At 40.5% G+C, this 62425-nt stretch overlaps 3 protein-coding genes across 3 annotated transcripts in view; 1 reads left to right on the forward strand and 2 right to left on the reverse strand.

The window, feature by feature from the left end:
• The window catches only part of ext1b (exostosin glycosyltransferase 1b), a gene marked incomplete at its 5' end in the record, with an annotated part of 109944 nt that extends 97176 nt beyond the window's left edge, over positions 1-12768 (forward strand). The window contains 4 exon segments of the mRNA XM_035681629.1: positions 3771-3860; positions 6096-6256; positions 7421-7592; positions 8592-12768. Of these exon segments, the coding sequence (XP_035537522.1) occupies positions 3771-3860; positions 6096-6256; positions 7421-7592; positions 8592-8777 (609 nt within the window). The 3' untranslated portion in view covers positions 8778-12768.
• A 3016-nt stretch (positions 12769-15784) lies between these two features.
• On the reverse strand, positions 15785-50808 carry med30 (mediator complex subunit 30). The gene is made up of 5 exons (XM_035681630.1): positions 50714-50808; positions 49795-50082; positions 47096-47254; positions 41092-41199; positions 15785-16624 (listed from the first exon to the last, which is right to left on the reverse strand). Exons 2-5 carry the CDS (start codon positions 49978-49980, stop codon positions 16529-16531), a joined length of 549 nt encoding a protein of 182 aa, XP_035537523.1. The 5' UTR covers positions 49981-50082; positions 50714-50808; the 3' UTR covers positions 15785-16528.
• A 3148-nt stretch (positions 50809-53956) lies between these two features.
• Positions 53957-61274, reverse strand: slc30a8 (solute carrier family 30 member 8). Its single transcript, XM_035681392.1, has 9 exons — positions 60655-61274; positions 59014-59180; positions 57768-57914; positions 56915-57068; positions 56566-56738; positions 56227-56339; positions 55489-55594; positions 55233-55367; positions 53957-54694 (listed from the first exon to the last, which is right to left on the reverse strand). Exons 1-9 carry the CDS (start codon positions 60726-60728, stop codon positions 54549-54551), a joined length of 1215 nt encoding a protein of 404 aa, XP_035537285.1. The 5' UTR covers positions 60729-61274; the 3' UTR covers positions 53957-54548.
• Positions 61275-62425: the final 1151 nt, after the last annotated feature.

The raw sequence follows: 62425 nt of genomic DNA on the forward strand, positions 1-62425 counted from the left end.
CCCGAGCACGGAGCGGAGAGAGGAGATTGTTGTCCTTCTCTCTTCATGCCCGCGAGGAAATTACAGCAGTAATGATGACACTAGAAATGAGAGGGAGGTACCGCCTCTCCTCTTTCCTCTCATTTTCTCTCTCCTTTTCTTTCGTCTGTAAATACAACTGTCACTCACAAACCTCGGCTCCTCCACCCAGCGACTGTCAAAACTTTCAGCTGCTGTTGTTGCCTCTGGAGCGTTTTCGAAGAGTAGAGAAATAGACGGCACTTGACCTCACCGACCGCTGACATCCGCCCCAGCAGCTCTGGGAAGACTCAGCTGTGTGAGGTGGTGGGAGCTGGAAATGGGGAGAGAATTAAGCTCTTTTAGTCCTTGTTTATACTTAATTTTCTTTGCTGCATCAACAAAGCACCGATAGATATAAAAAAGGGTTAGATTATCCTAATTTAAGTCCTTAATTCACTATTAAAATGTTATTTTGTTGCCTATTTACAGTTTTGAAAATTAGAATAACTACCAATGTAAATTCAATCTGCCTTTTTGACTTTTATTTGTATTCATTCTTCACCACCAAACTGACCCATGTTGTTTATGAACACATACAACTTCAGGGAACAGCTGTACTAGTATAAATTATAAGAAAATAAGCCAAAAAACTTGTGTACAGTGTATAATCAGGTCTAAAAAAAAAAGTGTCTTATCTCAATTTGAGCCCTTAAAACAGTATTGGAATGTTTTAAATACAGTTTTTTCCGTATTAAGTTGCCAATTAATAGTTTTAGATGTTTACTAAAAAAAAAACTACTCTTTTTTTTATTTACATTTCTAAATCATCATCATATATTTTTGGCAGGTTCTAGCTTTTCAAACATGAACACTTGTTGCTTTTCTCTAGTTTACATGATCGGAAACTTCACACTGTGTTGTCTAATGAGCACCTGGTAGACATGCGTGTAGGGAAGTCAAATCATGCAAAATAAGGATTAAATTCCTGCATACTGTTTAGAGTTTCAGTCATAGACCTTCATAAGTCATCAGATTTATAATTCAAAATCTTTATTCTGTAGCCACAGTCTGCAGCAACCAAATCACCAACACTAATAATAATTAGAACGGGAATGAATTTAGGGACACTTTTAATCAATTATATCAGTGTTGTTGGTTCAGATGTTTGTGATTTGACTCTTCTTGACTTGATTTGATACTTAATATAATTGTAAAATTAAAAATCTTTGTGTTTTGGTCTGTCGGTTGGATTAAATAAGCAATTTAAAACTTCACCTGGCCCACTTGGGAAAGTTGTGATTCATTTATTTTGTGATTATTTTTGTTTAAAGTAACCATTGTTGTAGCACTCTGGAAACAGGCTTCACCAAAGCTTGACAATAAGGCCATGAATTCCTTTCCGTAGGTGTAGTTTCTCCCTCGGCTGTAGGAGTGATGAAGACCTGTTGAGAGTGAGGTCACTCTGCTGGAGCGCAGCAGGCAGACAATGCCAGGTGTTTACAGAGAAAAGAGGTCAACACTGACTATTCTTAAATGTAAATGTAATGGCTTTTCAGTGCAGGTGGTGTTTAAAAGTATTCTTACAGAGGTCTGACCTTCAGAGCTGTGCTGAATAACAGGCTTTTTCCAGGCTCTGTGTGTGTGTGTGTGTGTGTGGTGTGTGTGTGTGGTGGTGGTGTGTGTGTGTGTGTGTGTCCATGTATGAATGCCGTGTCTCTGCATGTGTGTGTGTGTGTGTGTGTCCATGTATGAATGCCGTGTCTCTGCATGTGTTTGTGTGTCTACCATTAAAACTATGCATCGGCGAGCTGTTTCTTGTTTGTGTGGGAGGTTGTTTGAGTTGGAGCACACATCCAGTTTACAAAACACACACTCACCCTCAACAAGAAGCTGCTGTTTTCTCATCCGAGCGCTTCTCATCACAGGAATACACCAAAGCTACCATCACTCTCTCTGCTCCCAGTAAATATTCAAGGACCATCATGTGTTTTACAGTTTGCCATTAAATATACATATTTAGTTTTCAACAGTGGCAGAGAGGAAAAGTAAATGTGTTCTTTATGTAGGACACATGACTCAAGCTGTATGTGTCTGGCTGCATTTATGTGTTGTTATTGATTTAAAATAGAAAGACGACCCTGCAGCAGTAATGGAAACTTGTATCAGCACTCCATCACTGAGAACAATGGGGAGCAGCATGCAGTAAAGCGTAGGATATTGGCTCTTCTCTTCTTCTCGGAAGACTGCTGTTTGTTGATGTCACGGCTTGTGTTGTCTCCCCTGAATCCCATGAATTTGTAAGCAATCTTTAAAAATGTATACAGTAGGGAAGAGTTTTTATTCTAAAACGTATCTCACATTGAGGCTCTAGATTGACGAGTGGATCTCATTTCAAACTCATTGTGGTTTGGGTAGCGATCAAAAGAATTAGATGTCAGGGTGGCTGGGCTCATCCATAAAGCATCTATAATCAATATTTTTATATTGGATGGATAACATGACTACTTGTATGTGAGAGCGGTCATGCATATTGATCACAACGAACTCGCAACAAATTGCTTTATGCAGCGTTTTAATGTCTTTCAGCTCACTGATCTTTTACAGCCCACAACTTTTACTGTTTTGATTCACTCTCACTGCTCTCATAGCATCATTTTTGGCCACAATAGCTGCTGTTTTCAGCAAAAGTAGCTCTAAAAAAACAGCTGTATGCTACCTTTCGATTGATTGATTTGTACAGGTACAAAACTGAAGTGCAAAGTAATTTACAAATACAGAAATATGTAAATAAAAAGTAATAATAACATTATAGAATGAATATACTGGCAAGATATTTACATTATTAACAGAATATATACAACAATAATAATTCAGACCTGTTGAGAAAAACTTGGAGATTGGACTTGGATACAAACACAACTCCAAATGCTACTATAATGTTGCTCCGTGTCTGCTTGATGTGCAAATAGGCAACTACTAAGTTAAAAATGTGTTTAGCTTGTTTTTTCTGCCCCCAAGTGGCCAAAAACACAATTAGACTTGCTATTTCTTGACATCTTGCTTGTACGTCTGTACAGATGCGTCTTTGTTGCCTCTCTCTGGAGGATTTTCGGGCACATCCAAGTTGCCCAAGACAAACCCAGGACATGCTGGTTGGGATTACATAAAGTATCCCATCTTGCCTGGCAAAGTTTTGAGAATCTCGAGGAGGAGCTGAAGGATGTGGCTAGGGAGAAGGTTATCTAGGCTACCTTGCTGAAGTCTGCAGCCACCACTCCCCGAGACTGATTAACTGCCAGAAAATGGAGGGATGCACGGATTTATTTCTGAATGATGGCCATTTTGCTAGCTTAGAAATTAGAGTCAACCTTAAAAAATATGTTTTTATTGTTAAAAATGCATTCTCAGATGTTTGATAAAATAGTCCATATTTGGAACAAACTCCATTATTTTCTAAACTTAATGTTTCCATGGAAACAATCAATGGAAGTCATCTTTGTGAAAAAACACATCCACAAATAAGCAGTTTCATGAAAAAAGGGGACAGCAACATACAAGAATTCATTCTACTGACCATAAAGGTCTCTTTTACTCCATTTTTAGACATCCATCCACAGCTTTCAGATCTACATTTGCTCCTTCAGCCTCTTTAATGTGTTCCAGGCAACCAAATGATCACAAATGAATGCTGTTTGAAGAGGGCCATCCAACTGTTCTTATTCTAATGATGTGGTTTTAACCGTTTGCGCGCTCTGTGTTTCCCTCTGCAGGTGATGAGCAGTCGTTTCTTGCCCTACGAGACCATAGTGACAGATGCTGTTCTCAGCCTCGATGAAGACACAGTGTTGTCCACCACAGAGGTAACTTGTAATATAATTGTAGAATGAAAAAAAATCCCTCTTCTTTCTCTTTTTTCTATCTCCCTCTTCTCCATCTCGATAGTCTGCTCCTCTTGAGACAAAACAAAGTTGCAAACTCTCTCTGTGTCCCAAATGCAACTCTCTGATTGCATTTTCTCTAAATTTTGTATCTCTCTTTCGGTTTGTCCCTGGTGTTTTCAAGTTATCGCTCTGCAGCTCAATTTTTAAATCGCTTAAACTACTCTTAACTTTTATTCCCAGTGCTTTACTTTTTTCCATTTCTGCCTTTCTTTCTCTGCCTCTATTTCCATCTCTTGCTTCTTTTCTTTCAATCTTCCACCTCATGTTGTGGCGCTTATAATCACGCTGTACATCCCAAATCCCCAATTTGAGAACAGCGCTGTTATGGGCATTTTTCGCTCCACATGCTGTCGGGAGTGTTCCTGTTTTTCCCGGGGACACGTTTTGGCGCAGCACCATGGGAAGCCAGATGCTGCTTTGAACAGTGCAGAGTTAGATCTCATAAAGGCTGTTTGTGCGGAGGATCAAGATGGCAAGGCAGAGCTGGAATTGAAGGGAAAATCCAGCCCCAAAAAACCCAATCGACCCGTGTTTCTCCCATGAAGACAGTTGGATCACGAACACAAACAATTCCCAAAAGTTTCAGAGCCCAGGGAACATCAGTGCCGTCGCAAGTTTAAAAAAAAAAATTCTGCCAAAAATACCATCACAGCTTTCTGCGTCATGATTCTTCGTCTTTCCGTCCTTCCCATCATATAAAACCTTTAACTTGACTGCATAAAAGCGACAATTTGGCCTCTCAACAAGAACAATAATCCTCATTTTGTTTGTGTGAAGATTGTGAGAAGAGTTGACCCTCTAAATAAAATATAAACTAGCACCCAGTTCTTCTGGATGATTTTCCATGTTTTTTTATGGTCCAACATGCCCACTTTTCCAGGAATACTTCCTTTTGATTCACATCAACATACTGGTTGATCACAGTATTTTTCCCCTTTGTAACTGTATTGGCTTTCAACTAGCTTTGTCTTCCTTTGAAAACCACAAAAGAGAGTCAGAGCTCTTCTTCTTTTACCTTCGGGAGTTTGTTTGAATGCACACATTCTGGCAGGAAGAGCAGATAAAAATGATGTGCATTGTGTTTTACGGTAGTTTTTGACATAGGTATTCATTAATATAAGCGTAGTATAGTATGGTAATATGTGCTGTAATGTAGAGCGAGCTGTTTGTGGAGCTGCCGAGGCCCTTTTTGATGTTTCTGTCTAATTATTTGATTGAATGCTTTGATCGCCACCACAGAAGTTGGCTGCAGGCAGCTGCTTAGGAATGACTGCTTTGTGTTTGATGAGGTTTTGCTTCTGTTGTATTTTCACTATGGCGTGTTTGAGTGTGCACTTTGTTAATTCTCCCTGTAGTGTTTTTCTTTCCCTCTGTCTCTTTTCTTACACAATATATACTGTAAGTTACAACTTTTGGAAGATGAATGAACATTTCTAAGAATATTACACGTTTTAAATGTAGAAAAAAGAAAAAGAAAATACAGAATACCTTTAGGAATACTCTTCTGTCAGTTTTGTCTTTGTCTTGTTGCTGGGGTGTGTTGGAATAATAGCTTTATTAATAGTTAATAACTTACTAATGCTTTATATATCAATTATAATCCATTACTGAGAGTAACTTTTGCAGATGTTTATCCTTGCTATTTGGTAATAATAGTTATAAATGCTGCTGTTCCATTATGCTTGTGAGAACAGTTTCTAATAAGCCATCAAGTCTGGAGTTGATTTTAGTCCAGATACGCTGCAGGATTTGCAGTGGTCTATTAGAGCAGTATTGCCAGGGGATACTTGGAAAGATTGTGGAGTAGCTAAACTAATTTGAAAAAGTAGATATAATGATTTAAATAAAAAAGACCTGGCACGCAGAAAAAGTTAGCTAGTCATGGATAAATCAATGGCTGAAGGTACTTGAGTTCATCTTAAAGGGGCTGCAGGGGTCTGTCAGACAAAACAGGTTAGTAACCTGCACTATGATGTCCACCTGAGCTATACAAGGACAATCTAAAAAACCTGGCAACCCAAAGGTTATTAATTGCTTATAACTGATATAAATCATTAATACACAACTTAGAAAGGGTGAATTATTAAGACATGGTACCCATTATGCATATGTTAAGTGTTCTGCATCATAATATGCTGGAATCTGTGTGTCCAGGTGGACTTTGCCTTCACCGTCTGGCAGAGTTTTCCAGAGCGAATCGTGGGATACCCCGCCCGCAGCCACTTCTGGGACAGCAACAAGGAGCGTTGGGGTTACACATCCAAATGGACCAACGATTATTCGATGGTGCTGACTGGAGCCGCCATCTACCACAGGTACAGCACTTCACAATATCGGTTTTTGAGCTCCAATGTGCGGCAGTTCTACTGTTTCGCTCTGCTCCGCTGTTTTCTTTCATGCTCCTTAGTTCTTTTCTGTTACCCTTCTGTTATATGGGGATCACAGCTTTGCTCTACTCTGCTCTCCAGTGTTCAGTTGTCTTTCTTTGATACAACACTTTGATGCAGTGATCTGTAGGTTTTGAAAGTAGGTGTGATGTTAGACGTAATGCTGCCTCAGGAAACAGGTGTTTTGACATGTGTATGTTTTATCCAAAAAATGTCAATTTGTCTGCTACACGGCATTCCATAGCTCCTGCATTTAGTTATACTACAGACCTGTCAGCTTTAATATGGCTTCACTCAGCTGTGATAGGAGCAGACCATTAAGCTGTAGTCAGCCAATCACTGCAGCCAAACGCTTAATCACTTTCAATAAGTCTGTCGTTCAATCCGTCCGGGAACTTGAGCAATCGGCCTGTTGATGAATTTAGAGTTTTACCCGGAGGCTTCAACCTGAAACGTAAAGGGGTCTTAAATTTGTGATGCATTTAAATTAACTTGTCCACACAGCTCCATGTTACATACACTAGTCTCCAGATATCTATAAGGTCTGGAATTCTGGGATTATTCACCTTCACAGTGAAGTTTCCAGGCATTAATCCAAAAACAATCTTCTGAACGTTTGTGAACATAATCAGCGTAGTGCACAGGCACTGGAGTAGAATGTACGTTGGCGAATCAATATACACTTTAATGTGTGCTGGGGAAAGTGTAAAGGAAATGAAGAAAAAGACCCTGAATCGGACCAAAGGACCAAAGTTTTTTTTACAGTGTTCTAGAAGAAGGCCATGTGGATACACCCTTCATTCGTCTTTATTTCCCATTTAACGCTTTGACCTTGTGATTCTTAGTTATGTTTCTGTTGGTGGTTGTTTTAATCCAGGTTGATAGACAGTTGCTTACGCATCCCGCAGTTACAGAGCAACATTATCATTAGTTTTGAGTTGTGTTCAGTTCAGGTGATAATTCTCTGTGGGTTCATCACTATGAGCAACCCCTTTCACATTGTTTCCACATTGTCATTGATACATTCTTCTGTTGACCCACCCAGATCAGTTCCCTCTTCTTATTGTAACTCCTTCCTGTCGTCTCTCGCAGGTATTACCATCACCTGTACACCAACTACTTACCCACAAGTCTGAAGAGCATGGTGGACCAGCTGGCCAACTGCGAGGACATCCTAATGAACTTCCTGGTCTCTGCTGTCACCAAGCTGCCGCCCATCAAGGTCACACAGAAGAAGCAGTACAAGGAGACTATGATGGGACAGGTAATTGAAATCCTTCTCATGAATGGATTCATGTTTTGTTTTTTTTGTTTATGATTGCATTTTTATATTTAGATGATTCATTAGAGCTGTTACAACAAAACAGCTGCCAGTTGAGAAAATTGTTTTACATTCAATAAAAACTCATTACGGGATTTGATTGAACTAATAACCATCTTAAACCTTGGATTTGAAACAGACTTATTATATAATCCACTTTTGATTTTTGTCCTGTTTATAAATCGTGATTCATGCCGAAGCCAGAGTTGTTTTCTTCCCATCATGTGTGTGTCACGGCCTTTCAGCTGGAGCGAACTCTTGCCTCTTTCCAAACGTCATGAATTATTCTCTCAAAATTCTTTGGTACGACCCAGGGGTAAACAGGACAAGTCACTTACAGCGGAGAGACAAAAGCACAGAAAGGAGTATTATCAGCTTTTATGCCTTGCGTCATGGTTTCTAGTCGGGTTCCAGTTCCCAAATATAGAATATGATCCAGCTAATGATTTATTGAGAAACATTAATGCCAGTCGTCATGGTAATGGTAATGGTTTTCTCTTGTCACAGTGTCTGAAGTTGTTACTATGATTGAATGAAAGAATGCAGATGACTGTTATTGTCTGTCATTTTCGAATAATGAGAACGTCTCTTTCCCTCCAAGAATCTAAAGCAGTGTTTTTTTTAATCCAAAGTAGTAAAACATGGATATTCTTACAACATTTTAACTTATGAGTGAACTGTTGATATTTACATGGATTTTTAGCTAACTATTGAAAGTGTGTGTATATATACAATCAGAATTTTTACAACTCAACTGAGCTACAGCCTTTTCATGTACCCCCAAGCAACATCAGAAGTATCCCCTGCAGTACAAGTACCCTGCAGTTGGGAATAACTGATCTAAAGCAATAATTATTCATAAAACAAAGTGATAAAATTTCAATGATAATATGAGTCTAAAATGTTTCGTTTGTCTTCTCTCCTCCTCTTCATTCTCACCAGTCTTCGAGGGCTTCCCGCTGGGCTGATCCAGATCACTTTGCCCAGCGGCAAACCTGCATGAACAAGTTCGCCAGCTGGTTTGGCGCAATGCCGCTGGTCCACTCCCAGATGAGGCTGGACCCCGTCCTGTTTAAGGACCAGGTCTCCATTCTCCGCAAGAAATACAGGGACATCGAGAGGCTCTGACAGGACCGGCGCCCCCTCGGGGGAGATCCCACGCAGGGGGAGGCGCGAGAGAGAGACTCTGTGGAGAGTAGAAGGAGTAGTAGGACTACAGCAGGATGGACAGGGAGCGACACAGCTCTGTCTTCCACTCAGCACATTACCAATGACCACAGCGCTGCTGTTGCCAGGACTTGACGCGGGATGGGATGAATAGAAAACAAGCAGATGGCGTTTGGATATGAAAAAAACAGAAACAGAAACTGTCAGAAACACAGACAGACAAAGAGAGGTACACAAACTGATGAACATGCCAAACAGTACTGTATGTTTTGCGAATGTGCAAACACACAGCACACACTACTGACGACGAGAACTCTTGGATAGAATATTTTTTTGTACAACATGAATAAGGACGACATTGACTTTCCTGCTCTCTCGGCACACGTGCAGGACGGTAGAAGAGGGAAGGTGTCCACGATCGCACACCTGGCAAACCCACCCACCATAAACCCTACTGGTCGCCCCTAGCAACCCTCCCCAGTCTGCATCAGGACGTAATACTGGACTCACTACAAAACCCCTGCTTAATAGCCCAGGAAACCCTGTTCTTTAGTTGATTTGATTTCTGTACAAATCAGCACTCTGGTATCACTGTTGACCCTTTCTCCTCTCTGAGAGGTTTGAAATAAGAGTGTCATCAGTTTATTATTTTAATTCTCAAGGCAGAAAAAGGTAAGCAGCAGAGTCCAAGCATTTATTACAGTGGCCTGACAAGGTTTTCCTAGCAAAAGCAGCCATTATTTCCTGAAATTCTCAGCTACCGACACACATCCTTGAGCCTGAAGTCTGAAACATCCTGTCTGACATATCCTTGGCTCATTCCTTGATGTGCTGATATGGCTTTGATAATGGTCTATCTGCTTCCCTGTTATTACTAAGATAAGTTGAAAAAAACATCTTGTTTCATATCCCATTTTCCTCTCATACTCACCACAGCAGTTGTACTTTTCTCATCTTTTTTTTCACTTACTTTCATCATCTTTTACTTCCCCCTTCAAACTCTGTACATTCACTGTTCCGCATGTGTGTTTATGTGTGTATGTGTGTGCGTGCGTGTTGTGTGTACAGGGCCTTAAATAGTTGGCTCATCCAACCATAAGCTCAAGCGGAGTGCATTTTCCCTCCGTTGGAATGAGCGAAATGAACATTTCTGGATGAAATGGAGCAGAACGTTGCATTCAAACCCAAACTCGTTTCGCCCATTTATTTCTTCCTGCATGGCCTCGGAGCAGTATCCTTACAGGGAGAAATGGAATAAGATTTCAAACCATAGCAGGTCTTTGGCGACCAGCATCATTTCACAGGAGTGCTTGTAGAGAGATTTTTAACGCTGAGCGCATCAGTGCCATTCTGAAATAAGGGTCTGCCTTTAAAATTGTTTATTGCACATCACGTTGCCTACATCAGTTTGAGATGCCTAGACGCTCTCGTGTTGAAATATTCTAGTCATCAGTCCGATGTGGCTCTCCTGCCACCATGAGATATTTTTTTTATTTTTTCGTGACATATCAGAGGACCTCGGAGCCATTAAATTGACAAAAGGTTCTCTCCTCCATTTGTCAGCCAGAGATACGTTTGGGCTTCAATTAGGTAAACCCATTTCATTTGGAGTGCAGTTTTATTCCCAGGGGACAAGCTGTTGATGAAACACTCTAACATTATGGACCATGTGTTGTGAAAGCAGTGACACACATGACCTGCTGGCTAATGCTAGCCTTGGGAAGGACAGCTCCACACCCTCCACCCCCCCTCTTAAACACACCCTCACCCCTGCGTGACAGTTACTTATAAGAGCTGCTCACATCGCTGTTGTATCCACATCAAACCGCCTGACATTTTGCACCTTTAATTACCTTATTGGTATTGGACCACCAGATCAAAATGTTAAAATAACTAGCTATCGCACCCTTAATTGATCATTTCGAAGAGAAAATGACTGTCTCGTAGCGGAACTGCTGCACACTGTCATTAGGTCAGCGTGCAGCATGAGGCCGAGAGCACAGGCAGTCCACTCTCACATTTAGTTCTCAAACACTTGAATAAAAGCGGCATGCTTTTAGTGGCCTTTCTGTCTAACAGGCATTCAGCCTAATGTCTCAGCCAAAGCTGTTCAGCGTGCGTGTTAATCAGTAGCTGTCATCAGCATCGTCAATATCAGTGTCACACATTCAATGACTGTTTTAAGTTTTATTTTTTTCATTGATTTGTTTTCATTTTCTTCTGGTTTATGTTAAAATGTATTATAAAGCCTTCACAGTGTCAACAAAGTTTATGTTCATGCTATGTGTCATATCCAAGCGCAACCACAGCAAAGCTACTCTGTTTCAGCATATCATATCACACCCAGCAGCACTATCATGGTTGTTGTTTTTTTTCTCACTTCATTGTTTTGAATATCATGTTTGTATTTACATTCTGCGACTTAAAGTTTGGAGTGTTATTCGTTTGCCAGGAGAGATTTATGATCTGTTTTGCGGAGTCACAACAGAAAATGTTCACTCACGTTAACCCGCATGTGATTCTGGGAAAAACATACTCCTCACTCGGTCTGCATCTGGTCCGTATTTCATCTTCAGAGAACCATATTGTTTGAATCCATATCAAGCCTTTTATGTTTGATCACTTGAATCACTGTTGTTGATCATCTCAAGAAAGCCCCCAGCATTGCAAATATTTTACAAAATCCTTGCAACTCCCAGCACTGTACAAAGGCATATATTTATTTTTTGAAAAAAAAAAAAAAAGACTGCGTACGATTTGAGATGACGTGGCGAGAACATAAGACTGATGCTGCATCACTGAGGGGAGTTAATGGTATTTATTCAGTTTATTTTCTACACGCTGTGCACATTAATCCACAAAGATGCCAATATACAGCTCATATTATGTTTCATTCTGCATTGGTTTTCCTGGGAAACATATATCACGCTCTGTCTCATACAGAACTCCCCGAGAGAGATATAACATTTTCAGAGTCGCAGTAGAAGAGTTTTAACTCTAAAAGATTGCATACACCAGTGATCTAGAATTGGATTGGGCCGCACCATCTTGGTTCTCCGCAGGAGTCAAATTGCAAAGTCCCAATAAAGACTATGCCAACTGAAACAGGGAAAATAATAAGCAGCTGGGTCCCCTGTACCAGATGGAAACATTTTCAGATTCTGCTGTAACATCTTCCCCCCATGCATTACAATAATGGGTCTGAGGCTGCGACACAGTTGAGCTTCAATTCAGGTCAGATAACTTGGCAACAGAAACCCGCTCCATCTTTCAGTTGGCGTGCTGCACATTGTATCAACGAGTCTAGAGCTCAGTCCAGAGTGTGATGGATGTGATTAAGGCCACCGGGAAAACCTCTGCATCCGCTAAAAAAACGCCTCCGCCATTTGATCTGTGGGGAGGAACATTATGCAAGTTATCATTGTGTGCTTCAAAACAGATGGAAGAAGGTTTACCCAAAATGTGCCAGGCAGTTGGTGTTTATAGTGGTGGCGGTGTGTGCTGGAAACTAGTCTGTTCTTGATTTGTGCCTTTTTTTTTAATCAACATGCGAGTTCTTGACATGCCGAGCACTGTCTGTCCGAGACTTGTTATTTCCAGTAGACAGGGCACCACACGCAGGGCCCCAACAGCCCTACCTTCATACACTGGATGAGTCACAGCTTCCATTCTCTCATTAGAACAGCCCCTTTTCATCTTTGTGTTTGGACACTGTTGCGAAAGGCGACAACGTATGACCACTTCCTGTTTGGGATTATTTATCAGTGATTGGCTGTATCACATTACCAATCAGCAGTAACGTCTGTTGATCTGCAAGGACTCGGTCAAGCCCAGCTGTCCCGATGCCTTCTCCTCCCTCCTACCTTGTAATTAACAGAAGACTTTTATAGAGGTCACAAATGAAATAGAAATGCCAATTTTGTAAGAATGATTTATAAAAAATAAACTCATATTTGATGATAAATGAATCTCATCCTGCCTTTTTTTTTTTCAATCAGGCTGTGTTTGCTTTAAAAACAACTTGCGATTTGCCTCTCATGATAGTCTCTAATATGTACTAGGGCTGGGTACCAACGGAAAACTGGCATCGACTGTGTGGTAAGATTCATAATCTTGTTTAATTATTTCTTATTCAGAGCCCATCTGAGGCCAATTTTGAGGCTAATACCGCTCAATATTTGGAGAGTTAAAAGTAATTTAACAACACAGCAGATAGGATTATTAAAGAATCGTTAGAGAAACGTACAGAGGGGAACGTTCTACGCTTGGAAAATAAACTATTCAGAGCTTTCTGATGGACAAACTATGTAATTGTGACTAAATGAGTGCAAAAATTTCTAGCATTTCTTTACATTTTGGTGGTCAGGCTTACCAGTCATATGGCCCTGATCTGAATCGAATGTCTGTTAGTTTCGTTTGTTAAATGAAAAAACAACTTTTGTATAAAATATTCTCAAAGTAAGTTATCAACAAAAGTATAATTTTGATACTGAAACTCAGGTATCAAAAAGTTTCAAATGACAGACAGCCATACCAACCACAGGGCATCTTGATTCTTCTATTCAGCTTTTTAAGTCAAGTGTGTTTGAAAAAAAATGGCAGCATCTGAGACAGATCACATCTCAAAATCACTCAAACTAGACAACCCATCGTGAGCACGGATTCCAAGCCGACTCAAGGGTTTTCTCTCAGATCTCGAAAATGTGTTTGTTACAGGCAAATAGTGGGAAAAAGTCTGCACTTGACTGAAACATCAAGTCTTGGTCAGAGTTCATCAGAATCAAGGACCAGGGTTTGTACAATTTGCACAAACCCTCGCAGACCAGGACGTAGTAAAGTCCAACTACACTGCAGTGTCTCTTATCAGTCTCTTCACCTACATGCACTTAGTAAGGCCAAGTTAAAGTAACAACACAGACTGAGGGAAAGTAAGTGCACTAAAAAAGTAAATTAAAACAACGGGATGATTCATTTTGTCCTGAACGATGACACTGCAGCAACATAAGAGGATACGCTGACACACGGACTGATTGGTTTGTGTGTGTGTGTGTGTGTGCTTGGTTTTGTGCGCACGTTATAAACATAAAAGTGTAACCCTGTCCATTTTTATTCGCTCCATCATTTGCAACAGAGTGTGCATGGACAAGTACTCAGCCTCTGACCTCTGCCTCAGCTGAATGAGAACACACTCCATTTGTACAGTAATAATAGTCCCTCAATGCTGCATTGCCCTCAGAGATATAATAACCACCCCTGTATTCGACCACTGAGGAGGGGTTTATTAAGCACTACTCAGAGCATTGATTTTTTTTTTTTTTTTTTACTCTGCTGAAAGCCTTCTCGCTGCCCCAATGCTGCATCTGTCCTTCTGCGTCTCCCTGAGGACAATAGCCTCATAACACATCGTAGATATGACCTCGGCTTTGCTCTGAATTATTAAACGCACCCATATCACACTGATATTCTCATGCATATCTGTGACCTGACAGTGGGTGTGTTCGTGTGTGTGCACATGTACTCAGATTTTAGCTCATGTGTCATGTTTGTATTGAATGAGGTCCTTTGTGAATTCTTCTTTGTCTCTCTTACTCCCGTCTTTTTTTTGTGTGTGGTTAAAAATACAAAACGTAAACAGTATTTATCATAAATCCCACAGGAGCATATCACTCCTAACTGGCAGTAAATTCCCAGAGTAACACATTTTTGGCCCTACCTTTGGGCCTCTGAATAAAACGGTTTATCAACTTTCCTAACCTGTTAGGAGTTGCCAGGAAATGGCGATCAGGCAGAGAAGTGTACACACAGAAGGAGAGGTGTTCATTAATGACTACAAGCTTATTAAAATAATTGTTTGATGGTCCTTGTGCACGATGCAAGCGCACACTCTCTCTCTGTAAGCCGAGATCCTCGCAGCCTCACAGCAACAGCAGGGAAAATGCAGCTTTCCAACGGTGATGATTTGGATCTGTCAGCCAACAGATTCTGCAGTAATAAATCAAACTTTTATCTCAGAACTCAGATCCAAACCTTACAAACCACTCAGTGTGAAGTTATTTATCTAGAAGTTATTTAGTAATTTGTTTATTTGTTTAAAATTACCGATGGCTGAGCTATATTTAAGAGGTACGTTTACATTGTTACAGTGTAAATCCCAACAGAGCTAGACCGAGAAATCAGCCAAGTTGACATATGAGCCGATATTAGCTTATTTCTAATATGTCGGTGTCAGTATATTTGATAGAGAGCATTGGCAAGTTGAATTTTACACTGTAAAATGTCCCACTCAGTATGAAGATTGTTTATGTTACGTAAAAAAAAAAAACATATTACTATTTTTTATTTTTTTTTATTTTCAATATCGATGTCAGTATAAACCTCATAAAGTCAGTATGGGTTGGGCTACAGCTCCCAAATAAATCATCTTTCCCACCTGTAAGAATACAGAAGTTCACAGGGCGTGTAGCTTGAAGATAGTTCATTTTTAATGCCCACAGCCATGTTTACGAGAACAAGCAATGTAGGCATTGTAAAGAGATGGGATTGGATTAAGGCTGACTAGGATATGTCACACATCTGAATCAAACTGTCAATTAGTTTAAATGTTATATACTACATTTATTGTTTAAGCTAGCTGAGTGGTTTGTCATTGTTTACTTACAGCCTCATAAGAATAGCTTACTAATAAATAACAAAAGATCTAAGCTCTAAAAGTGGTTTTGGCATCATATTTTTGCATTTATATGCCAATTTGCACTTACCGATAAACATAAAAGTGCTGCTTTTGAATGTTACCTTTGTTAAATATTTCAACCAACAATTGTCAACACGTCTCTGCAAGTGTCATAAAACTACTAAACTGAGGTTTTTTTAGTCCTAGACTTTTCTTAGGAGTGACTCTGAGATGCTTGATAAAATAACAGGCACGATACACAACAGATACACAGATTAATGAAAACGACAGCACAAACTTGCGTTGACTTTTTTTAAAAATCACAGCGAGATTTATAGTTGAGCAGAATCCTTCACAAGGTATTGTAATACCATGTCCAATCAGAGCTGAATACTTACGAGTTTACATATTACATCAAATAAAAAAGCAGATCAATATAGTAAGAATAAGATTCATAATTGTGCCACAGTGTATGTCTTTCTTATTAGTTTTTAGGGGCCGTATAAAAACCTTTCAAATTTAGGACTTAACACACTTCTAATACTATGAAATCGACAAGTAACAGATATACAGAATGAAATGATTAGATATAATATATCAATGTGTCTCTACAGGCATAATCCCTCTATTGAGCTAGTACCTACAAATAGATAAAACATAATATATCAACTCTTCTGATTAATTTAGTCATAATGCTGATTGTAGAATATTGAGGTAGACAGAATATTGTCTGCCATCGTCCACACTGATGTCACCGGCACCCTCTCTCCCAGTGTTTTATCGGGTGTCTCCTCACCTCTCTAGCTGTGGGTGTGTTCATTTGTCTCCTCTCTTTTTTGCCTTTATTATTTCACATCTTCAGGAAACGGGGTTGATATTGCCAAAGTCCCCATTTCTTCTGTAAAGTGCAGCCTCTGCTCGTCTGTGGGAGCCTGTCACATGTCCAGTTACCGACTGTATCTTCTTCTCCATTATTTATAGTAAATGTATGAGTGTGTGTGTGTGTGTGTTATATATGAATTTTTATTCGAGCGTGTGTGGCTCAGCTCCTGACAGCCAGCATGGAGTTGATCTCCCAGATGAGGTTGCGGAGCTGGTCCATAATCTGCTTCAGCTGCTGGTTCTTCTGCTTGAGCTTCTGCAGGAAAAAATTACAGAAAGAGAAAAATTACATATTTTTTTATGCAAAAAAACAACAAATATGAAGGTCAGAGTAAAACAATTAAACTACAAGTTTACAAAAGATTAAAAGGTCAAACAACTGACAAAACAAACAACAAAGCAATTACACTTTCAGCAGAAAACAAATCATTCATGGCTTACGGGATATTAAAGTTGCATGTAGCTCTAGTACTGAAAAAGTCCCATGGAGCCAGATTTGAGCTTCTAAACTGTGCTACAAAACAAGTTTTTCCCCCCATCAGCACTTCTTAAGCTCAAGCTATCAACACAACATAAACTTCACATTGCCCAGACCACTGTTAGTCCTTGTAAAATATAATTTACTTAACCATATTACTGAGGAAAAAACGGATTCCAGATGTAATCTCGTCGCTAATGACTGTGCTGTTTCACTGCTGGCATGAGAAAATGAACAGGGAGGTTCTGCTCAGCAGGAAGTCCTATGAGAAACTATGTTTCCCATCTTTAAATTCAGTATTAGTCCAAGTTAACCTGAAAACAATCCAAAGCAAAGTTAAAATATTTGTTGCATAACAAATAATACAATCATTTTAATGTTACTGAAGAGATTTTTAGATGAGTGTCACAACTAATGCCGAAGATGAGTGTGGACAGAAATGAGCTTTTTCCTATTGTCAAACAATCGCCTTTAAAGAATTGAACCTACTAACAAGTATTATCTGTGTAACCAAAGACAAAGACTGATATCCCTCTGTGCCTTAAAAACTCCATTGTCTAAAAACATACAGAGAACACATCAATGTGTCACACTGTTGCATTGGCTGACATGTTTCTTCATTACGATGAACACAACCACTCTAGTTTAGAGTTCGACAGTTAATCCGCAGATGAAAATAATCAAACAGATTCACTATTTACTCCTGTTTGAGTAATATCCTGCTAAAAACTACAGTGCGAGGGTGTAGAGGGAGCATACTGATCCTATTAGTCTACCAGCCAGCTAGGCAGCGTCTATGTGCGTAGTAATTGATAAGCTCATAGTCAATAATAAATAGTGGTGTATACTCAATATATGATAGTAGGATTATATATATAAAATGGCACAGGAGGTTGTGTTGGTGGGGCTGTGTTGCTACACAGCAATTTATAATACTCGCAGACATGATTTTACAAGTTTGGAAAGTTACCGCAGCGGCAACTATTTTATCTTTAGTCACAAATCACTTCACAGTGGAAATACAGCATTCACATTACACAGAAATGTACAAGGGGTTTATGTGTCTATTGTTTTCATTTTGCACACAGTGACAATGCTAACATGCTGATGTTTAGCATGTTCAATAACTTGGTTTAGCATGTTAGAATGCTAACATATGTTAATTAGCATTAAAAACAAAGTACAACCAAGAGTTTTGCATGTATTTGGTCATAAACCAGAGTACTGGATAAATTAAAAAAATGACCTGCAGGTGCACCAGATAAAAAGTGAGGGGATCGCCACAATCCTTAGAGTTCATTCACCCTGAATGTCTGTACAAAGTGTTATGACAATCCATTCAACATTTCAGTCGGAACCAAAGTAATGGACTGAATCACCAACACTGCCATACCCACAGCTACGCCGCTAGCGCTGCCAAATATTAAAGATAAACTAAAAATGGGCCTGGGGTTGAGTCCCATAGACAGGACATTGTTTTATTAATGGATTTTGCTAACAATAAGAACAACATAAAATAACACCTGCCTTTTTCTTTAACAGCATGTTTAGAGTTTGTATTGGACGAGGATTAATAAACGTTTCAAAGCCACATTTTACTTCAGGAATTTCTTTCTCTAACATATAATAGACAGTTTCCCACCTGCCCGCTGACCGCTCAACAAATAGTGCTTTAGTTGACTTCATCACTCCTAGCCTCTGCTAATCGCTAAACCAACACATCTGGCCTGCTCCAGGGGGTGTACAGGTATATCACAGAGGAGCAAACAACCCAATCTCCCTGTCAGTCACTGAGGGCTTTGTCTGCTGATTACCTCTGAATGCTTTGTCAAGATCTCTAAGTCAACAGCTGCCATGGACTGAAGTACCTCATTGCACAAGCTGTATACATAAACAAATAATGGCTCCCGAGCCGCTGCTGCTGAAGAGCCAGAATAAAAACAGGTACAGCTGCCAAATATGTGCTGCCTTTGAACAAGTAACTCGGGCAAAAACATCTACATTTGAAGGTTCAGGTAAATTTAGCAACAGCAGTACATCACAGCTACTTGCTCAGCTGCCTTTCTTCTGATTCATGGCCAGAGAGAGAAAGAGGAGAGCTCTTTCACTCAGGAGCTACTGTATCTGCAGTGCAGTGAAATCTATTAAGATTAAATCCATCTCACTCTCTCGGTAACACTCCTTTAGCCATGACTAATTACCAGCCATTTTTGCAGCGCAGATAACACCTTGAGCAATCGATTTCACACAGCTCTCTTAATATTAACTGTTTAGCTGATTGTCCTTGAAGATATTCCAGAGTGGAACATTTGGAAGCCTTCCAGTCTCTCTCTCTCTCTCTCTCTGTCTCTGTCTCTCTCTCTCTGGGGGGCTCTCATTGCTTTTTAAGCTCTCTCACTCTTTTCTCTCTCTCCTTTCTCCCACTTTTTCTCTCTCTCTCTCTCTCTCTCTCTTTGACTTTCACTTTGATTCTGTCTGTGTCTGCGTCTGTGTCTGTGTGCCTGTGAATGTGTGTGTATTACATGGGCTACGCCTCATTACTCTGACGAGCAAGTCTTGAAATAACTCGGTCATCATCTACTCCGTATTAATGAGATGATTCCACAAGCGTTTGTAATTTCAGTCAAATACTTTTTTAAACAAAGAATACGACACTGGCCCTTTTTTTTTTTTTTACACAAAAAATTGTTGCAATTTTGTCATCATCTCTGTGTTCAAGCATAAACGAGCAGATTTGGCTTCAAAGACTAAATTTGCTGCTTTTGAACCCGGATTCTTCCCCAAAAAGCTGCTTTCTTTGAAACCAGACATAAGATCTCTACATTTTTCACACTGGAAATAATACAACGGAGGCAGCGAAGTCTTCACGGCACATTCATTATAAAAGGCTCGCTGGCATATCTTGATATATGAATAACAAGACTGCTATTATCACAGAAACGGTTCTGCAACCTCAGGGAGACATAATTCCATTCATAACCTCGCAATTAGCGTAACTCTAATCCTTCACACCTATAATACGATGTTTGGAAAAAGAGTATACTACAGAGAACAAAGCAGAGGAAAGGAGCTCTGAACCAGTGCGAGGCTTTCACACACACACACACACACACACACAAACACAGACACACACACCTCTACAAGTATCCAGAGGATGCACTCCCTCATTTCTTGGACTGCCACTCAACGGCCGGGCCCCACAATAATGTTTTGATGCCTTTTCAATCCGCAGTAGGCCTTTTCTGACACGCTCTGACACTGCATCAGCCACGGCAGGGTGGCCAGTCAACAACTCATGAAAGTAAACAAGGAAGCGCTGTCTGAGCTCCTGTCTCCGAAGGCCTCCTGCAGACTGGCAGACTGCCTACCTGCTTCATATAACCTGAAAATGCTGGCAGACAACGGCGGATTGGCGGAGGAGAGAGTGGAAAAGAACAGTGACCCGAGATGGGGTTGAAATGGAGATTGGCGTGCACAGAGGAGATGCAGTGAGATGCTGTGAGCTGAAATGTGTGTGCACACGAGTGCTTGCAGCTGTGTTTATGGTCTGTTGTACATGTCTGCGTGTGAACTTGTAAATGTGTGTCTGCACATGAATAGGTGTGTTTTTATGTTGAGGAGTGTATCGGCACCAGTACTAACCTGATTAGAGAGCGGGTATTGGTCCAGAGTGACCGATCCATAGTTCGCTATTTTGCTCGGTTCAATTTGCTGCAATGAGCTAATGTTGCTGTTGATTAAGGCTGCAACTAATCACAATTTTCATTATCAGTTTAATGTGTTATATTAATTTTGCAGAATCTATTGGCACAAATGGAATATAATAATCATAATAATCGGAAAATAAGTATCACTGTGTTTTAGTTACATTAGAATGAGGCGTTTTTATTGTACTCAATTATTTTTTCTGACCAATAGAGCCTTGCACGGGCTAAAAACTCCAGCCCACCTCCATTAAACTCTCTCTGATGCGCGCACACACACACACACACACCACACACACACGGAACTACTATGGCACAATAAAAACAGGAGATAAAGTTAAATGATGGCTTAGTGTCGTGTTGAGCAGAGAAAAAGCATCACTTCCCTTACATGTTGTGTGAAGTTTCCTTGGGATGTCACTTCTGTCATCTGTCCTACAGCTGATGCTACAACCACTTTAACTATGAAGGCAGCGATTACTGTGAATCAGGTTATTAACAGCGACATTTATGTTGAGCTAACGTTAGCCGAAGATCACTCTACAATTTTGGTTTTTTAAACAGATTTAGACATTTCCTGACTTACGTGAGAAGTTGCTTTGAGACATTACAAGAAGTTGGAGAGGAGCAGCGTCAACAATAATGTGACAAGAAACCTTCTAAAAATAAGATTAAAGCCTAAAAAAAAGATGCGCATGAATGCTCAGCTGACATACAACCTCATTTATCCTGACACAGAGAGGAGGTTACTGATTAAATTAAAGAGATGTGATCGGATCAGGTACCCGGTGTCAGCCCAATTCAGAGCCAAGTCTTGGGCATCTGAAGTAGCATCTGAGGAGAAAAAGTCCAATCAGTGCCTTGCAGACGTCAATTCAGAACGTCGCTGCATGCACATATATTGTGTGCAGGGTCGGTGGCATGTGGGAATCACAGAGAAGTCATGTATAATAACCGCTTCCAACTGGCAGGAAGCTACTCAGGTGCACTTACACCCACATCTGGGCAGAGGACAAGGCCAGGGTGAAAATCAGTTTTTCAAACCACAGGCTAGTTGCCAGCAATGCAGGTCTGCTCACACTGCCCAATTACAAGTGAACCGGGGCTTGTAAACGAAAGTCAGATGGACTCACAAGAAGCCTGTTTATTGGACAGAGTTTTGGCAACCTGTCATCTTGAGAGATTAAACATTTTGGCAATTGGGGGGAGGGGGAAGTCAAAAACAAATCCGATTCCAGTCCATGTAACCTCAGCTAAGCATGATGGATGTGTCAGAGTATCTTTTTTTGCTCATTTCTGATTCATATACAGATTTTGTTTATGAACTGAAATGAGTTGTACTGCAGTTTGACATAAATGCGTTTAGTTTTCCAAGCTTGTGAAACTGTGGGTGTCATCAGATGTTAAAATTCTTCTAAAAACAATTATTTGAATAATCAACAGAAAAATACTCAGCAGCAATTATCATAATTGATTACTAATCAAAATAATTTGGAAAGCTCTCTTTGCCTTATGTTATAGCAAACTGAAAAGATTTGGGTCTGTGGTTTTTTTAAATGTTTTTTGAAGGTACGGTGTGTTATATTTAGGAGGATCTGTTGGCAGAAATAGAATATAAAATTCATAGGTATGTTTCCATTTGTGTATAATCACCTAAAAATAAAAATTGTGTTTTTTCGCTATCTAAAAATTGACAATTAGACGAAGCGGGGACAATGTAAAAATATTATAAATAAATCAAGGGTTATAATAGTGCAAAATTAACTTTTTTGTGCACCAGCCAAATGGCTAATGAATGTCAGCCATCTATAAAATCACAAAAATGTTTCATGTGTCATTCACTACCCTAACTATAAAATTGCTTTTAATTTGTTAGGGTTTCTAATTACTTATTTGTATTTTAATTTACTATGTAAAGCACTTGACTTTCAATGATTTAATATTGACTTTAATTTCAGACATTCAGAAAACACAAAATATCTCACTTGTTTTGTTTATTAATAACCTGTAAAATTGTAGAATTATCTACCATCTCTCACTTTTTCTTCCTGTAGGGACAGTGCTAGCATTGTTATAGTAAGTCTCACTTCTGTCTTTGTCCTCCACTGTCCTTTAGAGAAAAATACATCCCAGAGTCCCATGCTGAGGAGTATAACTCATTAGTATCTGCAGCTTTCATCCCGACAGTATCTGATGCTTTTTTCACCATCAACTTTTAAATAACCCTATCAGTTTGGATTTCTGTGATAAAATAACCAAAGATTATACAGAGATGACTTGGTGCATATCTGAGAAATAATTACGTCGTAGCAGTGGAAGACAGCAGCTCCACCATTAGCTTACTCCTTTAAAAACAGAACAATAGTAAAAGGGACGGAGATCTCTCCGCTACCAGGACATGATGATAGTATGTTTAAATGACATGGATGAAGGGCTGTTATTCCATCTCTTCCATCCTTCCCTGTCTGCCTTTCTCAGATTCCCTTCAACATGCTCCCGTTATCCCTTTCGTCCAAATCAGATCAAAGAAGCTGTCCTCAGTAGAAGGGTGAAAGACATAAGTGAAAGAAGGAAAAAAAAAAAGCTGAATTTTTCATCGAAATCGCTTCATTAAAATTCTGCTCCACTGAAACTTTGCCACAAGAGGAGCTCTAACTAAAGTATCTCTGTGTGTCATGTCAAGACAGATCCTGGCTCGGGCCACCAAAAGACATTCCCTGACCTGAAATCCTTTAGTCACAAAATGTATTCATAGATTAACATCATAGGCCTGTTGCAGATTGATTCAATTAAAAGTGAATGGATTTTTGTAACTTCAATACATCATTGCTCGGCAGTCGTTCGGTGACACATCGGATGCAACAACTCGTAATCTGTTTACACTTGGGATTTTTCAAATGTAGGCCATCAAACAACGGGGTGTCTCCAGGCTTATCAAGCTTGATAATTGGCATCTCTATATTAATTAATTCTGTTGCATTATCTCCACATTAAAGCCGATTGGGGAGGTTTTTTTGATCCATTAAACATTATAGAAAAATCAAGCTAATCTTGTAATTATATTATTATATGAATAAGATGAGGTATTCATCTGCTTTTGAGCCATTTAACCCGTTTCATCTACGATTAAAAACATGACCACCGTGCTCTCCGAGCACATTAAGAACCCTTGCGTTGCTTTCTGATGAGGGGCTTTTGAGATAATGGCGACTTAGAATAAAAGACACACACACACAGAACCAGGAGGAGAGACGGGGAATATAGGAAGTGGAGCGAAAATGTGCCTTCACTCAAGATTCCTCTGCTAATCCGCCCTGTCGCTGGCGACTCAAATCGCAGCTTTGACTCCGACGGATCTGGCTGGGAATTACAAGTGTAAGTGTCTGTGAGTGAGGAGAAGGGATTAGGTAGAGGAGAGGAGATGGCGAGGAGAGGAAACAAGACAGAGGAGGGGAGGGGAATAGGAGAGGCAATGGAGGAGAAAGAGGAGAGGAAAAAGTCGTAAAGAAAGAAGGAGAAGACAAGAGGAGAATATAGGAGAGGAGGAAAGGAAAAGAGACCAGAGGGCAGGGGAGAGTAAGAGAAGAGGAGAGGAGAGAAAAGAAGTTGAAAGAGAGGACAGGAGAGGGGGGAGGTAGAGGAGAGAAATGGAAACAAGACAGAACAGAGGAGATGAGAAGAGACAAGGGGAAGAGGAGAGGGGAAAAAAGATGGGAGATGAGAGTGGAGGGGAGGAGATGGAGGAGATGTGAATGCAAGAGAGGAAACAAGGAGAGGTGAGGACAGGAAAGGACAGGAGGAAGTGGAAGAAGAGGGCAAGCGGGGAGACCATAGAAGAGGAGATTAAAGTAGACGGAGAGGTGGGACAAGGAGAAGAAGAGGAGATGGAGAAGTGGATGAGAAGAGGAGGGAAAGAAAGGGGGTGGGGAGGAGAAGATGACGAAGAGGGGAGAGATGAGAGGAGATGTGAGGAGAGATTCTTTAAGCTGTGCAGCCAATGAATCCCTTATCAAATCTTTCATTCACAATCTCTCTTAGATCGTCTACTGACACTGCAGGCATCAGCAAAGTAAAAATAAACAAAGAAAAAGACCGCCTGAACTTCAAAATTAAAAAGTTTACCAAAGTCAAGGAAACAACTACTAAAATGCAATAATTGCCTGAGGGGTATTCACAAGAAAGGGGGCAATGACAAGTCAATTATGTTGAACTTCTATCTTGAGAAGGACCAGTGCTCCGCCTCAGCCTACCGCCGGTGTTACACTGTATTCGGTGACCCGTCAGATTGTGTGACATTCAGGTGACATTATGTGCACCATGCATGCAGAAAAATCAGCGATGTATTTAGCTGATAGTTGCTGAATGATAAGAGTACCTTTCCTCTGTGTTGGTTTTACTTTAGCTTCTGCAACTGTAGCACAGCCGTCCAGTGAGGAGCACATGCAGTTTTAATTAATGTCACAGAGCAGTGACAAAATATATGGTGAAAGCCCAAACACGAGCACAAAGCACAGCAGAATCTCTGTGGTTTAGATATGATATAGAGACATACAACATTGTAATGTGCACCAAACAGAGTAGCTAAAAAGATTTGTTAAGTGATTTTGATTCAATTGAAACCCCTCCCTAGTGGAGAGGAGAGGAAGACATGAGACTGCCTCTCTTATAACACACCTGTATAACTAATATCATCAGTGCCAGAGATGAGGCGGGTTGAAACCTTGATCACCATCCACACACTCAACACCCACTGCTCTACTTTAAAATGCCTTAAATTACCATGAACAAAAACAGTTTTCACATGGTTTATAGAAGCTGAAGCAAAACCTCTTGCTGTCCTCAGACAGCGAGACAGAGAGTCTTGGCACAAACGCAAGTCAATTTTAATTAAATTCTATGGTTTATAATAAGTGTGACAAAAACTTGGAAAGAGCCTCAGCTATGTGGAAAGGTGCTTTTCCAGAAACCAGCCATCCCGTAAATTATGCAAGAATGAAAAATGTACTCCAACGGAAATGCAACTCCATATTAGGGAGAAGAATTAGAATTAGGACATACCCAACTCCAAGGGCTAACATTTATAGTAATGAGCGTGTCTAGAGTAAGAGCTAAAAGCACCCAAACTACCCTCAGAAACTGCTGTATCCTTGTCCATAAATCCACATACTGGTCCCCATTGGGATCAAATTGTCGCTACCTTAATCACTTTTTAAAATATTTTACCTAGTATGGAAAAACCCCTTGGTGCAAGCTATGGGAATCGTATTATCTCCACGCTGTTTTACATTATGCTGTACGAAAATAAAATCGGAGAAAAACATTCCGACTCAAAGTGGTGATTATATATGCTCCTGTACTGCCCGACTGATCTAAGTCAAACATGTTTAAATACTGGTGGTAAAGATGGGACAACGTCTGCTGTCCACGGTAATACAACATCACATGTATCGGTTCACACTATGTCTGCAATTCGCAGTTCATTTTAAATTAATAAATATTATTTTGAACGTAGTCAGTTAATTGTGAGTGCTCCCAGATTGCACTTCAGCATGATGAGTAAGTGAGTGAAATTAAATGTCACTGCCCACTCAGGGACTCTGAGGAAACCTGTAAAAAGCACAAGTGAGTTGGGGGTAAGTAAGCTGCTTACTGCTCTGTGCCCTGCCTGGGGAACCCTGTGACGCTAAGTGGGCCCTGGTTTACCATCTGACAGTATACTCACAGGGAGCCGGGCCAAGCAGCTTTAATTTGCCTGACATCAGTTAAAAAAGCCTTAATTGACTTTATAAACTTTATGGCTTTTTCTCAACGGGAAGGTTTAAGTGCCAGTGCGTTCTGTGTTTGGCATGGGCTTTCCCAGGGGAATGAAGCTCTTTAAAGGGATTTTGAAGGCAGATAAAAGCCTTCTCTTCCAGGGGTGGCAGAAATACAATAGCTATGTTGTCATCCTTGCATACACCTACCAACGGGGTCCTTTCAATACGTCCTCAGCATTGAGGTGGAAAGCCTGCTGTGTCAGCCGACTGTTGCAGAACGGTTGCGATCGATTTAGCCTTTTAGAGGTATCGGAGGCTAGGTGCCCCCTCGCTCTCTCCTAAGCACTTGAGTCTCTGCCAGGTAGCCCCATCGATTGCACTTTCCTTTGTGATTTGGTTCCCAGTGATAATAAATGAGGGGCAAGAAGGTTGGAGTGCTGTTGCTTTAAAAGCAATGATGGGCAGCCATGCAAGTGACTTAAGCATCAGCAAAGTTGCACATCAGAGCAAAATCCAAGGAATACAGCTGTGTTTACTGGGTAGGGCTAAGTGATATATGAAACCAAGAAGATGTCTATTTCACTGCAGAAGTCACGTATTACAGTAATTACCCACTTTTGCAAACCTGAGAACATACAATAAGCTCTTGTGCCTGAGAGTATATCTAAGTTCATACTTAGTTCAGGAGAGCAAAAGGGTTAATTTGTACACAGCAGCATATTAGCGTGAGCAGCTGATGAGACTGATAGGGAGAATGAAATTCAAATCACAACCATCTTGTTTCTGAAATCTAGTGACTGCATATTAAAGCGTGGATAAACAGACATATAGTCAAAGCCTTCAGCTACAAGTAGAGCCCGACAAATATGTGATTATTGAGGGCAAAACAATATCAATAGAGGATGACGATACATCTGATATCTACACAAACACTTTCTTTGGTTATTTAAGAGACAAATCTGCAGAGGCAGGATACAGTATATTAGGTTGAACAAATATATGATGACACTAACCTTTCCCAGTGATCAAGTCATTATAAAAAAATAAGGGGAAAAGTATAAATAGTGATTAAAAAACAGCTCCCATGAGGACTAATAGGGAGACTTGCAGTAGATAATAAAGGAAATGGATCATCCTAACTGCAAACTACCACTGTACCATTCGCAGCATATACACCACTGGGTTACCAGTGATTTTTCTTTTGGAAAATATCTTTAAATTGTTAAAAAAAAAAAAAAATAAAATAAAAGTTGATATCTGCCATGTCAGCCTATAGATACATTGGTCAGGCTCTAGTTACAGCTTCAACTCTACATCAGTCAGCATTAAAGAGTGTCAAACGACTGAGGCTTCGTACTCACTCTGTTTAATTAGAGGACTTTCCTTTTTGACATCTACGCTGCTAACTAGCTAGCTTCTGGCAGCCACTAAAGAGGAAAGCAGTGCTCAGTGTGAAAGTAGCTGCAGAGAGTGGCTGCTGCTTGAAGGCTTACTTGGAGAGTTGATTTGTAGACTGGAGTAGATGATGAGGGAGTGTGCGTGTATTTGTTTCTGTGTGTGTGTGTGTTTACTGCTGTACTGTGTACTTGTACATGTGAGCACGTGTGTACACGCATGCATGTGCGTGCTGAGAGCTTCAAGCTAGCATCTGCAGAGTGATACCCCGCCGTCTCAATCTCGGAGCAGACAGGACGTCTTTCTTTCATCTCTCTTAGATGTCTGTCAAGAGCTTAAATCATCTGAGGCCAAGCTGAACACCTCCTCTCACACTCTAAGTAAACATGATACTTCAAGGGTTTTTAATGGGCAGTGGAGGGTCCCTATGAGGCTGAAAAAACCTTTGATTTAAATGTTCTTCAGGTTCCAACAACAGTTCTTCAGATGTCAAAAGCATCTTGTGACTCAGTCATGTGTTAAATTGGTACAAACACTCAAACAGACTTAAAATCAGCTCCCTTATGGCACCAATCCAACAAAGTAATATTGGATCTAATTACCTCTATCGTTTTAAGAGTGAAGAAGTGATGGTGGGAGAAAGAGAAAAAAGGAGACAGGCAGGCAGATTTCTAGAAAGATAAAAGATAGGGAATTCCAATTTAAAGCCTCCAATCCACTCGCAGGAGAGGTTGTTTACTGAGTGCAAGGAAGAGTTGAAAAGAGAACAAGCATGTTACTTCTGCTTCACCCTTGTCAAAACTCTAAATGAACCCTGCACATACACACAAAGCAGTTTCTCAAGTTCAAATGTAAACATTTCAGCCAGCACCTGAGCAAGCAGCTTTACCTGTACGACGTAAAAAAGTAGAATGAAAAGTGATGACAGGGTTTGAAGCACAAAAACCATAGCGGGCTTTCAGGTGATGTAACACGCCCTTTGGCAGTCACAGCGCAGATCCTCAATCAGCTCATGACAACAAACTCTGACCGCAGCTAAATCTGGAAACAAATGCCTCTATCAGATGATTCCCTTACACAGCACACCAGAAAGCTTGTTGTTGTTTATTCTTTACTCCCTGTTTTATTAGTTTGATTGTAGTCACCATATTTTGCTAAATATCGGCATCGGCCATTGAAAAACCCATATCGGTCGACCACTTCTAAGCACCTAAACTACTGCCTGTAACCCACTATGTAGGTTATAAAACAACTACACCATACCCTGTCCACTCAATCCTGTGGCATGGTAGTGCTGTAACCCTAAAATATGATGAAATTAACACCGTTCATCCATGTTGCCTTCACTGTCTCATTTGAGTAACAAGCCAGCTTCATTGAAAGGCAGTTGCATTTCACAAAGTCACCAAACAGCCGTACCATACATCTATAGTATCGAATCAAAAATGTCACATTACTTCTGTTCCACATTTCGCATTTGTCAAGATTACAACAACAGCCTAGTTTACTGATAGCGTAACAAGGCATGTATTTTAGGAACAAGTGACAACCTGTTGCTTTTACACATTGATAATTCTGACCACTTGGTAAGGAGTTGTTAGCCTGACACTGTTTTGCAAAAAAATTTAGTCTGGCAGAACTGCACCCAAAAGCAATGGGGGGGGGAAGACCAATTCAGAGGTGCCATTGTTTTCACCAGAATAGCAAGTCATAAGCCGTATGGCTTTGCAGCATACTTGTTAAAACTACCATGTGTTTTGGTGAGAATCCTTGAAATTTAACAAAACTTTGCTTCCACTGAAAACTCCACAGGACACATTTGATTTGAAAACAATTCCTTGGCTGAGTGCCACTGCAGATACATACGGAGGTGAGCATGTAACTCTGCCCAACACTGCACCAGTGGAGGTGGTACATCCCTGGATAAGACTTGGAGAGAAGCCAGAGACTCTGACCTCCTCCACAGAGACTTGGACTCCAGATTGTGTTAGGAACGGAGGAGGAAGACAGGGTATGTTTCAAGCACTCCACAGTCCCACCACTTCTACATCTACTGCCACCTCAATAAAAACCTGTGTGTTTCAACCATTATCCTCCATGTAGGATATATAGGAGACATATGTAATATCAAGTGGGAAAAATCTAGAGAACCTCAAGAATGACTTCATATATGTATAATGTATAATAATGTAATAATGTCATCCTTTCCCACATGTATTTCAACACTGACTGAAAGCATCAAGGACACACTATACATGATATCTATTTTAAAAGTTAACCTTGCCTTAGGGTTTAGTATATGTGATTATTTATGCAGTTTATTTCAAACAAACGAGAGACTAAGTCAAAGCTGCTTTCCTCAGGCCATCAGGATGACCAAAGTGAGACCGACAGTCCAAAACCCAAGGATACTCAGTTTACGCTCAGACGAGACAAAGAAAAGCAGGAAATCCTGACATTTAAAACGCTGGAACAGGGGAATGTTTGACATTTTTTCTTGAAAAATTACTATAACGATTAATCGATTATCAAAATAACTGCAGATTGCTGTTCTGTCAATTGGGTAATCGTCGGGTATTTGTTGCAGCTACAAACATTTTCACTACAAATAATAATTATGTATGTAAAAAATAAACCTTTAAAACTACTTTAAGAAAAGTACAATTTTAAAAAAGTGAAGAATTCTACAGAAATGTACAGACAGTGGCTTACTTCTTATTTCACTTTCTTTCTTTATTTTCGTATATATGCTCCCAGTGGATTCTTGACGACCTGAGAGTGCTCCAGGTCTAGGCTCCTTTAAAACTAAATTAAAAACATCTCTTTACTGAAACCTTTGGTCTTTTATGTGAACTTACCTCTGTTTGATGAGTATACAAGTCTGCATCCTACATTTCTTTTCCGCTCCAAAGCAGTCTCAAAGGCATCAGAAAAAGCTCGCCTTGATGTGTGCCTTTGACTTATGTTACACAAGTGACCTACCTACACCACACCTGGCAAATTATGTGCACAATACTGTCTGAGAAAAAAGGACCTAACTTCCATCTCGCATTCCTTTCATGTAAACAATAGTCTTAGACGTTGCATAGTCAGACAATGGTTTTTAAAAAAAACCTCTCGCCTTTAATTGCTTACATAACCCTTAAACACTGTAGCATAAAGCAGAAATAATTGGGGTTGCACTTGACACTAAATGCAACAAAATACCAGGAAAACAAGTATTCTCCAAAATACAGCTCTGATTCCTCCTCCGCAAGAGCTTTGCGGCTACACTGCCCCTCTGACCCCAGCAAAACAATTATAAAGCCCATGGCATACAGAGAGCCTCTAATGGGCCACATATGAGGCTGCTAATAAGACAGAGGTACGGGAACCTGCTGTGCACAGCCTACTAATTCTGGAGCCTGAACATAGAGGTGGAGGATGGAAGGGAACGATGGAGGGATGGAAGAGAAGGAGAAAGGTAGAAAAAGGAAGGGAGACAGAAAAGGGAGGGGGAGTGGAGCACAGCAGGGGGACGTAACGTCCGTGGGAGTAGAAAGATAGACAAGCTGAGAGAAGAGAGATGGGGAAGAGGAGGGAAACAGGGAATCAGAGAGCAAAGCGAGAGAGATGGAAAGAGACACAGAGAGAGAGCATCTGCCAACCAAGCTGCATCCCTCTCTCCCGGTCTTATTACAGTTAGGAGGTTGCGTTTGTTTATCATCAGGCCTCGGCAGACTCCCCGCCTGCTCTTCAGATAAAACTAACCGCCAGTGCCACTGGAATTCATTATACACGCCGAGCCGGCAGCTAGCTCGCACACAGGTCTGGAGAGGAGAGAAGAGCAGAGCCAGACAGCGGATGGCTTTTCTATTTGAAATTACAAACATCCCCCTGTTTTAATTTCTCCCTTTCTCATTTGAATAAAGAGGACAGACGCGGTAATTAACGGGGTATTAAAAAAGCAAGGCAGTGTGCAGTGTGAGGAGGAGGAGGGGGAAGGGGTGTGAGGAGGGTGTGGGGGCATGGGAGAGCGAAGCAGCAGCACCAGAGTGGGAGAGATAGTAACTAAAAGACGGGAGAGAAAGAGAGGAGCTGTGGAGAATTAATAACAGGCCAGATCTCTCCAAGGCCTCCTTAATGGGCTGTGACAGGAATTTATTCACACTTAGGCTGGTATTAAATCAAACGCGAGGCGAGTGGCAGTGGCAGGCTGCAGCAGAGGGGTGGGGCAAGGAGGTTGGGGGGGGCAGGTGCAGCAGAGAAAACGGCGGGGGTCTGCCATGTCGCACAGGTCCGGCATTACAACCCCCCTCCGGGGCGGAGGGTCATCTGCAAAGCCCTTGGGATAGATACAAGGATGGAGAGATGGAGCGAGCACAGGATGTATGAAGAGAACAAACGATGAGTGATGTGCCAGTGACAAGACAGCCTGTCCCACGCCCCAGATGGAATGATTATCAAGTAGTCCGGAGAGCCGCTATGAATCATGCTTCCTCCATTCTGCAAAATGCACCGTCACTCAGCCAGACAGCCAGCCAGCCAGCCAGTCAATCAGTCAGGCAGGCAGAAAGGAGGCTGATTCCCACAGACTTGGATGGCACTTGCTACAGACAGCTGGCGAACATGGAAAATGCACAAAACACAAAGCTCCGTCCAAATTAGCGCTCGGTGAAACATTCTGCTGGCGAATTTATTCTTCATATTCTTTGTTTTCCTTCATTAATTGGCGTGTGACCAGTAATGTAGGATATTCATTGGGGCTGTAATTTGTGGTCACTTGGGTGTCACAGAATTTGGTCTATTTTACTGGAGCAGAAACAGTGTGGATGACTGGGGGACTCTGAATTGATATGCACAATCACATTCTACGGCACCAGAGGTCTGCAGCACAGAGATTGAGCAATCGCAACCCATTAGGCACCAATGAATTATGGCTAATGCATCTTAAACATTTATGCAAACGCTGTTGACTTTCGCACATGCCCACGTAAACTCCGCATACACACACACTCACATCTGCATAATCTACAACTCACTACGTACTACATGCATGAGAGGGAATATTAAGATACGACATGCAGTACAAGAGCATTGCATAGAGCCAACAAAAATGCACATTACATTCAGGCAGCCTGTACCCTGAAGGGTTACGCACATTCAAAAACACTTATTCAAACACGTATTGTCACAGCAACATGCTTCCTAGTAAAGACACTTGTGGAGAGGGATGAGAGTGATGCCTCCCTCTTCCTCCCCCTCCAACGCTGGGCAGATTGCATCACCATCCGTCAGCCAGACTCCGACAAACAGCAATTACCCCAATCGACAGATAACGAGAGCAAGGCTATCACTCACAGCCAGGACACCCCATAAAGCAGCCAGACATTACCATGGAGGAGTCATTCATCTGCCTCTCCGCCAGCCATCCCCCCTTCCACCACCACTCCATCCTATTCTGATCTTTACTTCTACTACCTGTTCAACGCCAATCAGCTTGGGGGGTGGGCTTCAGGCTTCAAATGAAATATGATGTGGGCCTGGGGTTATGGGGAATGGCATGGAGCTGAAGTGACAACTACCTTGAGGGTCAGGGTCACTTCCTTTCCGGTTTAAGATGCAGTTAATTTAAAGGCAGCTAGATGGTGTCTCAGAGTAAATGACAACTGCAGAATAGGACGTCAATAAGAGTGTTTTTTACACTTGACTGAGGTGGAAAAGTTGATGTATCGATAAAAATGCAAGGTCAATAAATCATGACATTTATGAGGCATGGGAGTTAAACGACCATTGAAGCTTCTACGTTGGAAATGAAAAACAGCAGAAGATGGAGACTGTAGAGTTCCTAAACTTAATACATGAAATAAACATTAATAATATTTCCATCATGTCGCTATTTTAATTACGTAATTTTTTCGCAGCAGCTTCTTCTTCTGCAATGGTTTCAGGGCACCCGACAGCTGTCAGTGCGTTGAACTCCTAATATTCACATAACATTAATGCTGTACTTTCCTTTGCTGATTTTATTGAAATTCAGTTTAACTATGCTGCACTTGCACGACATTATTTGGAAGGAAACAGTTTTGATAATAGATGAAGTTAGTTAATGTTGTTTTTTAAGCAAAAGTGGAAAACAAAATCTGTCCTTGGTTTTCTTTCTTTGTTCTATAATAGTACACTGAATCTCTATGAATTCTTGACTGCTGGTTGAATCTGAAGAAGACACCTTGGGCTCTTCGAAACTTTGCTAAATATTTTTCACTATTTTCTGACATTTTTTTTAAATACTTTTTTGACCAAACGATGAATCGAGAAAACAATCAGCAGATTAATCTCTAATGTTAATAACCCTTAGTTGCAGCTCTAATGGCAACAAGAAGATGCCTTATTACTCTCCAGCAATCAATAATGTGTTGCCACAACAAGTCAGAGTCTCATAGCTAATTGAACTAGTTCTAATGAGTGCCTTGGTGACAAGATTATTGTTTTATTAAGGGGATATTAAATCAAAATCAAATTGGGTCATCGCCACTGCTGGTATTGTCATCACATGAGGGCCACTTACAGGCCCGGCACCACGAGGGGGCTCTTTTTAAACTGATGTAACTGTTACATGTAAACTATCGGGCCGCACTGTCCATAGTACTGAAGCGGAACGGAGGAGATCAACAGACAGACAGAACCTGTTTCTTTTTGTGGTTATAAATAGAATAGTGTTTTTATTTTAATTGTATATAAAGGGATAGTTTACATTGGTTTTAAATAAGAAAAAATGATTTAAAAAAATAATAATCTCAATAATAATCTGGATAACATTCAATTTTTTTTCATCATGTCGCAGACATGGATGGTTAAAAATACAATATTCTTAAAAACAGCAAGTAGTCACAAAAATATAAATCATGTATAAAAAACAAAAAATCTGATGCATCAAGTTGCACAGATAATCGTTTTATCATCGCATTGTCGCCCACTGAATCAGAATCGAATCTACTTGCGAGGTGCCTAGAGATCCCCACCTCTGTTAAAGAGATACATGTTTTGAAACATGTTTGCTTTAACTGACATGTCTCTAAGGGTATCACACACAGCAGTGGCGGTGGTAGCCACTTAACTGCACCAATGTCAACTTCACTTCATTCTTCTTGCCAAACTTGGATTTTATGGCCATGACAGCAAGCAGTAAACCAAATATCATGCTTCAAACTGTCCCTCGATGACGTCAGAGATGCTATTTTGATATTTTTCTGCAGTCTATAGCGGAAACAGGGCTTGGGACAGGGCTGTGGAAAGGATTAAGGAGGGATTGGACAGCGTGGATATTTTGGGCTGAGCCAACACTTCTACTTTACATTATTCCCTCTTGTGGAGCACAGAACACATACTTCGATGGCTCTCTTCAGATCTCTCTCTCTTCTGTTAAATGGTAACAAGGGTGGTGTCTGTTCCAAGGTTATTTCACTCAGAACAGAGTGTACTAAAATCCCCATCCATGGATTCAGAATCCTATTACCCTGCAGTCCTATCACTCTGCCTATCGCCCCTTCCCATGAAGATGCATTATATCACTGTTCATTATTTACAGCAGTGAGTGAATTTAAATTTTGATAGAAGTCATCTTTTGAAAAAAAAAAAAAAAACTTCTTTCGGTTTTTCTAAGGGGAAATATGAGGCAAGCAATCTTAAACCAGTGTGACATATCAGCTGGAGTTTGAAGCATGCTTGGACTTATCTTTTCACTTATGCATCAATCTTCTCTCTCTCAGCATCCTGTTACAGAAGGAATCCTATTTTCCCTGGTGCAGCTGAATTTCATCAGTCTTCTGTTATTCTTTTTGAAGACCCTATCTGAATGGGAGCGGCCTAACTCTGACAATCCACAACTGTCTACACATCTATCAATCCACTCTTTCATCAATCTTTTACCTGTCTGTACATCAAGAGGCCCCTGACTCTCCGCTACCGCTATACGCAGTTTCATTCGTTTCAAAAACGCCACACAAAATTGTTTTTACTTGCATTCTGCTACCTGTTTGTTTCTCTCAGTGTCCCTTCGTCCTTCACCCTCCACTACACACATCTGCTCTCTCTGACAACACAGCTATCTGTCTGGTCAACCATCCATCTTCAAACACCATTCCCACCTGAACAGTCCATTTCCCTCTCTACTTTTACTCAACAGAAGCTTTCTTTTCATATTTTTTTTCCCTCCATCACAAATCTTTCATCTACTACTCCATCAACCTTTTCATGATAACATCTCTGCCATTTAGCTCTCTTTCCACCCTTTTTTTTTTATCTGCCTTCCTCTTTCCTGCTACCTCACCCTCCTCCCAATAATCCCTCTCTCATCCAAAACTACCCTATCTGGCTGGAGTGACTGCAGCAGATGTAGCCAGGCCACAAACATCTGCTTCCCCTGTTCCCGCTGCATCTCTACTCTGCTGATCAGACTAACCGCTTTAACTCCCCAAAGCTTGCTTTCCTTACGGCCGTCTTAATGTGCAGCTGGGCAGCCTGGGCAAAAATCACAGCTAAATATGCTGCAAACACATGAGGCATACACGGGATATCCGAGAGCCAGATTGAAAACTGTGCTTCTAATAAGTTCAAGTTGTAGCCTCTGGATAGGGATTGAATATCTGAACAAAATAATAAGCAACAACAGAAAATGTGCCCAAAATATGAACATTTGAAATTTAAATAGACTGTAGAAGTTACATTGCTTGAAAATATGGATCATATGGCAGAACACACACAGCCTACTTCCCAAAAAGGCAAACAGGGGTTGGTTGGTGGTATCAAAAGATAAATATTTAGACTGGAGACAGCTCGATTGTACTTCCTTAAATTTAAGTAGCAATTGTGGATAAACAGGGTAATAAGACATTGGTGGTGTGACAATAATTTGGCCACAAAGTGAATGAGACAATCCCAAACAGGGTATAGATTACTTAAACTCTACACAAAATAGAGAGGAAATGATGTATACAGTTAACTAAGCCAAATATCCTCTGTTAACAAAAGACCAGGAAATACCACAAACTAAGTAAGCATACAGAGTGCCCGCAATTAGACCCAATAACTCGAATGAGCTGCGAGGTGAAAGAAAAATCTCTGCAATAGTGAAATGTTGCACCAACAGAAAAAGTGGAAAATGATTATACCAGTATTTTATTTATCATTTGATTTAGTCTGGCAAGTATATTTATTTAATTTAAGCAGACTCACTGATTGCAGAACATTTTCAGATTCTAAATTTGTTGTTAAGCTTAAAGGTTTCTGACCGCTAACAGCATTATGGTTTCTCTGCATGCAGGTGACATGAAGCAAAATCTAGGCCAACAGTTTGACATTATTCAACTGCTCCATGGGTGCTGGTAAGAAATGCAGCACTGCGCCAAAAAATGCAGGGAAGAAGAATGTGATTAAAGAGCTTTATTTTTTTGTGCATTAAGTGTATGGTACAGTATATTTCACATCAAAATAAATTAAATGTGTCTTCCTACTTCATACACTGTACAGTATAACAAGGTAGTTTATATATATTTGCATAATAAGGAGCCAGGATAGGTTGCTATGTGTTAAGAATTGCAGACAGTAAGGAAAGCTTACCCTAAATGTATTACGGTGGCCCGTTTACTCAATCTCTATATACTTGGATCATTTGCGGGAACTCAATTTGCATGCTAATGCTTTGCATAGGGGGAAGGTCATATCATATCAAGGTTATTTATCACATCCATACACGGGTCTCTAATAGGACAAAATTACTCTCACTTACAAGTCCAGAAAGAAAAAGAGAAAAGGTTTTTATTTTTGTTATTTTTTTGCGGGAATGCTGAAAAAGAATGTCTGTATTTCAGGCCGGTATTGCGTTCAAAGATCTGGTCTAAGCGCTTGGTTATTTATCTACTACAATATCAGCAGGTTTTCACCATACTCTTTGCAGCTATGGAGGCTTTGTGTGAAAAGGAGATGCTGTTTGTTTTGGACGTGGCTGAGTGCAGTTGAGCGCAGGGTTCACTGCAATGTTTCACTGTAGTGTTAACATTTAAAAGCAGCCAGGGGAGCTGTGCTGAGCTCTTAAAAATAACCAATTCTCATCTCTACTGCGGACTCTCCTGACCTTGGACCATTATCATTGCAGCACACTCAGACGGCTTGGCATGCACAATCCGTACCTAGCCAGCACAATGCACATACAAAGAGAAGAAACAGGACGTGCACACACTAAGAGCATGTGTGAAAGTGCGAGATGCAAACACAATCTAGTCTTTTTAAAGAAAGAACAAAAGCTTTTATTCCCTCTCTCTCACTCAATATACACACACTCATATATAACAAAACAAATCCATGACAGACGAGGCAAACTAAAAAGGACTCCTAAATAATGCATGATGTGTTTTACCTGAACCTTTGCCATGCTCCACTGTCCATAACTACTGTACTTGGGTGAGATATGGGAACTGCTGGGAGGTACTGCTGCTGGCTGTTTACCTGCATCTATGCAGGATCTAGGTTTCATCGACCCAAGGCTGATATTTGCACGTAGCGCTTTAATGTCATCTTGATGTGCCTGTTTTCCAGGGAGAGATTAAACCTAATCCTGGACTCAAAAATAATCTATGATGGCAAATGCCAGAACATCAAAGGGCACGGTTTGTCAGTGTTATGGGAACCTGTGTCATGTCCCAGTGGTCAGTTCAGCAATGCTATGCAGCACTGTGACAAAAAAAGACATCTTAAGACAGTTATTTTTGCATTTTGCTTCATTTATCATATTTTACACTATAACTGTAACATTTTTACTTATAATACTACTAATACATCGCATTTTGATCATATTTATGGTTGACAATTATCTGCAAAGGACACATAGTGTATTTACATTCAGTAACTACCACTTAATACTGTAGTTTTTATTGTTAGTAGCAGGGTCTGCCCTTACCACGCTGGAATAATCTTGCCTACCTACACACAAGTGATTCACAAGAAATTATGCATGCATGTTATCCAACATTACTGTTTGTAATTGTAGCTAATTTATAACAAAGGTGTTGCTGCTATGTTATTTCCTACTGCTGCTGCTTCACATTAATAGAAATTTGAAACACAGAATAAATACTGGAAACAGGGAGCAACAGCTAGCCTGGCTCTGTCCCAAGGTCACAAATCAAGGTTAGCTCTGACATCAACAATCTACAAAACAAAAATGAAATGTTTCACATAATATAATATTTTTTAGCATTGTTTAAACTTTTAATATCACATTAATTTAGACTTTGGACTAAAATATTAATATTACACTAAAATATTAGTTATTTCTAAGTGTGCGCCAATTGATCAGCCACTAAATAGATTAATAGATTGATCATAGACTTACTTGCGGACCAACAAATCAACACTGCTTCCAGCGTTCAGACCCAAAAACCCTGAATGGAGCACTCTTAGTAAGTAGTTGTTGCAGTGTGAGGATTAGTTTCCTTCACAGCCTCAACCACAATTTAGTTTATTTAGTTAATATTATTGGATTATGTTTAATTCATTGATGCATCTCCATGCTCAAATGTACCTTGTTTGTCCGTCAAGTCAAAGTTAATTTATATATCCCAATATCCCATATCACAAATTTGCCTCAAGGGGCTTTACAGTCTACAGCATACGACACCCTCTAGCCTTGGACCCTCGTCTGTAGCATGTAACTAAGCCATGACTCAGGATTAAATCTTTCAGACTTTGACTGACAACATGGTGTGTCAGTCTGAAGAAAAGCTCCCTGCTCTGCACTTCAGAGTGTCATAAAACAGTCTCTCTATCATAGCTGCAAAACATATCTGACAGTGAATATATTTGAAAAAGCTCTTAGGTGTGTTTGATGTCTGACACTTGAAACCACTCCAAAAGTGAAAACATCACTCACAAGATATGAAGAAAAATCATCTGTTCTTTCCTTCTGTTAATATTGAAAACATCATCAGCTACTATCTCGCTCAAGTCAGACCTTGCAGCCAGTGGTCAGTTCATTCTCTTTGATATTTGCATCACATTTATATACTATAAAGGGTAACTAGCTCACTTTTATGCATGTTATCGACACAAAGCCATTCATTCTTACCATTTTATGATTTGTGGTCAGTAGTGTAAACCAGATATGTCACAATCATCTAAGCCATTACTTAACTACATAAAACTTTTACTTACACAAGTGGTCCTATCGGGTAGCTTGAAGCCACAGCCTTAGCACTACCTGTCACAAGACACCTTGAGGGACAACGCCTTGAGCCTTCTCTCAAACTCCAAAGACTCCTCCACTATCCCCAGGAAATGAGGTGAGCAGAGGTAGTTACTGTACTTAATGATAGTTCAGTTATACCTTATTCATTAAATACATGGCCCTTCCTGTTCCTATTTCCTGCTGTTTTTTTAGCTTAAGAAACCCTGTGGTCACTGTTCCATTACCAGGTGTGAATCTTTGTTTCAACAATCAACAGGAGCCTCCTTTCCAGCCAACCCAGGTTTAAGAAGGCTGACCGGGGTGATACTCTGATAACAGGAGCACACCTTCCAGTCCCTTTTAAAAACCCTTGTGAGCCAGTCCATAGGTACTGTGCATGTAATGTTGAAGAGGTATTTTCAAGTAAGATACCCTAACAATATCCAGAGCCTGCAGCATCCAAGGGCAAATCTCATCCACACCGTGTGCCATGCCACCTTGGAGCTTTCTGACTACTTCAGTAGATGTCCTTCGCTAACAAACAAAGGCTGTCATCAAGTTATTCCCTCCCACGCCTGCACAGAATCTACATGCACGAACACCCAAATACTTTTACAGTCCTAGAGAGGAAATTACAAAAGATTTACACAGAGCTTGGAATGACAAACTACATGAATGTAGACTCCAAATTTGGAAATGCAATACTTGTTAATAGCATTTCCCACGAGCATATTGCCCCCTTTAAACACACAAACTCTATCCGCAGACAATAAAGTTTATCAAGTGTAGCCTCTTAACAAACCTCGTCTTTACAACCTGAACGGTTGCTATCCAAATAATGGAAAGTCGGCTATTAAACCCTCAGGTTAATGATGGTGAGTAAAATTACTAATCTGTAATGAAATTCATGCCTAATTATTATTTCCTATCTTTTAGTTGATGCTGTTTTCCCTCCAGCTCAGGTAAATGTGATTTGAAATGTCTGGAGGCTCATGGATCTCAGAGGTGAACAGAAACTTTACTGATCTGAAATAACATCATGTTAAGCTGTGATAAAAAAAAATTTGTTTGTGAAACTTTTTTCATTTTTCTTTTATTACCCCCCCTCACCTTCTCATTCCATTACCACTGGCTGGGAATCAAACCTGTAACCCTAACAGTGTGGTGCTATTGAGATACAGAACACAATACCTTGTTGACCTCCAGGATTTCTCTCCTCTCCTCGGTGGCAGGGCGGCTCTGGGCGGCCGAGCGATCCTCGTGTTTTGAGCTGTCATCCTCCACAAAGGGTATCAGTTGCTGGAAGGGACAGCGAACAAAAAAATCTGGCTATATTATTTACTGTAAGCAAGACAACTGTAAGATGATCACTTCCAAAATGCTGACTTATTCAACTGATTTGGACTGCTTAAGTTTATCATTTACAGTGGTACTGTACATACACAATCAACACTGAAAGTATCGCTAACAGTTTCAGTTTTGTGGCAATAAATGTTTTAAGAGTCTTTCTGGAATAAAACTTCGTCCCTAATGCACTTTTCTCTTGTTCCTCTCCCCTCTTACTCCCATACGCCCATAGTTCAAATACATTAAAAGCACTGGGCTACATATTCGTTTTTTTCCTATATACCTGGTGAGTGCAGTTATAGGTCAGATTTATGTACGTATAGGCAATCTCAACCTATGGGTGTTTCCAAATACTCAAGATATGCCTGTGCTGTCTCATAATCTTGTTACCATGAAAGGGTGAAAATGGGGATTCTGTGTAAGCTCTTGAACACAGTACAAGTCTCACCCGTCGCTCCTCACCGTACAGAGAGACAGGGAGAGAGAACGAGTGACAGAAAGCGAGTGGGAGATTAATTCATTCATTCAATGCTCTGTGTGCTTGACCTTGTCTGCTTGACACTACAGTGAGGCTGATGTGCCTGATGTGAAGAGCCTTCAGGCAAGGCGGCATTCCTGAGAGCCGACAGGGTCACTGCCTGCTGCTTTACATCACACTGCCCCCTAGTGGTCACCTTAGGGAGGAGGACAGCAGGAAGCTTGCTGCAGTCACACATCTAGTAGTGTGTGAATGTCTTGAAAACACACTGTTCCTTGTACAACGCACAGCAATTACATAAAGGGTCTTATACTGAGAATGTGTGATTGCTATGCTTGATGAGCTACTGAAGGGAAATGGACTCCAAGAGACTGTAATGCACACACAGTGTAAATGTAGTTACATGTCTGTGCTACAGAAGTCCCAAGAAATACATAGCAGGAGTGAGGTAGTATCTATTATGTTGACCATAGTTTCAAACTCTCCAACATACCAATTTTGGTGCACAATTTTCAGACACATGATACCGCTTTAATGGGTTTCAACTGAAGTAGCAAGAACAATCTGCAATAGTTCATTACACTTAAAGCAAGGAGTTCCTGATGCAAGAAAAAAAATAAACTTTCCTTCCCAAAACAAAAACTGTCATACCAGACAAGATCGCAAACACAGATTAAATAGGAGACTCTCCAAACAGCTAGGAGCCAATAAAAACTGCCATACGGTGGGAAAACACACCTTGGTCCAATAACGACTTGGCATGATGCTAATCTAAATCATGCAAAGTTCTTTACGTTATTCTGCTTGACTACTTCGCTTGACCTGAGGTTGTGCAGCTGCAGGCCCTGCGGACACTAGACTATGATAGGAGTAAGCTGCTTCGTCTGGAAGCAATGACTGACTGGTGTTTCAGTACAGCTGGAGCCGGCCAACATCAAGACTAACATAAAAGGAACACAAAAAAAAAAAAACGACAGCAGACAGAGAGAAATGTAGACAAACGAAAGAGGAGAAGACTGCAAGATGATGGGCAAAATGTCAGATAGAGAGAAAAAAGCGAGGTTGAAGAGGGCAGGGTGACGGGTGGGAAAAAAGGGGGGGAAGAAAGAGAAGAGAAAACAAAATCAGAAAAAAGAGGAGAGAGACACAAAGAGACAAAGAGGCTAAGAGGGGAAAAAAGAGTGACAGAAAGACGAAGAAATCTGGATAACTTTCTGTGCTCCTGTCAGTTTCCAGGCCGAGGTCCATGCCAAACTGTAAACTCCCGACTGTTGGAAGGAGAAAAAACAGCAAGGACATGTGCAGGATATTATATCAGACAAACTATAAGCTTGTCTCTGGTTCAAGAAAACTTTAAGTAGGAAAAGGGGAAAGTTTTTTCATTAGATAATTTCATACCGAAGCCAATGACATATCGAATTTAAAGGTAGTGGGCAGATTTTGGCAGCTTCTGGGGGGAAAATGAAATGTGCTGAGTAGGGTGGGAAAGATGGATGGAGAGTGTATTATGTGTGTGTGTGAGTGGGTGCATGTGTAGTCACACAGCTTGTGTGTGTGAGTGTGCCTGTGTGAGTCATAACCCCTGCCTCTTGCACAGAAAGATGGATGTGGTTTCCTGCCTGACAGAGAAGAATGGGCTAATGAAGTTCTCCAGGTTGCCTCGCTGAGACAAAAGGAAAGAGGTAGAAAAGACAAGCCGCAAAACTAACAAAATAATAAGAAAATAACAGGGTGGACATGTAAAGCGAGAGGGAAATGAAATAGCTGTTCGGTGCAGGAAATGACAGAGGGGACGAAGGCTGGCACAAAGGAAAAGCAGGAACAGAGTAAAAGCAGGAGAGAAAACTGGAGAGAAACAGTGAAACAAAGCCAACATGAACAAACAGATTTAAAGAAAGAAAGAAAGAAAGAAAGAGAAAGAAAAGAAAGAAAGAAAGAAAGAAATGGGAGAGGGAGCCAATACTGGGCAGCTATGAGTATAAGAGGGAGAGAAAAAAGGACGAAAGGTGGAAAAAGAGGTATAGAAGGGAGAGAAAAGAAATACAGAAAGAAGGCAAAAGTGTGAGAGTTTGAGGGAAAAGAGGAAGGAAAAAGCTGCAACTGGGCAGCAACGAATGACAGCTGGAAAGAAAAAGCACAAAGCGCTGACGTGTGCATTTGGTCCAGCTGTTCATTAAACGGCTCTGTTGCTAATTAGGCTGCGATGAGGTCACACTGCCCGAGTCATTGATTCCACTTCCTGTTTCGGGCAGCCAATAGTGAGCGGCTGTCAGGAAGGCACCTGAATTCTCCGAGATGATAAATGGCATGTGTGCTGGGGCCAAAATCAACAACCCTCAGCCCCCAGACAAACATGGCGAGCTGAGCTATTGGCTGGTCAGCACTGGACCGGGTCTCAGCCTCAAGGGGAAACGAATAAACATTTAAATAAGGTGGAAATAAGAGGGAGAGAAATAGCTAGCTGGCGTAATGACTCAATGAGGGTTTACACCATTACAGCAAAGGAAAATGTCAGAGTGAACCCCTCATAGGTTTTGATTTAGGGCCGGAACTGCAGACCGGAGTCATTTTGAACGACCATTGGATAGATTATTCGAAATGCTTCTGAGCAAAGTGTATTATTCAATGCGGTGGCAGCCATCACAAATTTGTTCCAATTTAAGACTGGTCTCCTCCCACATCCTCCTTTATCCTCAGTAGGAGTCTGGTGAGAGAGATTAGCTCCAGGCCAATCTGTAGAAATTGGGAAGGGACTGCCGCAGTCATAAATCCAATCAAACAGTGGTGGATAGCCTAGCTGTAGCCCTGCATGGAGCCTCGAACAGTGAGCCTTTATGTGTGTGCGTGTGTGTCTGTGTGTGCATAACTAAGTGCACGTGTGTGTTGAAAAAACGGCATTGTGACAGACCACAGTGCACCACATGCATGTCTATGTTGTATATATTCACTGTGTGGGACACCACTGTGCACATGCATGTGTATTTCTGTGTGCGTCTGTGCAGGCAGGCAGGGAGGGTTGGTGTGGGGCTGAGCTGAAGTGCTGTTGTTCCTGAAGGTGGATGGTGACCGTAACCAGCAGTAAAGAGACTCTGGAGACTCACCTGAAGCGACCAATGAATCTGCTGCGAGCGGAGAAAAGACAGACCTAGAGGGAGTAAGTGAGATAAGAGTCCCCTGGGGTAAAGATGTGTGTGTGTGTGTGTGTGTGTATGAGCGAGGGGGTGTGGCAGTAACAATGGCCTACTTCCTTGAAACTAACAGCTTCCTAATTTAGCAGGCAGTTCGTGTGAAAAGCTGGGCTATATGAGGCAAAGGCTGAAAACGCACAGAAAAAAATCACGGCACGCAAATGCAGCATGGGTTTGCATCTGGAGGGATCAATTAACGTCAGATTAAAAATGTAGTTCCACCACAGAAGTTACAGCCACACCATGTAAGCTCTACTGCAGAGGTAGCTGTACTGTGTATGTATTAAAAGCAAAACTTGATTTGGATAACATCTCAGTAGCAACTGAGAGTGTAACTATCATTAGATAAAATGAGAACTGTCAGAAAACCAGCGAACATGTCCTTTTAAATCGGTCACAAATGAATATTGCTAATGTAATTATTGCTGTATAACAATGTCCTCTGCATGCTTGTGATTTGCTAAGCCTGTATCTTGTTTACTGTCAGGTTTACCTTTTATTTATTGACTCTATCTGTTCTTGTTTATATTATTCTCTGAACTGTTGAAAGGACATTGTTGTAAAAGAGCATGTATGCTCAGCCAACCTAGGCTGTTTGAATAAAGATTAAATTAAATTACAGTTACATTACATGCCCTTTATTACTCCATGTGAGGGGTAAAATATTTGAAACACTAGGCGATGATGTAATAAAATGTAAGGAAAAATAAAGATAATAATAAGGGATTAATCACTATCTAATATAAGCAAAGTGATTGTTTTATTGTATTGCATTTGTACATTTCATTTCATTTAAAGGGACTTTTCTATTACATTCTAAAAAGCTCTCTTACGAGCACAGATTACTGAGTCACTTAGAGCAAATATCTTTCCAGTTAAGTATTTTCTCCTTCAACATCATATGACTTCATATTCATACCATAACACCCTTTCCTATGCTACACTCTACTGGTGGCCACAGGGGACCTCCACAGGTCAAGTGTCCTAATCAGGGTCAACGTGTCACTTTTTAGGAAGGGGTCTCCCTGCTCAGGTTTTGTGATCAGACTGGAAAGCTCATCGATTTAAATTTGTATGAATGCTGGAGGTGCTGCTAGCATCCTCAGACTGGTAAACTGTCCCTGGGTACGGTTTATATAACCTAAAGTGCCAGAGCTGTTAGACTAAATAAACTGTACCTGATAAAGGGCTAAAGGGAAACACACACATGCAGTGTCTTACACACATCAAAACACTTGCACCAGTTGTTATGTGTTGTTATATCTATGACTGTCCTATTTTCTAGGGCTGGATTGGATTTGCTGATCAATACAAAGATTAAACTGTTTGTTCCCTTTTTTTTATGTTCCATACCACACTACTTACTTCTATATCACCAGCAGTGGAAACGTGGCTACCAAGAGTCTCATGTTTTAATGCCTTTCTTCGTCATCTGTGATGTAAAAAACATCATATTCACACAAATTCAGAGAAAGTAAAATAGCGCAGCTTGCTAATAGTTCAGTTCTAAAATGAACCACGCACCACGGAGGATCTCTGCTGATGGACTGCTGCAGCGCTGTCAGCCAAAGAGTCATAGTGGACGGCAGTAGAGGAAGGCAGTAGAGGAAGGCGTACCACTGTCTGGTTCGAAAGTGGTTTAGCCGCTTTTACTGACAGTCAATACCAGAGCAGAGAGCATCGGAGCACCTGCTGCTCAGCTGTCCGGCGTCACGTTGTCTTCCATTAACTATCCCTCTTCTCTGATTCCATCACAGTTAGTTTTATGTGCATTTTGAGACTCGTTTTGTAAAGTTTACATCCTGCCCTGCTGGCGTCATGGGTGGCGGCCCTACTATTTTCCAACATCAACGTCACAATTTTATGATGACATTTGTTACCCAGATCAACACAGTCCAGCTACTGTACCCTGACTACTACTTCTGTCTAAAAAGCTGAAAATACCCAATGCACAGCAGTGCTTCTCCTCTGGGTGCCAGCTGATGCAGAGTAAACCAAAGTAAACTACTTCTGTCAGTGTGACATGTCCAGTGTGTGCTACAGCAACAACACTCACCAATGATTACCTGTATTCACACTGGCCCAAACAACTGATAACGCACTGCAAACACATACACTTGCCTTCCAATGACATTAATATGAGAAAATGTTGTCAAATCTTGTCCGTGTCACCATGTCTCACCTCTGGAGGTATGGGGTCCATCCCAGCGCAGTTTTCATTGCATTTGTCGTAGACGAGGCGCAGCTTGCGGAACAGCACAGAAAGCATCCGTAGGTGCTCCTGGAGTTTTCCCAGCCTGTCCTGATGGGTGTTGGGGTGGTAAGTGACTCCATTAGGCAGCTGAGAAGCACCACAAAGGAAATGTTTTGTGTTAAGCAAAGTACAAACCTAAACTTTTTATTAGCTAGAGCTAATAAAAAGCAACAGTCATTGATCCCCATTGACTGCCAAGAGCACTACAAACCCCTCTGTTGTTCCCTAACTGGTAATAGGTCATTAGAAGCCTTCTACTAATGCACAATAGATGCACCTTCATTCCCGATAACAAAGTGATGGGTTCCTTTCTAGCAAATGGGCTACAGAGGAAAAAATGTGTCTAACATTTTTGTGTTGAGGCCACAATATAGCGTCTGGTCTTGATAATATAATAAAATCACAGTTTAAACTACCAAACACAAACTCAGCTGCATCAAAGGTTAACTGCTTCAGCTGCAGCACGCTGAATGTTTTCACTCTCACACTAAGGCAGCATTACTGGCTTTTAACTACAATGGGTGTTAAAGAGTAACAAGACATGTTTTTTTTGTTTTTTTTATTCAGAGGATCGACAAGCCTCCGGGGTAGCACTGTCTGATTATAAACATCCTACATAACATGAAACAAGCCTGCCTTCAGGGCAAGCAAAGAAGAGAGACACAGCGAAACAGAGACAGACATACAGACAGAGAGGGAGGGAAGAGAAGATAAATGAAGAATTTTTATGAGTATAAAGACAGCCTGGGATCTAAAAAACAAGTCACAACAATGCTGTTTGTGCATTCTGTGGCTGAGGCGTGCTTGTTTGGCCCGTCTCTGGCTGTGATTTTAACAAGGTGCGGGAGGAGCGTCTCAGAGGAGCAGGCAGACATCCATGATAAACTCATGCTGACCTCGTCTTCAGGACACCGTCAGGGCTGAACTACATGTGAACTGCAGAGCAAACTGGTGTGAAGACTCCTGTAATCCAAAATAAAACGCTCAAGGAATCACCTAGATTAACTTTCCGCCATCACTTGATTGCACTAATGTACTGTGTAACAATTAGAGACGTGTTGGAGCTATCAGTATCACTCATAAGCACTTTACACTGATAATATTTCAGACAGCATACTGCGCGTGATGCAAATGTAGAACCAAAAGTTAGTCTGCGGCACTGATCATTGCTTTTTTATCTAAAATAGCTCCTTCTACATTCAACGACAAAGAGAGAAAGTAGTGGTCCTTCAACCGAACACCCAAGAGAGCAACATCCTTGCTTGGTTGTATTTCTTATCATAAACACTTTGACAACACTTGTCATACAACATCACTGTTGGGAAATCTGCATTATTTATCATCATTTAAAACAAATCCACTGGAAAGGCAGACAACACACAATTCTGCTAAAACAAACTTTGAATTCAACAATCTGGCCAAATTAAACAGCTGCTTGGCCCATGTGAGAGACTGGATGTTGCTCTCCAACAGGCCCTAATCATCAGACTCTCTTCACAAATGCAACCAGTGCTTTAACCCATTACTCTTAACATATGTAAGTGTTTTTGTAAGATCTTTGGTACAGTTTGTGACAGTCACCTTAACTTTGAGCAAATACTCAATTTATTCAAAAATCCCTTCATTACCTGCCATAAATGGTCCAGTATGTAACATTCAAGAGGACTTATTGGCAAAAATGGAATATGATATTTATAGGTTGTGTCTATTCACCTGAAAATATGAATAACTGTATTTTCATTACCTTAAAATGAGCTATTTTTTTATCTACAGAAGGAACAGGTCCTCTTCTACGGAGGCCGCCATGTTTCGACAGTATCTCAGAACAGACAAACCTTTCACGCTTTTGCAGCCACCGTAGTTCCTCCTGCACGCTTGGAAGGCTCAGCTGTATTCAAATGCAATGCAACTAAACTGCTATATCCCACTAAATCCTACACACTGGTCCTTAAATGCTCAAGCAATGTGGGTGCAGAATTTTGCAGCCAGGTTACTGACTGAGACCAAACTTTTTTCCTACACTTCTCTGCACTTGTTGCAAGTTCTTTTAGAATCCATATAAAGGCCTTACGTGGTCACCAGCTTAAATGAAACTTTCTACTGTCCTCAAATGCCTCTTTGATGCACTGGTATAAACCTTAGAGCTGATGCTGAGTAAAAGTTGAAAATCAAGGGTTGCTCATGCTTTTGGCTGGTTGTACTGATGTCTCAGCTTTGGAAGAGCATTACATTTAGTATTCAGTCAGCGTGCACTGTCTGCTTTTAAATCTTGCATCAAAACACCTTTTTAAAGAACTGCCTTCCTGAATGACAGCTCTTTTGTTATTTGCATAATAGTGCTCTGTCATGTTATCATCAGACCTATTATTGCTATTTTTTTTTATTTTGTGTTTATCTTTTGGCATTTTACGTTTATATTATGTCTTTTATCTTTTGTATAGACCTGTTCAGTGATGTTGTATTTCCATAGTGCAGTTTTCTACCCATCATACTTATAGTTTTAAGTGTCTTCTAAGGACATTGGGGCTGGGAAAACTATGCAAAACATATGAAAGATAGTAGGAGAGACAAAAAAAGACAACTGAAGGGGGACAGGCTTGTGGGCAGAGATACTGAGTGAGGCAGACCTGCATGTTCCTGAGGAGCTGGAAGATCTCCATGGTTCTGAGGACAATGTCTTGGACCGTCTCCTGGCCGATGCGGCACAGCGAGGCCGTGTTCACATCCCGTGCTGCCTGGGCCTGCTGCTGCTGCTGCTGCTGCGGCGGCGGAGGCTGCCCACCAAAAGGCGACACAAGCGGAGGGGTTGTCATGGAAACTGAAGGTGAAGATGCTGGTGGAGGAGATGTAGGTGAAGGTCCAGGTGAGGTGACCCCGTTCAAGGCTTATTCCACACCAGCACACACCTTACATGCCTTCGTGGAAAGTGTTTTCCAGAGAGGAAAGGAGAAATATCAAGGTGACGGGGAAAGAAAGGAGAAGTTGACAGTTAATGGAAGTCACTGCATTTCTCCTAAGATGAGAAGAAGGAAACGATGGTTACATAATATATTACTGGCATAATATTTAGCTTGTATACTCAGTCAGCCAGAGTAGTATTGTTAATAAAGTACAACACCATGTATTCACTCAGGAAACGCAGTACAGCTCTTTAAAAGCTTCACAGCTGTCACAAATCACCCAAAACGAAACGCTGTGTAGCTCAAAAAAAAAGCTCCAACTCTGATTTACGCTATAGCCTTTAATATAAGTTGTATATCGGGTAGTTAAACGTGCCTTTATGTCAGTACAAGTCTATCAGACGCTATCCTGTACTTCAATTAACACACCCACACATGCATTGAGTAGGATAACGGGTTAATGAAGCTAACATGTGGACTGGCTGTCACCAAAAGCTAAAGTGGACAGGCACACCACACGACACTTCAGCTTTTTATCGCTTCTTTTTTTGGTGCTGTTTTGATTATTCCGGCACTACGTGACTCTTAACATCGCAGTCAGTGTTCATTTTTATTTAATAGCATACTAGACAACGTGTAATGTTACCTGTGTGGTGATAATTTATCTGTTTTGTTGACATGTCAAGTTTTCCTGCTCTGCTCCTAGGATCTCAGCTGCCGCAACTATCGCGAGAGTTCGTCTTGACACCGCGACTGGAGGCGGTAAATGGTGGAGTAGAGGCGCCTCTTGGAAATGTTACTTTTTAGTGATTTAATGTGATATTTACTCGAAGAAGATGTTGTAATCTACATAAACTGAAATGTTATATCCCTTTTAATTCAATGTGATTAATATTTATCTTTTAAATGGACACCCTCCCTTCAAATGCTTCGAGATTAATGACATTACGGTAAAGCAAGGCGCACTGCAAACTTGTTCAGACTGCTCAGGGTAACAGCGCCATATGCTGGACTACTCTTATATAACAGCTGAGCCAAGTCACACACATCTGACTTCATCAGCCCCCAGGCCAATTTACGCCACATGATTGCTTCTCATGGGTCATTATAACTTTTTTAGTAAGCATAATTTAAATTCATCCCATAAATGGGTGTATTGTCTACTCTGTTAAATCAAATCCATCCACCCATTACGTGTACTGTACAGCTGTGCTTGGATTATTTTGTGAGCTATCAGAATTTAAATTAATTTAAAATACAAGGTGTCAGAAATAGACAGGCTATACAAAGCTGCTTCTTCAGCATGTGCTCTGCCATGCAGCAGAATTACAATTACTCTTCTGATTTACAGAGACTGAAAATAAGAGCCTTATTGAAAAAAGAAAGGCTTTGCCTTCAGGCTTGAGTGGGGCTGAAAAACTAGATTAGGATGCCTATTACTTAATTTACATTATTCATTCAAATTTGGGGTTACAGGCTGTATTTCAATTTCCTTTTATCTGGAACACATTTGGTGTAATAATAACCTGAAGTAATTTCTTTTCACTTATTCTCTTTCTCAAAAAAACACCCTATCTGCAACTTGCAACCCTGATATGAAAAATACTGTGTCAAGTTCACTTGACTGCCCACAACTTCTTAATTGCAGACAGAGTGCTGGTTAGCTTGCCAGGATGAATGAGCGTTACTCTTACAATCCCCATCTGCCATACCGCCAGACCAACTGAGGCAAGCCATTTGGAAATGAGTTTCTCTATAATCATCCAGCCTGTCTTCTTGGGGTGTTTAATTGGGACGAGAAAGTAGTGACGGTGAGTGGGTGGAGGCAGGTAGTGAGATAAATATGCTTTCTCTGCTCTCTTGCTGAATTATACATTTGACATTATGAGAAAGAATTTTTAAAATATCTAAGTTCATTCACACATTAGATCCGTGGATTAGGTTGGAATGTGGGTGTGTGAGTGTATGCTCATTTTGTGTGTGTTTAAGGGGGACCGGGCTGAGCTACGGACTTGAGAGATCATCTAATCATCATTGATCAAAGTAAAGAGAGAAACAAAAGAATTGACTGATCACATCAAGGCAATCTGATGGAAAAATGCTTTGATTTCAAATGGCTTTTCTTTATGTAATAGAACCTCATTGAGACAAAACATTCTTGTGAATTCAAACATTCAAAATCAAAGATTATTAATCACATGGTCTTCAAGTTTCTTATCATTATCATTTCCCTTTCCCCAATTTTATGCGGTTGCCACCTTACTGGAGAGCAGAAAGAAGAAAGTTCAAATAAATAATTGAACAAATAGGTAGTGCAGTATCTCATTAGCTCTGTGTGTCAGCATGCTGTACTTCATGTGCATGTAATTGAGGCCTCTTCCATAAAAAACATCAGGCAACACATATTACCTTGAAACTGACGGCTGTACTGCATCATCTCATCAATGCTGCAGGGGCTTGAACCTTGGACGTGAGAGGGCGAGACAGCAAGACTGAGACAGACGGAGAGAGAGTGAGAGAGAAGGATGAAGTAGAGAGAAAAAACAGGAAAAAAAGAGTTGGAGAGGGTGCAAAAGGCAACAAAAAACTAAAAAGGGAGACAGACTGAACACCCCTTATGAGGAAACACAAACCGTGTAATAATTATTAGCTGAGGGGGTATCGGGACTAAAACGGATTATCTAGCCACCTAGTGCATTACTCATGCTTTAATTAAATACACACTGATCTGGTCCCTCCAGGGCTAAGTTCAGACGGAGAGAGAGAAGGGAGTACAATGGTCTGCTCTGAAGGCAGCAGCATGAAAAGTTCATCAACTGCTCACAGTGAACTTCACCTCCAAACGTCTTAAGACACAAGAATGGGATTAGTATGTATATCTGAAGGTATGGGAAACAGGTATAAAGTGTATGGGTGGGAGGGCAAGCATAAGGGTTAGTGTGCATGTGTACTGTAAACTGTACATAATACTGTGCACACGAGCAAGAATGAAAGAATACTCACTATTATTATCTAATACTTAAGTAATAATCTCTTTGGTATTACAATACCTCATATTCCATAAATATCTACATGCACTTAGCCTACCTCTACTGCTGTGGTTTGGGAGGTAGAGTGGGTTATGTGCTAAAGACTCACTTGTATGAACCTATAAATTAATTCTACTCAATACAGATTTATGCCATATAAATGAAGAACCATGTCTTATTACCAGGCACGATGCATATATTTAGAGAATAGCTGTTTTTGCTTTATTACTCGTTTTTCTTATTTTATTTCTTATCTAGAGTCTGTTAAGATATAATTGTATAATTTGGAGTAAAGAATTTAAAAAAATAGACTAATGGTGATTATAGAAATCCTCATGTATCGATTAAATGATGAGATTAATTAATGTATGAGATTAAAATCTGTAGATTAAAGGTTCAGAGTGCTTTACAAAATATGGTGTAAAGAATATGCGTCCAATATAATATGCATAACTATGTTTTCATTAGTGTACAATATAAGAATAGTTTTTACCTTAGAATGAGCCTTTTATATATGTACCCTGCAACTGTAGCTCAGGACACCCATAACAGGGTCAAACAAGCTGTAAACACTGTCAGTAACTGTCAGAGGGCCCCTGGTACCCCAAAACAGCTGCCCAGGTATATTAAAAATCATACACAAACTGGTTTATAAAGGAGGTGGGAGACTTAACAGGGATCAACATACCCCTGAAGACAATGGATCCATTTGTGAGTTTGTTGCCCAGCAACGGAGGTGCTGCTAAAGGTAATAAGGGGTTAAATGGATACAGCGCTTCATCTTGTATGATGCAGATGACACTGTAAATCAGTCTTTGAAAGCTAGACTCAAAAGAAAGTATTTTAAAAAGGAATATTTTATTGAATAATTCATTTCAGCTTTTACCTTACAATTGTACAAAGGCAGCGAAAAGACATTTGGATCATGTATTGAAATATACTTAATGCTCTCCACATACAGTACGTCTGAGGTTGCTGGTGTAATAGTCCATACATAGAAATATTTATCTAATATATATCTATATTTACATACCAGACTGTGTGCAAATGCTGGTCGCTGTATCATATGTCTTAGGTTGATACAGTGTGTTAATGCTCTAACAAACAGTGTATGCTTCACATAACTTCACAAACTGTTAAAATGTGTGTTTAGGATAATGAATAGAAGTATAAAATAGCAATCACTCAACACACTCAATCAATTTAAATGAGAAAGTTGTTTTTTCATTCAGGAAGATGCTCATTGTTTATTTCAAAACCAACATTTCTTTGGGAATGTCAGCACGAAGGCAGTCATGTGACTTTGGCATTAATGTTACAGTAAAACACAAGACCCCAGGGTCGAATGATCATTGCGGAACAACTAAATATTGTTACCACCAGAGGTTACAGCAGCTAAAACATAGCCTGGCCTTATTCTGCTGTGCTCCTACAAAGAATGTAGGCTGGTTCCTACATCTTTGGGTCTTCACAGAGGGTACATCCAGGCTTCAGGTCGGCCTGTCTCTCCATTTGAATCGTAACCGAGTGGAAGTTGTAGGAGGAGAAACAGGCCTGTGTCATTTCTCTTAGAACAGTCTGAGCATCCACTGACTCATCTGTGGAGGAGAGAATAAGGAGGAAATAGCAATAAACAAATGTTAGTAACCTTGTGTGTTTATACTGTAAACGTGCCTTTAAAAAGTGTTTCAACAGTCAAAGTTTCTGCACAAAAAAAAAGAGGAAAAACGTCCAGAGGCACACTAGCAGCACGTCCTACATCCAGAACATGGTCAAACCATAACCCTTAGCCAATCGGCTTGCTACTGACCTCACTACCGCTCAACAAAATCATAAGTGTTTGCTGTGCTGGCTCCACAATGGTGGAACGAGCTCCCCAGTGAGATCAGGACAGCAGAAACACATCTTCCACTGCATAGTAATAACTCATCTGTTCAGCACTATGCAATAAAAAAAGGGGGACTTGATGTACTTGCATCAATTTTGGGGTTGCATCCACATAGTTGAATTAACCTGCTGTAAATCGCTAACATTAGCTACATGTCCCGAATGACTTTCTTCATAAAAATATGTACAGAAAGCTCATAGTTTCATTAGAGAATGTGTTTGCATTTGAGCAAAGCAGTTTCTTCTCACCTATGGCTACGTGTGCAGACAGTACAGCCTGGTTCATGGTGAGGGCCCAGATGTGAAGGTTGTGGACCGCTGTCACCCCCTTCACTGCTAGCAGACCATCCCGCACCTCACTGTATCTCACCCCTGCTGGAGTACCTGAGTCATCAATGAAGAAAGGTAAGAAAAAAAAAATGTTACATTTAATATGGAATCAGGAAGAGCTGCAAACGCTGTGTACAAACTGTGTGTTTTAAGGGTCAGGGAATGAGAACCTTACCTTCCATTAGGACAATAAGAATATCCCTCATAATGGTGAAGGTGGTGCATAACACAAATATGGAGAACAGGAAGGTGCAGATGGGATCAGCAATCTTATATTCTGGCTGAAAGAAAGAAATAACACAGAAAATGAATGTTAAGTATTGTCAGACGTGTTAATAATCAGCATAATTAAATTATTTCATCGGTTTTGGTAATTGAGGCTGTACTGAGTATTTTTCAAGAATAGTAGTTCTGAAAAAGCACAATGTCTGTACAGACCCATATATTCTACAATTCATTCATTGTTCTTTGTTGTTTTGTTAAGATTATTTTTGGGGGCTTTTATTGTCTCCATTAAAAAGGCACATGGACAGCAACAGCCTTGTTTTGTTCCGACATTCCTCAAGGGCGAGTGCGTTTTTAGCATCGAGAATACAGAGCCATGCAAGGTTGGAAGTTAAAACTAATGCCAGAATTAATAAATGGGAGCTACAGTAATGTAAGCTGCAGTATCCTCACACCAACAGCAGCCAGATTTAAGCCAAAACACAACTTCGGCAACTAAGGGACAACTTCACTATAATGTAATCACTAATATGTAATAATGTGACAACACAGAACTAAGAAAATAACTCTTTTAGCATATATCAAAAATTGGTCACACATGAAATTTATATTTTACATTAAATTACTTTTTTTTTTAAACAAATGGCCCACACTTTTCTTTTTCTTTTTGTAAAGAGAGACACCTAACCTTGAAGAAGATAATGATGGCGCTGACAAGCACGCTGATGCTCTGGAGAAGATCTCCCACCACGTGGACAAAGGCCGCTCGCACACTGGCATTGGCCTGCTGAGCCCTTCCTCCTGAAAGAAAGTAATTCAGTAAGATCCATGCTCTAAATATAATTATACATTGGATTATAATTCATTAAATATTCCATTATAATGTAATTATAATGGGTTGTGATGCCCCCCACAGTGCATATTCAGTCACATTACAGACTACTGTGCAAGGGGGGGGATTTAAAAGTCATGTAATCATATTCTGGAAGAAAGTGACAAAATAATGACTTTAATATTAGTAACATACCATGATTAACCCCATTTCGCTCCAAATCTGCATGTTCATCATTCGAGTGGTTGTGGTTTGAGATCTGTTTGTGTCCTTTTCCTTTCTCGTGACTGTGGCCGTGCCCGTGCCCATGTGAGCTGAGACCCCCGTGACTGTGGCCGTGACCGGACTGGTGAAGGGTGAGGGCCATGCTTTTGAGAGTAGGAACAATTTTCAAAGTAAATTAATCAGCTCTGAGATACAAGGCGGTTTGACAACACACTACAACTCGCCCTCCTCTCTGTATTAGCATTAATTAAATCAGAAATATTCAAAGGCACGCTGTGCGCTGATAAAAGCTGTATAAATGAGTACTGATTTTACTCACATAATATTAGCTAACACAGCACAACCAGAAGTAATGAGCATGATAGTGCCCTCAATGGTGTAGTCGTCGTTGATGAGGCGATCCACAGCCAGATAAACCAAAACTCCTGTTACCAGCCAGATGGTGAAAACTGACAGCAGCGCGCCGAGGATTTCTGCAAGGGTGAAGAGACGAGGAGAGCGAGGAAAAAAAGAAACCAGAAGAAATACAAGAGCTGTGATTCAACTGCTGTGATACTGCTGTGATACTGACACAAAGAAGAAGCTGAAAATTGCTTGAAATTCAGTACAGTTACATAACCGGGAGAACTGTATACGCGGCGTTCAAGTGTCAAGAGTGTAGACAAGCTCAATTTATCAGACTAAAGTAACATTTTACAGATTTTCTGGTTAAAATCTTGGCCAATTAGGCATCGACATATTTGGTACAGAGAACAACTGAATTTGCACTGACGGTCTAAAAATCATCCTCCTGTATGGTTTTCATAACTTTTATTTTGTTTCTGTCCACTCTGAATGAAGATGTTGCATGATATACCATTTTTGTCTATAGAGTCTGGTGGAGAAGGATACCAATATCAGGGCTGTTTTGGGATAAAGAAAAAGGTCTTTCTCTGGAGGTTTTTTATGTTGTTTCTGTCGAGTTTGAAGCGTGTTTTACGATTATCTGAAAGTTAAAATGACTGGTTTTGTAGCTCCCATTGTTTCGGTCTGAGATGCTGGTGCTCTAGTGCGACATCTAGTGGAAAGTGGTTTTTGTATATATACACACTTAAGTGTCACAGGAAAATAGTTTATAGCTCAGCTTTAAAATCTGACAAATAAGTGAACAGTCAACAATGTCAACACTGTACCTGCACGATGCCAGCCATAGCTGAGCCTATGTGTGGCAGGTCTGGAGGAGAGCCAGAGTGATAACAGGCTGATGATAAAGCTAGTGAAGTCCACCAGCAGGTGGGCAGCGTCTGTCATCACTGCAAGACTGCCTGCAAAATACCCACCTGCAGAAAGACAGACAATGTTTGATACAAATGTTAGATTCATACTAGTGTGGTAGAAAAGAGACAGGAGAAAGGTTGTGCATGACAATAAAGAACTTGACTTGGCAATGTTAACTTGCTGAGGCTTAGCAGGTATAATGCTTATCATGGTCACTGCATTGATTTAACATGTTAGCAAGCTAATTAGCAGCGTTTTGAAGGATTTCGTCCAAGTACTTGACAAATTAGAATTTTAAAGTGATAATGGCGCTGGCACAGTATGTAGGTTTTAGTGGCATCTATCAGTTTAGTTGCAGATTTCAACTCCCTCGCTTCACCCTCCCCCCTCTAAGAGCGAAAGAGAAATTACAGTGGCCATAAAAACGGCAACAGTCCCATCTAGAGCCAGTGTTTGGTTTGTCTACTGTATAAACAGAGAAGGCGACCCGCTCCCTCTGTAAGTGATTATACACTAATGAAAACATACCTATGAATATTATATTCCATGTTTGCCAATAGCTCCTCCTAAATGTTACACACTGGACCTTTAAAACCACAAATGTTAAGCTGATGGATGGTGGCACTAGTTTGAAACATCAGGTGGTCACCAATGTTATTAAGATTCATTATCGAGGGGGCGCCCTGGTAGCTCAACTGGTAAAGCCCCATTTACCAAGGCTGAGACCTTGCTGCAGTGGCCATGGTTTGAATCCGACCTGTGTCCCCCTTTGCTGTGTTCAACCCCTCTATTTCCTGTCACTCTACAGATGTCATTATCCATTAAAAGGCAATAAAGATTCATAGAAACTAAATTTTGGCAGAAATGGAAATTTTAAGGAAGAGAGAAGGAGAAAAGGAAGTGAAAGAAGACAACAACAAAATGGAAGATAGAGAAAGACAAAGGTCACACATGGGAGGAAAGGTGACAAAGAGAAGAAACCTGTGAGATAAAGAGTGAATAAATCACTGACTAACTTAAAACAGTTAAGCCAACAGCTAATTATCAGCTGTTACAGACTAAACAGGCATCGGATTTTCACTGGTACAGTACGGAAAATGTATTGGCTCTAAAATCTATCAAAAATGGATTTAAGAAGGTGAGAAGAACTGAATGACTCACCAAGGATTTCACCGATCATGAAAACCAGGCAGATGACAGAGACCACATACAACCTCTTCCTGGCAACTTTCTTCTCTCGCTCGCGATCCTCTTGTGCATGGCTGTTGTCATGGCAGTGCTTTATGCCACCAGTTCCGTCTATCTGTAATGCCTCCAGGTCGGACACGCTGGATGTACATTAAAATCAGAGTGAATGCAATGAGGTGACAGCAGATAAAAGCATGCAGTTGAGCAATATCTGTGTATTGCAGTATCATAAATTACACATTTGCTGCAATAGGCTTTACAGTCTGTACAGAATATGACATCCTCTATTCTCCTACAGCTTACTCTTTAACATTTGTTTAGGATGTAACAAGTTATTTTCATTACTGATTAGTCAGTTCAATATTTAATATTTCATTAAATTGATTAACTGTTCCTCTTTTAAATAGGTCAAAAGGTTTGCAGAGCCCAAGGCGTCATATTCAGATCACTTGCTTTTGAGCGAACTACAGCACAAAGATATTCAATTTACAATGATATAAAAACTGTGAAAAAGAGCAAATCCCCACATTGGAGAGCCAGGAGCAAGCAATTGTTTGGAAGTTTTACTTTATAAATGAGTTTATCCATTTCTCAAATTTGTTGGCAACAAGTATCAATTCTGCAACACTTTCTCTTCTATTCATCAAAATGAATAAAATTGATTGAAAACAAAAACAGACTTCAAATACCTTCAAATTTCATTCTTGAAGTGGGTTTGTTTTAATTAATCTATTAAGTTGTTGTATTTTTCCAAGTTACTGAGGAGCTTTAAACCAAAGTGGCAATTTAAATGCTAATAATAATAATAATAATAATAATAATAATAGATATGCTAATGAAGCAATAAATAATATTAACCACCAGAACCAACTACAGTCAGCTGATCACACTTTGAGGAAGAATCAAGAGGCAACAGCATGAAAATGCCCCAAATTTAGATAATTAGATAAACCAGCGGAAGATGATCAAAGCTTCACCTGCAGACAGTCACACTGCCCTACAGCTATCCCCCCTCAACAGGTAACAATAGGCCTACATCTATTTCTACAAATAACAGTATTTGATCAAGGATTAAGCCTCAACAGAAACATGACAACAAAGAGGGGCAAAGTAATTATCACCATGGACATCTACCATAAAACAGTCACACACAGACTTTACTATAATGTTGTTGTTATACAAGGAATTGGGTGGATAACACAACTAATGGAGAATTGGGTCACACCGCTGTGCACACCTCTCTCTCTGTCTGTGAGGGTGACGTCTCCATCAGTGATGACCGGAAGCAGCCAAACCATGACTTGACTAAAATGCACCTTTTTTTTGCGCACTGCTAATCCCAGCAGCTCTCTCAGCCCAGACCAGACCAGTCCCGTGTGGAAAAACCCAGTGGTTCACAAACAAGGGAACGTGAGCAAAAAGACACTGCCCACAGCACAACCGCCGCAATGGAAACTGGCTCCTTTACTTCAGATTTGACAAACTTTCTAGGCTGTGACTTGTGTGTCTCTAAAACTCACTGAGTAATATCTGATTTAAAAAATAATAGTAATTTACAAGAATGGTAATATGATCTTATGTTGCGCAAATGTAAAAAATCAAATAAAACTGCACCTTCCCTCTGTGGCATATGCCTTCTTCGTGTCTGGCAGCAGGTGAAGTCTCTCTGGATCCTTCTTCTTGAACATGACTGATGTCTTGGAGAATGTCAGATATTAGGGAAAGTCCTCAAAGTAGTAAAAAAAATAAAAAATAAAATGTCCACACTAGAACAAAAACTGCTTTAAAAAAAATGTAATTTAAGTTTAAAAAGTACTTCTGAGACAGCTAAAGTTTTGTTTATCCAAACTTTAGTTCTATTTCTTGCTGTGGTCTTCTTCGGCTCCTGTTGCCTCCTCTTGGAAAAGTGTTCAACACCCGCTGGACATCCTATTAAACCAGCCAGGGTGCAAACTGGTAAATATCTGATGCAGCCTTGTGACTACCACCGTGCGCACCGTGTGCAAACGCACGGCCGCCTGCAGAGCTAAGAGCCGGGTGATGAGAGAGAAGGAGACCCACAGGGCTCCAAAATAAATAGAAAAAAGCAGAACTTCAAAAAGACACCAAATATCTCAGCTAAAAGTGGGTGATTGAAGCCCCAATCAGACCATAAAAGCGGCCACTTTCACGTTTCACTGGATGTGGCCAAAAAAAAGTTGAAAATGAAATCACCTTTAAGTGACAAGTTAGTTGAGTGCGTACTGCTTGATCCTTGATTCAAGATCGGGCGGGGCGTATTGTTGTCCGTCCAGCCGAGTCTGATAAACTCATGCGGGACCCCGCCCCCCTCCTTTAACCAGCAGACACTGTTTAATTATACAATCAAACTGAGTGCCTTGCGCTCTTCGCATGAGTATCATCACATGGCCCTTCGTGTCTGAATCCCGGTTACCTCGTCTCACTTTAAATAACACGCTTTAAGTGTCTTCCCATGTGAAGTAAGGCTAGTTAAGTTTTGATCTATTTTATAAGGAGCTTACTTGGACTCCTTGTTAATGTATCTGCTCGCAAATGTGTGTTGCTTACTGCTACTACTTACCACTGAAGAGCAGAAGGTTTCTCTCACTTTAAATCTGAAAAACTTAAGGATCTTAAAAAAACCACTGTGAATCTAAAGGCAGGATATTGTGACAGCACAAGGAAACCAGTATGCAACTTGTGTGGAAACATGAATCCTGATGAGTGCCCTGATAACAGACCTTTCAGTCATGTAGGAGGCGCCTTCCGTCCAACAGTTCAACTTTTAAAAATAATAGAAAAGGGTTTTTTTTGAGGAGAGAAAACAAATAGGTGTAATATTAAGATTTTAAAAATACCAGTGGGTTTACCACATACGATTGCAAAACAGTAGGTCTGCTTGAGTGTTGTTGAGCAGACTTTAAGTAAGCCTAATTATATTATTTAAGCCTAAGCTATAGGGAAATCCTTTAAAAGAATGAATGGTCCATATGTACTGTACAGATGGAAAGAAAAGCACCAGAATCTACCACAAGGTGGCCACAATGAACCATCTACAGCAAGTGTTGGCAGTCCCATGTAGACCATGTGCTACTCATGAGAAGAGGGTACTGATACAGTATTTTTGTGTTTTTATTCAAAATCCAGGATGCTAATGATGCTATTGTTCTTATTTATGATTTATATATTTGTCTGATTGTTTGGATGCAACAACTTTCTGTGTGTTTTGGTTTGTGTCCTATCTAGAGTTTCCAGTTAACTGGTGCACATTTGTCCATCCACAGCAGTGAAGAAAAGTTGGTGAAAAGAGGTAAATGGACCTGTACTTGTATAGTGCCTTTCTAGTCTTCTGACCACTCAAAGCGCTTTTACACTACGTGCCACA

Source organism: Morone saxatilis, unplaced genomic scaffold (assembly GCF_004916995.1).
Source record: "Morone saxatilis isolate NCDOM2014 unplaced genomic scaffold, NCSU_SB_2.0 Contig9, whole genome shotgun sequence".
NCBI lineage: Eukaryota > Metazoa > Chordata > Actinopteri > Moronidae > Morone > Morone saxatilis.

Bases quoted from the DNA above. Each gene is read 5' to 3' on its own strand.
- med30 (XM_035681630.1), bottom strand. From the start codon at position 49,980: ATGACAACCCCTCCGCTTGTGTCGCCTTTTGGTGGGCAGCCTCCGCCG. The intron at 47,255-49,794 runs GTCTGCCTCACT...GGTGCTTCTCAG, and splicing joins AGCTCCTCAGGAACATGCAG to CTGCCTAATGGAGTCACTTA. The intron at 16,625-41,091 runs GTATTGTGTTCT...TTTTTCCTGCAG, and splicing joins AAATCCTGGAGGTCAACAAG to AAGCTCAAGCAGAAGAACCA.
- slc30a8 (XM_035681392.1), bottom strand. From the start codon at position 60,728: ATGTTCAAGAAGAAGGATCCAGAGAGACTTCACCTGCTGCCAGACACG. The intron at 57,069-57,767 runs GTACAGTGTTGA...TCACCCTTGCAG, and splicing joins CTATGGCTGGCATCGTGCAG to AAATCCTCGGCGCGCTGCTG. The intron at 56,739-56,914 runs GTGAGTAAAATC...TACTCTCAAAAG, and splicing joins GCTGTGTTAGCTAATATTAT to CATGGCCCTCACCCTTCACC.